Source organism: Tachysurus vachellii, chromosome 10, assembly GCF_030014155.1.
Source record: "Tachysurus vachellii isolate PV-2020 chromosome 10, HZAU_Pvac_v1, whole genome shotgun sequence".
In the NCBI taxonomy this organism is placed as follows: domain Eukaryota; kingdom Metazoa; phylum Chordata; class Actinopteri; order Siluriformes; family Bagridae; genus Tachysurus; species Tachysurus vachellii.
The window spans coordinates 7,010,728-7,082,816 of record NC_083469.1 but is presented as its reverse complement, the minus strand read 5'-3'; the positions used below and the strand labels follow the sequence as shown (position 1 = coordinate 7,082,816).

At 38.1% G+C, this 72,089-nt stretch overlaps 4 protein-coding genes, 2 long non-coding RNA genes and 1 pseudogene across 9 annotated transcripts; 3 read left to right on the top strand and 4 right to left on the bottom strand.

Annotated features, from left to right (window-relative positions):
• Positions 1-7,270: 7,270 nt before the first annotated feature.
• Positions 7,271-7,981, bottom strand: LOC132852079 (uncharacterized). The gene is made up of 4 exons (XR_009649097.1): positions 7,794-7,981; positions 7,675-7,719; positions 7,538-7,602; positions 7,271-7,410 (listed from the first exon to the last, which is right to left on the bottom strand). It is a non-coding gene; the product is annotated as an uncharacterized LOC132852079 (long non-coding RNA).
• A 5,575-nt stretch (positions 7,982-13,556) lies between these two features.
• On the top strand, positions 13,557-33,242 carry LOC132852478 (procathepsin L-like; annotated as a pseudogene).
• A 3,675-nt stretch (positions 33,243-36,917) lies between these two features.
• LOC132852069 (procathepsin L-like) lies at positions 36,918-40,690 on the top strand. The gene is made up of 8 exons (XM_060879099.1): positions 36,918-36,978; positions 37,157-37,257; positions 37,411-37,553; positions 38,109-38,300; positions 38,424-38,615; positions 38,935-39,100; positions 39,254-39,359; positions 39,790-40,690. Exons 1-8 carry the CDS (start codon positions 36,974-36,976, stop codon positions 39,887-39,889), a joined length of 1,005 nt encoding a protein of 334 aa, XP_060735082.1. The 5' UTR covers positions 36,918-36,973; the 3' UTR covers positions 39,890-40,690.
• Positions 40,691-49,969: 9,279 nt separating this feature from the next.
• Positions 49,970-60,563, bottom strand: LOC132852077 (cathepsin L2-like). The gene is made up of 4 exons (XM_060879106.1): positions 60,459-60,563; positions 50,803-50,988; positions 50,434-50,619; positions 49,970-50,047 (listed from the first exon to the last, which is right to left on the bottom strand). Exons 1-4 carry the CDS (start codon positions 60,477-60,479, stop codon positions 50,042-50,044), a joined length of 399 nt encoding a protein of 132 aa, XP_060735089.1. The 5' UTR covers positions 60,480-60,563; the 3' UTR covers positions 49,970-50,041.
• LOC132852078 (uncharacterized) lies at positions 53,346-54,705 on the top strand. The gene is made up of 4 exons (XR_009649096.1): positions 53,346-53,573; positions 53,648-53,692; positions 53,763-53,997; positions 54,079-54,705. It is a non-coding gene; the product is annotated as an uncharacterized LOC132852078 (long non-coding RNA).
• Positions 60,464-62,602, bottom strand: LOC132852075 (procathepsin L-like). Of its 3 annotated transcripts, none has more exons than XM_060879105.1 (5): positions 62,398-62,602; positions 61,755-61,897; positions 61,425-61,622; positions 60,940-61,131; positions 60,464-60,601 (listed from the first exon to the last, which is right to left on the bottom strand). In XM_060879105.1, exons 1-5 carry the CDS (start codon positions 62,495-62,497, stop codon positions 60,581-60,583), a joined length of 654 nt encoding a protein of 217 aa, XP_060735088.1. In that variant the 5' UTR covers positions 62,498-62,602; the 3' UTR covers positions 60,464-60,580. The 3 variants fall into 3 exon arrangements, with proteins under 3 accessions (XP_060735088.1, XP_060735086.1, XP_060735085.1); XM_060879103.1 differs by lacking the exon at positions 60,464-60,601 and adding an exon at positions 60,695-60,815; XM_060879102.1 differs by lacking the exon at positions 60,464-60,601 and having other exon boundaries at positions 60,792-61,131.
• A 1,543-nt stretch (positions 62,603-64,145) lies between these two features.
• On the bottom strand, positions 64,146-69,556 carry LOC132852060 (procathepsin L-like). 2 transcript variants are annotated; one of them, XM_060879087.1, is made up of 7 exons: positions 69,392-69,556; positions 68,510-68,652; positions 66,624-66,818; positions 66,230-66,412; positions 65,650-65,815; positions 65,166-65,271; positions 64,146-65,024 (listed from the first exon to the last, which is right to left on the bottom strand). In XM_060879087.1, exons 1-7 carry the CDS (start codon positions 69,483-69,485, stop codon positions 64,844-64,846), a joined length of 1,068 nt encoding a protein of 355 aa, XP_060735070.1. In that variant the 5' UTR covers positions 69,486-69,556; the 3' UTR covers positions 64,146-64,843. The 2 variants fall into 2 exon arrangements, with proteins under 2 accessions (XP_060735070.1, XP_060735071.1); XM_060879088.1 differs by lacking the exon at positions 66,624-66,818.
• Positions 69,557-72,089: the final 2,533 nt, after the last annotated feature.

Sequence of the window (72,089 nt, the reverse complement as noted above, 5' to 3'; positions counted from 1 at the left end):
TTCTTGGATCAGTAAACTACTTATAGAATTTCTTTGTTGTCTGCTTTTTTCTAAATTACTAAAATATGAAGAGTTCTTTTCGCCTTCCTCAGCTTCTCCTTTTCATAATTATTCAAAATTGGTTTGTTACAACACTGACTTTTCACAAATTAAATTCCTTTCATATTGTTTTTTCTTTGTTTAGTTTCTTAGAGAAAGTAAAAGAAAATTCCCTAATTTTAAATTTAAGAAATTCCCATTTACTTATATTACAATCAAAAGAATCATCTCTCTCTATAGCCCTTATTAATTCTTTGATTTTTATTGCAAAATTCTTCATTATGTAAAAGAAAGGCATTGAACTTCCAGTAACCATTGTTTCTAAACTGCTTAAATTTAGGTTCTAAAACAAGATCTATAAAGCAATGATCTGTTAGTGGAACTTTAGACATTGTAGATTGAGAAGTATACTTTAAAATGTTGTCACTGACCATCCAATAATCAATTCTAGACTTGTTCTCCCCATTAGGCTTAAACCATGAAAAACCTTCAATTTCAGGATTTAAATATATCCAAACATCATTCAAAGTATTATCTGTTTTCAAAAAATCCACACTTATATTGAACCGCCCCTTGTCAAGTCTAGGAGGCCACCTATCTTTCCATTCATCTGTAACCATATTCCAATCCCCTCCAACTAAAACATTATCATATGGGTACAAAACTTTGGTTTCTGAAATTATCATTGAAATATCTCCAACTAATTTTTGGTTTTGGGCTGTTGAAGCCATAAATATTAATTAAAATAAAAAAAAAGTACCACCATCAACCAGTGACCGCTGTCATCAACTTTATAAGCGATGACTTCTCCAGGACATTTATTGAAACACATTGCCACTCCTCCGGAACGATTTGAACCATGACTGAAAAGTATCTTGTCACCCCATTGATTAGTCCAAAAAGAAGCATCCAAATCTGAAGAATGAGTCTCTTGTAGAAACACACAGTTAGCCTTTTGCCCTTTACAAAATAAAAAAACAGCTTTCCTTTTAACAATGTCCTTTAAGCTCCGAACATTTAGTGAACTAAAAATAATTCTGTCCTTAATCATCAACATCAAAACAAAACAAAAAATCACAGACGAAGAGAACTAGTAAAACACAAATTGAACTACTACTAGTAACTCTGTTTCTGTGTGAACCGTAGCCTTAGATAGAGCTCCCGTGACCCATTGAAAAGTTTCCAACTACCTGACAATTCAAAAGGTATCACTTCATCCGTCAACTTCGATCCGTCGTCCATCTATGAAACCGTATGGACCGCGAAAAAAGCAAGTTTTCCTGCCCGCCTTGCTTGATTGATTTGAGGCCACAGCTTTCGACGGTCTTCCAAATCCTCCTTTGGAAGCATCTCGGCGAATCAAACTCCTTCCGTCTTGCAGATAAGAGAAGTCTTTCACCTGCCTTTGAGTGAACAGCATGATGACATTTTGGTTTTTAAGGTCCATGCTTCTGCCCAGCCTATGGACGATGTCAACAGCTTCATCCATTTTCGCGTTCATCTCAGGTGCAATTTTACTGAGTAACTGGATGACATGTGATCTTATATCTTCGTCTTTTTTATCTTCTATGCCTTTGATACGGAGACACCACCTCATTCTATATCTTTCTTGTTCTCTCACACTCTCCTTAAGATCACAATTGTCCTTGCGCACAATTGTCCTTGCGCAGATGTTCATTTTGTGTCTCCAAGTCCTTTACTCTTTTCTTGCACTCATTTATTGCACATGAGGCGTCTGTGGTGTATGTTATTGCACATGAGGCGTCTGTGGTGTATGTTATTGCACATGAGGGGTCTGTGGTGTATGTTATTGCACATGAGGCGTCTGTGGTGTATGTTATTGCACATGAGGCGTCTGTGGTGTATGTTATTGCACATGAGGCGTCTGTGGTGTATGTTATTGCACATGAGGCGTCTGTGGTGTATGTTATTGCACATGAGGCATCTGTGGTGTATGTTATTGCACATGAGGCATCTGTGGTGTATGTTATTGCACATGAGGGGTCTGTGGTGTATGTTATTGCACATGCGGCGTCTGTGGTGTATGTTATTGCACATGAGGCATCTGTGGTGTATGTTATTGCACATGAGGGGTCTGTGGTGTATGTTATTGCACATGAGGGGTCATTGGTGTATGTTATTGCACATGAGGCATCTGTGGTGTATGTTATTGCACATGAGGGGTCTGTGGTGTATGTTATTGCACATGAGGGGTCTGTGGTGTATGTTACTGCACATGAGGGGTCATTGGTGTATGTTATTGCACATGAGGGGTCTGTGGTGTATGTGTTTGCACATGAAGGGTCTGTGGTGTATGTTACTGCACATGAGGGGTCTGTGGTGTATGTTATTGCACATGAGGGGTCATTGGTGTATGTTATTGCACATGAGGCATCTGTGGTGTATGTTATTGCACATGAGGGGTCTGTGGTGTATGTTATTGCACATGAGGGGTCTGTGGTGTATGTTATTGCACATGAGGGGTCATTGGTGTATGTTATTGCACATGAGGCGTCTGTGGTGTATGTTATTGCACATGAGGGGTCTGTGGTGTATGTGTTTGCACATGAAGGGTCTGTGGTGTATGTTACTGCACATGAGGGGTCTGTGGTGTATGTTATTGCACATGAGGGGTCATTGGTGTATGTTATTGCACATGAGGCGTCTGTGGTGTATGTTATTGCACATGAGGGGTCTGTGGTGTATGTTATTGCACATGAGGGGTCTGTGGTGTATGTTACTGCACATGAGGGGTCTGTGGTGTATGTTATTGCACATGAGGGGTCATTGGTGTATGTTATTGCACATGAGGCATCTGTGGTGTATGTTATTGCACATGAGGCGTCTGTAGTGTATGTTATTGCACATGAGGGGTCATTGGTGTATGTTATTGCACATGAGGCGTCTGTGGTGTATGTTATTGCACATGAGGGGTCTGTGGTGTATGTTATTGCACATGAGGGGTCTGTGGTGTATGTTATTGCACATGAGGCGTCTGTGGTGTATGTTATTGCACATGAGGCGTCTGTGGTGTATGTTATTGCACATGAGGGGTCTGTGGTGTGTTATTGCACATGAGGCGTCTGTGGTGTATGTTATTGCACATGAGGCTTCTGTGGTGTATGTTTTTGCACATGAGGGGTCTGTGGTGTATGTTATTGCACATGAGGGGTCTGTGGTGTATGTTTTTGCACATGAGGGGTCTGTGGTGTATGTTATTGCACATGAGGGGTCTGTGGTGTATGTTATTGCACATGAGGGGTCTGTGGTGTATGTTATTGCACATGAGGGGTCTGTGGTGTATGTTATTGCACATGAGGGTTCATTGGTGTATGTTATTGCACATAAGGGGTCATTGGTGTATGTTATTGCACATGAGGGGTCTGTGGTGTATGTTATTGCACATGAGGGGTCATTGGTGTATGTTATTGCACATGAGGGGTCTGTGGTGTATGTTATTGCACATGAGGCGTCTGTGGTGTATGTTATTGCACATGAGGGGTCATTGGTGTATGTTACTGCACATGAGGGGTCTGTGGTGTATGTTATTGCACATGAGGCGTCTGTGGTGTATGTTATTGCACATGAGGGGTCTGTGGTGTATGTTATTGCACATGAGGGGTCTGTGGTGTATGTTATTGCACATGAGGGGTCTATAGATTTTGCCCCTGATGCTGTTCAGCCTTCTTCCTAAGGACAGGTAGTTAAACAGACTATTTGCAGGGTGGAGAAAGTCCTTCATGTTGATGCAGATGTTCTCAATCGTTGGAAAACTGCTGCCAGTGATCCTCTGTACAGACCTAACGACCCACTGCAGAGCCTTCTGTCTACAGCTGAACGGTTTCCATGCCACATAGTAACACATGATGTGAGGACTTCGGTGCCCAGACATCCTCAGGAAGTACAGAGGTTGGTGGGCTTTCTTTATTAAGCTGATGAATTTAGTGTCCCAAGTGAGGTGATAAGATCACCAAAGGTATTTGATGGTTCCACCATCTCTCAGGGTAAGAGGCAAGTATACTACAAGACTCTTCTCTGTACTGGCACCAAGGTGGTGGAATGAACTTCCCCTAGAGGTCCGGACAGCTGAGTCACTGGCTATTTTCAAGCGGCGGTTGAAGACCTACTTATTCAGGAAACACTTCAACTAGCACTTCTTTCCTTATCTTTTGCATATTTTTAAAAAAAAAAAAAAAAAAAAGACACTTACAATTTCATTGTAATTTTGAACAAATGTTTTAAACTCATGGTATCTTAAGTATGTAACTTAGTGAGCCAGCATTAATGTTTTCAATGTTAGAGATTTAAGCACTTATGTACGTCGCTCTGGATAAGGGCGTCTGCCAAATGCTGTAAATGTAAATGTAAATTTACCTCTTCCGAGTTGAACTGAATCGCCTTCGCTAAGCTTGCAATCATGGCGCTACTCTGCTTGGCTTGTTCACTCAAACCCGCCAACTTCTCGTCCACCCCTTTTTTCCAGATTTAAAATTGCCTCCAGAATGTTTCGTTACAAATCTCATTCTTTTCTCTTTCGGCTGTTGGCTTAACCCTTTTTTCCCCCGGAGTTTTACATGTCGTTGAAGGAAGGGAGCCAGCACCTCGTTCTCTTTTATTTATCACAGTAACCTCCATCGTGTAGTCGTGCTCAGTTTCTCTGGCCTCATGTTTCTTTTCGATATTAGGCATCAGAACTTTTCCCTTGGAGTCTAATTTCAACTTGGCAGGTTTAATCAGTTTTTGTGCAGACATCTTGACAAAAGCTGTTGGAATTACTCTCTTTAGTCAAACTTTTGGGAACAACTATCACGAGCCTCGGAAAACACGACTGCTCAACCCGCCATCTTAGCACCGCCTCCCACTTCCTGTCGAAAGTACGTCAAAACGATTTATGGCAGTTTCGGATATTAATGCTATCCTTACCGTTGTCATAGCACTTTATTTGCAAGTCTTATTTGCAACTATTATTTGTCTGCCTTTCAACCATTAATAATATTGCTCGTTTAATGTCTGTTTTGTGTGCACGTTTGCTTACTCTAACTTGTATTTATGGTATTGTTTTCCTAAACAAACAATCACTAAAATAATATACAAAATTGTTAAGGTTAATACGTGACAAAATAAACCATAAGAGAAAATGCAAGTTTCTGAGAAACTTTCTCATATGAGAAACACAGTTTCTTAGCAGCAGGTCCTTGGGATAATATATAGAATTGTGCAAAAAACAGCAAATGACTGAAATATTGTATAGTATGTGCGAAATGGCTGAGATATTGTACAATATGTGCAAAAGCGGCTGAAATGTTGGGACAGTTTGTGCAAAAACAGCAGAAAAGGTGTGCAAAACAGCATGTAAACAGTTTGCTGGATTGTAAACAGCATGTAAACAGTGTAATGTGTCAGTGTGTGTGTGTTTTGTGAGGGTCTATGCAGTCCATACAGATGATGTGTGTGTATGTTGTGCTCAGTGCAGTACAGTTCAGTTATTGAGAAGTCTGATGGCTTGTGGGAAGAAACTGTTACACAGTCTGGTAGTGAGGGCCCGAATGCTTCGGTACCTTTTTCCAGATGGCAGGAGGGTGAAGAGTGTGTGGGGTCATCCACAATGCTGTTGGCTTTGCGGATGCAGCGTGTGGTGTAAGTGTCTGTGATAGAGGGAAGAGAGACCCCAATGATCTTCTCCGCTGTCCTCACAATCCGCTGCAGGGTCTTGCGATCTGAGATGGTGCAGTTCCCGAACCAGACAGTGATGCAGCTGCTCAGGATGCTCTCAATGGTCCCTCTGTAGAACATGGTCAGGGTGGGGGAGAGAGATGTGCCTTTCTCAGCCTTCGTAGGAAGTGGTGATGGCGCTGGTGTTGAGGGACCAGGTGAGGTTCTCCGCTAGATGAACACCAAGAAATTTGGTGCTCTTGACGATCTCTACAGATGATCCGTCGATGTTCAGCGGAGAGTGGTCACTCTTTGCTCTCCTGAAGTCCACAACCATCTCTTTAGTTTTATCCACATTCAGAGAAAGGTTGTTGGCTCTACACCAGGCAGTTAGTTGTTGCACCTCCTCCCTGTATGCTGACTCGTCGTTCTTGTTGATGAGACCCACCACGGTCGTGAGTATCGGCGAACTTGATAATATGATTCGATCTGTGCATTGCTGCACAGTCGTGAGTCAGCAGAGTGAACAGCAGTGGACTGAGCATGCAGACTCCAGTGTTCAGTGTGGTGGTGCTGGAGATGCTGTTCCCGATCTGGACTGACTGAGGTCTCCCAGTCAGGAAGTCCAGGATCCAGTTACAGAGGGAGGTGTTTAGTCCCAGCAGACTCAGCTTCCCAATCAGGTGCTGAGGGATGATTGTATTGAATGCTGAACTAAAGTCTATGAACAGCATTCGTACATAAGTGTCTTTATTGTCCATGTGGGTGAGGGCTAAGTGGAGGGCTGTGGCAATGGCATCGTCTGTGGAACGATGGTGGTAGTTTTGAGGCACGTAGGAACAACGGCGCTGCTCAGGGAAATGTTGAAGATGTCCGTAAAGACATCCGCTAGCTGTTCTGCACATTCTCTGAGCACCCTGCCAGGAATGTTGTCTGGTCCAGCAGCCTTCCGTGGGTTAACTCTGCATAGAGATCTCCTCACCAGAGTACCTGGTCGTCAGGGGGAGGGATGGACTTCCTTGGCGTTACGTTGTTCTGTACCTCGAACCGAGCTATCACAAGCAGGTGAAGCTGTCTTGTAGTTTGTGATCGCCTGTATGCCCTGCCACATGCGCCGGGTGTCTCCACTGTCCTGAAAGTGGCTGTGGATTGTCTGGGCGTGTGCGCGCTTTGCCTCTCTGATGGCTCGGGACAGTTTGGCCCTTGCTGTTCTTAGGGCCGCTCTGTCCCCTGTTCTGAAGGCTAGGTCTCTAGTCCTCAGCAGAGCACGCACATTAGCAGTCATCCACGGCTTCTGGTTGGAGCGTGTAGTCTTGGCGTGTGGTCTTGGAGATGGTCACGTCATCAATGCACTTGCCGATGTAACTGGTCACTGATGACGCGTACTCCTCCAAGTTGACAGAGTCACCGTTGGTTGCAGCCTCCCTGAAGATATTCCAGTCAGTGCACTCAAAGCAGTCCTGAAGAGCAGAGGTGGCTCCTGCTGGCCAGGTTTTCACCTGCTTCATAACAGGTATAATGGCACAATAGGGGCACGCATTCAACTGTTGGATATGACAACTAAAGTCTTTACCTTATTAAATGTCCATTTTAACCACAACTCTTCTGCTGGGCAACAGTTTGGTGGTGGTGGATTTTGAAACCCTGAAGACAGGCTCAAGTGTTCCCTGAAGGAGTTGGGATGATTCTTCGGTCCAGTATGCAAACCTCTGTCCATGCCTTTGGAATATATGCAAACGTATATGCCATCTATTAATGTAATAGCTTTTTCATTTTACTTTACCCACAGTGACTTAATACAGCCAAGACACTGAAATTAATATTATTATTAGAAAACCTATCATACCCTTCTAGACAAAACTTTTCCATTAGCTGAATGCACCATCACTGGCAAATCAATGGCACCTCCTCCTAAAACACACAAAAATATAAATGCGCACATAGCATAGTTTGGTGGCATATTTATGTGAAAATCCACCTTACCTCTGTAAATGTTAAAGGACATGATGTGCAGATGCTGAGAGCATACTGTGAAATACAAACAATACTGTAAGACTTTGCTTTTACTCTCTTAACAGCTTTGATGGATTAAACATTCTTACCATCAGCATGTAGACACCACAAGAATTCCCACTGCACTGTTGAGGAAAACACTGGAAAAAGAAAAGTGCATCCACAGTTAGTTTTAAACGCAACTGTTTAAACATACATAAATATATACCACTAGACTCCAACCCTGCTCCTGGTGAGCTACTGTCCAGTAGATTTTAGCTCCAACCCCAATGAAGCACTGCTGAAGCAGCTAATAAAGGTGATCAGTGTTGTTTGATAATTACAGACAGGTGTGTTGGACTGTCGTAAAACGTCGGCGATGACAGGAAGTGACGTCATTTCGCACATGCGCGGAACCGATCGTGTTGCTTCCTCGCGGCGCCATCTTGCATCTTGCATCCTCGCATCTTGCAGAATGAAAGTTTTGCTTGTTGTCACTTTCCTCATTGCTTTGTCCAATGCAGCAGACAATGAGTCCGAAGAAGAGTTTCAGAAATGGAAATTGAAGTTTGGTGAGAAATCATCTTGCATTCACTTTGTAAATAATTAATTTTATTAGTTTGATAAATCCAAAGTAATAAATACAGAGCACACCTTTTAAAAATAGTTATAGACATTGCTATAGAAATGACAGAAACAATAGCAATAAAAACTTTTCTATAAATTTTCTATAATGTGTGTGACAAAAAAACATAGCTTTTTGCTTGCTTAGTTCAGACTTTCTATGCATTGCTATGACTCACTTTGGTGTTTGTTGATGCTGCAAACCTGTGTGTGTGTGTGTGTGTGTGTGTGTGTGTGTGTGTGTGTGTGTGTCTTTAATAAAAATGTAATTAATAAATTATTGCCATTCTTATTATGCTTCAAATAATTGCAAGTTAAATTAACTCTATTTTATTTCTTTAAACAATGTTACTATAATTATTTGGAGCACATACATTGGAGCACATTGTAGTGTAAATGTATCATTGTACTGTAGCCAGAACTACACAACATTACAAGGCAGAACTATACAACATTACATTATCAATGTAAAAGATGTTGTGGTGTGGGCTGCCTGATGTTCAGCAGTTCATCCCTGGTGTAACTGATCGGATTTCCTTGGCATAAAACAGTAAAAACTAACAAAAACAGAGCAAACACTGAGGAGCTAAGCACTGAGGCTGCCATCCGTGACGCCATCTTGCCTTTCTTTAAAAAAATCTCTAAAAATATCTGTTGAGATGATTGAGTTTATACATTCATGATGTATTCTTTCACTTTCTCTTGTATACAAGTTATAAGATTAAACTGACTGCACTCTTTGGCTAGCGCTCACCGTTTGTAGCTACATGTTTTCACTGGCCACAAAATTGAGTAGACCCCTAAGTGAAAATGTCCAAATCGGGCACAAATATTTTGTGCCCACCATTATTTTCCAGTACTGAATTAACCCTCTTGAGCATGGAGTTCACCAGAGTGTCACAAGTTGCCACTGGAGTCCTCTTTCACTCCTGGTGGATGACTGGTGGATGTTAGAGAGCTTGTGCTCCTCCACCTTCCGTTTGAGGATGCCCCACAGATGCTCAATAGGGTTTAGGTCTGGAGACATGCTTGGCCATTCCATCAGCTTTACCCTCAGCTTCTTTAGCAAGGCAGTGGTCATCTTGGAGGTGTGCTTGGGGTCGTTATCATGTTGGAATACTGCCCTTTAGTCCAATCTCTAAAGAGAGGGGATCATGCTCTATTTCAGTATGTCACAGTACATGTTGGCATTCAAGGTTCCCTCAATGAACTGTAGCTCCTTTGTGCCAGCAGCACTCATGCAGCCCCAGACCATGACAATCCCACCACCATGCTTGACTGTAAGCAAGACACACTTGTCTTTGTACTCCTCACCTGGTTGCCACCACACACTTGATACCATCTGAACCAGACCACACTATATGGTTCCAGTAATCCATGTCCTTAGTCTGCTTGTCATTAAGAAACATGCCATGTTTGTGGGCTTTCTTGCGCATCATCTTTAGAAGAGGCTTCCTTCTGGGACAACAGCCATGCAGACCAATTTGATGCAGTGTGCAGCATATGGCCTGAGCACTGACAGGCTGACCACCCACTCCTTCAACCTCTGCAGCAATGCTGGCAGCATTCATACGTCTACGTATTTCCCAAACACAACCTCTGGATATCAAGCTGACCACATGCACTCAACTTCTTTGGTCGACCATGGCGAGGATTGGAACCTGTCCTGTAAAACCTCTGTATGGTCTTGGCCACCGTGCTGTAGCTCAGTTTCAGGGCCTTGGCAATCTTTGTATAGCCTATGCCATCTTTATGAGAGAGTGAGAGCGATAACACCAAATTTAACACACCTGCTCCCCATTCACACCTAAGACCTTGTAACACTAATGAGTCACATGACACCGGGGAGAGAAAATGGCTAATTGGGCCCAATTTGGACATTTTTCATTAGGGGTGTACTTACTTTTGTGGCCAGCTGTTTAGACATGTTTAGACGTGTTGAGTTATTTTTAGGGGTTAGCAAATCTACACTGTTATACTGTATAAGCTCACTACTTTACACTGTAGCAAAGTGTCATTTCTTCAGTGTTGTCACATGAAAAGGTATAATAAAATATTTACAAAAATGTGAGTGGTGTACTCACTTCTGTGAGATACTGTATATACATGCATACATATGTGTGTGTCTGTGTGTGTGTGTGTGTATACATATATTTAACATAATATCACTTTTGTAGAAAATTATTTAGATTGTGCTACATTTGAGAGGGCTGAAGGTAAACACACACACTTAACTCCTACTGTACAATCAGTTCTTTCAGGTTCTTCATCCATACCATCAACCATCTTTCTGTCACACACGGTGAGGAGTATGAAGGCTGCCTTATCTTCAGCAGCACCAAGAAACACAATGGTGCAACATTCTCTGGACAGATAGGAGGAAGTGCTCTGCCAGAAACAGTGGACTGGAGGAAGAAGGGCTATGTGACTCCTGTTGAAGCCCAGACGCGGTGTGGTTCTTGCTGGGCCTTTAGTGCGGTAATGAGAAACAGGAGGATTATGTTGCAAGCAATTTTATTACCATGGCCCTCTATTCAGCTTTTTAATCCTGAGAGTCAATCAGATTATGCTCCTTGACCCCATTTATATTCCTCCATCTTTCACCATTTCCTAAATTTATGCTGCTTTTAACAAGACATTAATTTGTTCTCACCTCTATACTGCTTTAATATATAATCTTTCAGACTGGAGCACTGGAAGGTCAAACATACAAGAAAACTGGGAAACTGGTGCCACTTAGCAAGCAGCAGCTGGTAGACTGCTCTACAAAAAACAGGGGCTGCAACGGTGGCTTGATGAACTTGGCCTTTGAATACGTGAAAGAAAATGGAATAAATGAAGCCAAGGTTACTAGGTTAATTGCTTGTTATATTAACACTTGGTGCAATCCTACAAACTATAGTTGTCATGTTTGTTAATGTTTATATTGTCAAAAAAATAAAACACTGGGGGAATGCTTTTATGTGGTGGCTGTCACCTCACCACCACCACCACCACAGAGAAATCTATGAATTGCAGTCATGGGTCTAAAAACTGGAATAGAAATTGTAGTTTTTGAATAAATCTGAATAAATCTTTCTCTCACTTTCTCACTGCAGAAAAGATCTTGCGGATATAATTCATCCATTGAAAAGAAAAAAGAAATGTCAGAAATGTTGATTTCTTTTGCCTTTGTTGTATATCTTTAATAAAAGGTGAATTCTCACTTCTCTTTCTAACTGCAGGATGGATCTTGCAGATATAATCCAGACACTGTCTGAGCCACCTGCAATGGCCCTGTACCCATAAACAGTGGAGATGAGTATGCTTTGAACGAAGCTGTGGCCACCATCGGTGTCTCAGTGTGTCTCATGAAATTTCATGTCCATTTGTAAGTACTTTGTAATGTTACTGTTATATTACAAAATCTAAATGTTCAAAATAATATAAGTATTTGCACAACTGTATTTGTTTTCAGAAATTTGTATGAGATGAAAAGAAGTTCTAGTTTTTTTTCTTTTAACCATATAGTGCATTTTGAATGTTCCAGAAATCACATGTTTAAAAGGAAGTGAATACATGACATGATGTTATGACAGCTGAGAATGAGCTCATCTATACTGATTTCAGTTACCAAATAAGCACAAACTTGTTTGACATGGACAATCATACTATGATTATGAGTCTGATTTGGTACACAAACTGATCAACATTCTTCAAATAGAAAGGATGATTATACAGATGTAGTGAAAAGTAGAATATTTCAACACTGATGAATTTCAGAGCTAGTATTTGGCTCACTTTTATGATAGTGTGCACTTGAGCTGGCATGAACTCCACAAACCCTTATAATCCATTTTAGATCAAATCCATTAAAGTGTTGCCTTAACACATGCTTCAGTAGAAGATATTAATGAAATCTGACCTTTAGCACGTAGCAGTTTACAGGGTCAGTATCAGCTTAGATTAAAATAAAGATCTAGACATTGTTCAGAATCTTAAAAATTAATAAAATAGTATAGAACTGTCAGGCCCCCGGATGCGGTGGGAACGGGACAGACCCGTAGGCAGGATAGCTTCAAATGATAGGGGTTTAATACAGAAGGGAAACAAACAGACATCCACACGACACGGGGAACTAACGTTACTTAACTAAACTAAATACACTAATGAATCCGCGCTGCCATTGGCAACGCGGCTCACATATATACACACACAGACAATCACAGAATGGGCAACAGGTGAGGAGGCAGGGAAGAGCAGACGAAGGCGGGGCAGACACGTGACAATAACAAAAACATTCGCACGTGTCCAAAGGTCCGCGCTTATCCCTGACAAGAACATACTTTCTGTGTTTTAAGTATTTTAAAAATATTGTAAAATTTAGTTTACTTTCAAAATTAAACATTACTGTATTACTGTATTCACATGTATTCTAATACAATTTACGTTATTTATAAAAAAAATAAACAATTGACTTTAAAGTTAAAACTAAACATATTTTAGCTTTCTTTAAATTTTCCATTTTTTGTTATTGCAAGAATTTATATTTTCTAATATACCACACTTGCTTTTTTTTACTGTGGTCATGTGTATTCTATAAGTTATTTATAATACATTTATAAATTATTGACTTTAAGGTTAAAACTAAACATATTTGGCTTCCTTTAAATGTCCATTTTTTTATCGCAAGAATTCATATTTTCTAATATCACACACAGTTCCCAGCTTAGGTAGCTATGATCTCAGCTATTCTTTAGGTTGTATTATTGTTATTGTAGTTCCTGTGGAAAATTCATCTGTAAAGGCCTTTTTTGTGGAATTTCCTCTAAACAAATATGGTATATAACTTTCCAGTAAAAATGAGTTGTGGTTGTGTGTGACAAGCATCTGAACAGGCCAGTAACACAGCATTATATAAACTCAGGAACAATGTGGCAGCTCTCTATTCAGTGAAGAACTCCAGTCAGGTATTTATAATACACACACACACACACACACACACACACACACACACACACACACACACACACACACACATATATTTGTATATTATTGTATATTATCTTAATTATATTATAATTAATCAAGATTGATAGACTCTAATGTAGGCAGCTGGTTACACTTTTGTATTTCCTGTTTGCAACTATCTTAAACAAAGTGAAACCAGTGAACGAGTGGAACAGTTGTGAGAAATAGAGAAGAGGTGTGATATTTAGGAGAATGGAAAAAGCTAATCTTATTTAGTTCACATTGTCTTTTCATTACAGACACAGTCTGATTATATTGTCTCAGCAGAATGAAGGTTTTGCTGCTTGTCAGTGCTCTTGTGGCACTGGCCACTGCGGCCAGAATCTCTTTGGAGGACCTGGAGTTTCATGCCTGGAAACTGGAATTTGGTGAGAAATCTTCTTAAACTGTCAATGGAGCATTTCATAAAAGGATTTCTAGTAATATACACAGTGTACATCTTAGAAATGGTAATAATAATAAGGAAGATTATTCATTTTATGAGAAAAGGATAACCTAATTTCAAATACATTTAAAAGATTTTTTTTTTATTTTAATGCAAAAATGAACTCATAAGTGTTGAGATGACTTTTGCTTTTTTCTCATAGGTAAGAGCTATAAATCTGTGGAGGAGGAGGCTCGGCGTAAGATGTGCTTAATATTAATGAACATTTTTTATTGCAATCTTAAATCTGAATTAGTATCACTGTATGTATAGGTTAGTGTGTTTAACTTGATTGTACACTTTTAACTCTTATTTAATTTGTCAAACAGTGAACAGAAGCCAAGTCCTAAAGAAGATAGTATCTATAGAAACTGGATCAGTACCATGCGTATGATCTGTGAAGACCTGAACCCTGATACAAAGGTCAGAACAAAGTTCCTCTCAAACAGTTACACATATTTATATTTTATGAGTAGAAAGATTTTTATTGTTGTTCCTCTCTATAGCTTGTATACACTGGAATGAAATGTTGTTTCTCCATGACTATAGTGTAATATATAACAGTACACAAGACTACATAAAGTGCAAACTATTCAGTAGTGTAGCAGAAATAAGTGTGCATGTGTAAGTGTACAAGCAGCTTGATCAATCATTATTTTAGCAAATCATCCAACAACCTTTTTCAAATTTCATTTTACTACTGAACTCAAATTCAAAGAAAAGAAAATCCATTGATTAGTGTCATTGTACAGATTTCCACTGTAACACCAGATGTATGCCTGTGACAGTCTGCTCATGCACATGAGATGAAAATCTGTTGTTGCATTGCTATCAGGTCATTGTGGTGGTGATAGTGAAATATCCCTTTCTTTACTTTCTTCAGGCCAACAGAAGCAGCACCACCATTTGTGCTACACGAACACTTTCCACAGTACGTTCTGGAAGGTTAAGTACAGTACTTCTCTCTCTATCTGTCTTTCATGCTCACTTCTGTTTGGTGCAGCAGATTTTCTTTCTTGCTTTTCTGCTTTTTTTGTCAGATGAGGCAGAAGAAGTGGTGTATCAGATGAAGAGGGTGACAAGTGTGGGCCAGAGGGAGGAGAAAGCAGCTATATTATATGTTATATTAGAAAGTTAAATAGAAGGTAGATTAATTGTCAGAACAGTAGTCAGTAACATGATTAACAACAGACCAGAAAACAGTCTGATGTCTTTGTGTATCAATAATGGAATATTTTATCTTGTTTGCTACATGCAACTATATATATATATCTAAAGGACCTCACTGAATGCATTGTTCTAATGTATTTATTATTATTATTATTAATAGTAGTAGTAGTAGTAGTAGTATTATATACAATGTTTTTCTCATTACACTGTCTGGACAGACATTTCCTCATTATTTCTTATTTTTTTATTAATAAGATTGTTAAAAGGTCTGTCAGTTTTGGGCAAAATCTGGGCTTTTTTAATTCTCCATGAAGTCTTATTTCAATAAATATTCATTCACTGATTTTGCTGCAGAGTACAGGATATTATATTTAAGTATTTAAATGTCTTGAATTGACAACACATTGCCTCAGTGTGTACTTCAACTCCAGAGCTTAATCCAGAGTTACTGTCTGTGTAGAGTTTGTCATGTTCTATTTGGATTTCTGTACTTTATTCTATATACTTTATATAAATCTACTATATATGTATACAAATGTAAAATAGTTCCTACAAGGTGGAAGAACACAACTGTATAGAAGTTCTGTGTATGGAGTGTTTGTGTGTGATGCCCTGAAGTGGACTGATGACTGATACACCATGAATTTCAAGACCTGCTCACATTATTCCTGGGACAGGCTTCATGGCCTGGGAGGGGAGGTGAAGGGAAAATTAAACAAGTAATGAATATAAAATGATTCGTGTATTTAAAATATTTTAATAAACTATTCTGATTATCTGGCATCAAAAACCTCAGATTTTCAGTGTCAAGTTCTGTTTTTAAAAGCTAATTAGATTTAAGAACATGGAATCTATCCTTGTTACGTGGATCTGTCTATCCATGTTATATATGGATAAACCAAGCTAAAGGAAGCCATCCAGTAATGTTTACTGCCTCGTGTATTATGTGCAATGCTACTTGCTAAGTTCTGAGTGGAGATGGAGCACATTTGAAATTTGAATCTAATCTTGCGAATGGAGCCATTGTTTATATTCCTACTACCAAGCCATGTGTCCTTCTAACTATGCACACACACAAAACAGCTAATACACGGATGCATTCACAACCTGAGCAGCTTTTATATGTTTTGTGTGTATGTGAAAGTGGAATGCTGGTCATAATTCTTCCTGAATTTTTTTGACTGCAGAAAAGTCTGCAACATACTGCAACCATCTTCTTTTCTTGCTGATTATTCCATATGTCTTCTCTGCTGATGCCTCCATGGTTTATAAGCAGATTTTGTTCCTGCCTTTCCAGGTATCACAGGGAATTACACAACAGTGCCCATGCAGTTTAGAACTGCACACCTCCTCAGGCCAGGTCAAGTCTAAATTTACCAAAGTTCACAAAACATTTATTTCTAAGGTCTAAACATGCTGATAGTACAACATTTTGCTGCTTGAGCATCCTAACTCCTTATTGGTGGAACAGTATTTTGCTTCTAGCCATCATGTGTCTCTATCCTTTAGACAAACATCTAACGGCTTTAAACTTTAGGCAGTATCTAGTTTAGTATCTCACATTTTTGCACTGACCATGCAATAACTCTTATTTTGTACACATTCTATGTTTTATTTTATTGTATTATTAGTTATGCAGTTGTGTTTAAAATTGTCCTTTTGTTCCCAAATAATTACAGTATGAATACTTGCAATAATACATTTGTTTAATTTCAGCGATATAAAACAAAATGCCTCCTCAGTCAACCAGCAGTAAAACTATACAATATAAGAGCTATTGGTATATTAATGTTTTCCATACATCTTGGATTTATCTTTTTATTAAATAAATTATTCAGGAAATAATAAAGATGGCTTTGATAATCAACTGTCTTCCCAGGTGACTTCTCAATGGTGGTCTAAATAGAGATGAAAGCAGCAGCCTGAATGAAGAGAAAACAAACACACACATTCACACACTAATGCTTTGCATCATATAGCATAATCTCAAACCTATCACCTTATAAACAGTGTTTTGGAGTCATGATGGTCACACTATGACATTTGGATACCACTCACAGAGATGTTCTCTTCTTGATCACTTCCAATGCAAGAAATCTCTACTTGCACTACTTAGAAATGTTGTTCTGATATATGATCTTTTGTAAAATCTTGTCTGAGATATTCCGACTCAGTACATCCCATATGTACTTATTGAAAGAGACATGCATTGACTAAAAACATTAACAAATTTGTAACTGTGTGTTCATGTTAAAGCAGGTGCAAAGAACAGAATTAATCAGGTTGCTTAGTAAATACAGTAGTATAGATTAACAGCATTTTACCAGCTGAATAGTTGCACATGCTGATTTACATTGTAAACAATTTATGGTTAGGTTATGGTTTTAGTGTTTTTTTATTACCTTGCACTTTTGTTAAAAAAATACATTAATTAAAAAAATCAATCTCACAAAGTCAAAATAAAAATTGTATCAAGGTGCATCACTGCTGTTTGGTAAAACGACTACAATTATCAGTGCATTTTAGGAGCAGACATGTTAGTGTTTACATGAAATATGGCCTTGAATTGTCCATTTAAAATTAAGCACAGTATATGACCTTGAACTATCAGATTTAAGTGATAAACCTGGTAATCGATACAGAGTTTTGGTCCTTATAGTACATACAATATATATTACACAAAGTCTATTATTAGCACAGGGGGTGTTCTTGATGGGGATCATCTAATGTGACTTAACTGCATAATAAAACTTTCTGTATAATCTGACCTGCATTTCATTTTCCACTTTGAAAATCTGGGTTCATGTAACTTTTCCTGGGATCCGGATCATCAGCTGTTTGCCAGTTGGGATCCTGAGCAGTGCAACGGACATGGCTGACTGAGAGGTCCTGGAAAATGAGTGGTAAAATTCTGTGTTAGAGCACACATTAAGGTTTTATTTTTACATCTCATCTGACCTGCAATGCTCTGCCTAAACTTACCTGCACTTCAACTTCCACTTCATCGGTATCCAGGTTCATGTAACTTTTCCTGGGATCTGGAGCATCAGCTGATTGCCAGTTTGGATTCTGGACAGTGTACTGGCGGTGGCTAAATGAGTAGTCCTGGACAATAAGTGGTAAAATTCTGTGTTACAGCACACATTAAGGTTTTCGTTTACATTCCTATCAAACCTTATTGTAGCTACACATTCTAAAATTATTGCACTGACAATTCCTTTTGATTAGTACTTAAACTAAAAAAAAAGTTTCTCAGCTCTCACAGGATCAAAGCCACAATGAGTGTAGGAGGCAACTTCTTGTTGGGAGCAGCGCATGTTTGAATCCAAGGAGCCTGGCATATAGCACTGATACTCTGCAATAAAACAAAACAATGAAATCTGACAAACGGCTCGTTGTTGTGTAACATGTTACAAACATCTCACTAATCCGTTATTCTGGAACAACATTACAATACAATGCAGCTCCTATTGTCCATCTACTGGACTAAACGGCAAGGTGAAATATCAGGTTTTAAAATAACTGTATTACCCAATTTCCCCCTGGGGATTAATAAAGTATTCTGATTCTGATTATAAACACTCAATGTACACAGAAATAGATCATGTGCAATGTAAAGCCTGACTAATATACCAGTTGGCCAAATTAAGGGTCCATTAAATCAACAGAAATCATGTGCATAAAGCACCACAAATAACACTTTAAATATGTTATTAAACATAAGGTTAAAAACCATATATGAAGGCTTTCAAACAAAACCAAATACAATGCCAAGTGCTGTAATCACTTGCATTTTGATAACAAGCAGTATATGCAAGGCATTGTGGGACTTGCTGGTTATAGTGCCTGCTTGTGGAACTAAAGACATAAAGGAAAGCCATGTTCTGAAAATTTTATTTTAAATAACATGTTAAATGTTATATTATAAATAAATGTATAAATGTATTACTGTAATATTTTTACATTCTTTGTGCTTTATACTACACTCATTATTAGAGGCTAGACAGATCAGGCAAGCACAATTTGTGAACAATTTATAATAGAATTATATTGACTGATAATATAATATGTCATATTAATTTATATTTCCTAGAAATCTATATTTGGGAAAAAAGTTGGATAGATAAAGTGATACTCGTGGAGGTTAAACAAATATCTGTTACTTCTTAAGACACAACACTGAAATTGTGAAAAATTGCACCTGGCTACATCCAATATTGCATGCAAGCATACGTCATACTAATGCCCAATACTATTGTGTTTGCTACAGCAGCATGCAACTGGGCTGGTTATTAGTCTTGGGGTAATTAAACTATTAACTATTCGTTACCTGGTGCATCAGGTCTGCATTGTGAGTAATAAGGTATGAAGGCACCTAAATTCCCATCAGGCACTGCACAACGTAAGCCCTGTTGCATTCGACTGGATGGATGTGCCCACGGAAAATCCGTCTGGAAGTGACAGAACTCAGACCTTGAATCACCATGTGAGCCCTGTAGCATTTGACTGGATGGATGTGCCCACGAAAAATCCATCTGGAAGTGACAGAACTCAGGGCGTGAATCACCATGAGCTGTTACAAATGCCTGGGAGGTTTGGGGTGTTGTGTTGGACCCCTTCCCCTGCTGAGAGTACAGGTGATAAGGAGTTCCTTGATGCTCAACTAAATCTGTGCCTGAACAGATAGAGACAAATCATACATTAATGAAAAAAAAGTAATAAAAGTACAGATGAATGCCAAGGCAACAATGTTAGATAGCTAGCACTTTTTCTTTGTCTGTTTTCTTTACAAATTCCTTCATATTCTTACAGTACAAATTCTTTTGAAAGGACCTGGTCTATAACGGTTAGGAGAATGAGAAGGAAGGTGGAAAGGACCAAGATGTCTGAATATGCACACGGGGCCCAGAAATCATTCTTACATGCAGTTTTCTATAAATTCCAATCCTTCATATATTACTTACTTGATGCAAAACTGACCTTTCCAAAAAACGTTTTTTCGAGTACTAGAGCTAGCTCAGCTACTACAGTTATGGGGTAGTGGGTCGTGTTTTCACAGTATAGATCCAAAGAACCCTGCTTCAATCCTGAGCTCCCATTACTGTCTGTATGTACTTTCTGCTGCTTAATGTACTTAGATTTCATAACTCCTACATCCTCCCCCTTACATGCCACAAAATAGATGGGTTATGCTAATAAATAGCACATAGTTATGAATGTATGTGAATATGTGTATGTAATTACTAAAGATAAATGTATGTATAAATAAAAGAATAAATTATAGTTTGTTCTGCCCATATACTGACCAACCACAGCAGAGTTCTCAGGTGAATTCCACATCGGATAATAGGAACGTCTTGACTGGTTGGACACTTCTGGCCCAGCGGCAAGCTTGGCTTTGTTGGAAGGCGTCAGTCGCTTTAGCTTGACCAGAAGCTCTGGGTTAGCCCGTTTGAAGTTGGGGTTGGAAAAGTGATGCATGGTGCTGTCTCGCCTCTCTGAGATCTCAGAGCCTGGGCGCACTTTTCTGAAGCCGTACAGGTTTAGCTGACGAACAAAACTGATGAAATCTTTTGTTTCAAAGTATTTGTTCATCCGCTTGTTGGCTGTAGATAGCACTTCAGCTTCGAAGGCCTCCTGGCAGATCAGTATTCCTTCCCCACTGTCATCCCAGCAAATTGAGCAAATCCGAGGATCATTTACCAAATGCCACAACTTGCTGGGAAAGTTTCTGCGGTTGATCCGGACAGAGTGAAGTATTTCATTGACTTCCATGCCAGCTAAATGATTTGTAACCAAAATATAAGAGCTCAGAGTTATTAAACTATAGATGTTTATCCATCTAGACAATTGCTAACTAGATTGTGACAGTTGATCTGAAGTGCTAACTAGTTAGCAAGGCAGCTATCTAACACATTTATCCATTTTCATTAACAAATGATTTGATCAATAAATAAATAATGATTAAGACATCAAAAAAATTTAAATCAACAACAAGCTAGCAACAGCTGTGCAGAGTTGGCTGGCCTCATGAGTGTAAAATAAATAAAAAATTAATTTAAAAAAAGGTCTATACGAATAGCCTACATGACTTACACGATCGGATTATTACTGATAAATGACTAGATCATATACAAATACCTGGAATCTCAGCTCCTTCTGGAGAATCCTCGTTTTCATCCATGATCAGAAGCGTTTAAACTATTTACAAACACTTAAGCACGCTTGGACCTTGTGCCTTTAAATTCAAAACTAAGGTAGACGTGTGGTAATTCTAGAATGTTCTGTTAAAATACATGAATATACAATAAGCGCGGGCTTGGATCTATCCAATCAGAGTAAAACAAGTGACTGCGACTTCATTCAATTGCAAAATGAAATCCTGCTGTTTAATAAATTGTAGGTGAACGTAGAAAAGATGCTATTTGAGAATATTTTGTTTTGAAATTTCAAACACCCCACCAATAAAAAAATGCAATAAAACATTAAGGGAACACAACAGCAAGTCAATTAAAGTATATTGACTTATAGTTTGTTCTGATATATATCCATATATAGTTTGTTCTGATATATATCCATATATAGTTTGTTCTGATATACCCATATACTGACCGACCACAGCAGAGTTCTCAGGGGAATTCCGCATCGGAGAATGGGAATGTCTTGACTGGTCGGACACTTCTGGCCCAGCGACAAGCTTGGCCTTGTTGGAAGGCGTCAGTCGCTTTTAATTGACCAGAAGCTCTGGGTTAGCCCGTTTGAAGTTGGGGTTGGAAAAGTGATGTATGGTGCTGACTTGCCACTCTGAGATCTCAGAGTCTGGGTGCACTTTTCTAAAGCCATACAGGTTTAGCTGGCGAATAAAACTGATGAAGTCTTTCGTTTCGAAGTACTTGTTCATCCGCTTGTTGGCTGTAGATAGGACTTCAGCTTTGAAGGCCTCCTGACAGATCAGTATTCCTTCCCCACTGTCATCCCAGCAGATTGAGCAAATCTGAGGATCATTCACCAAATGCCACAACTTGCTGGGAAAGTTTCTGCGGTTGACGTCCATCCTAGCTAAATGATTTGTAATCAACAGATAAGAGCTCAGTGCTATTGAACTATACATGTTTATCCATCTAAACAATTGCTAAATGAATAAATAGAAAGAAAGAAAGAAGTCAAAAAATTCCCATTAACAGCTATCCAGAATTATCTCGCCTCCTGAATGTAAAATAATTTAAAAGGTCTATACGAATAGCCTATATGACTTACACGATCAGATTATTTCTGATATATGATTATATCCTACACAAATACCTGATATTATCTCGGCTCCTTCTGCAGATTCCTCGTTTCAACCTGTAATCAGAAGCGTTTAAACTATTTTGAAACACTTAAGCACGCGCGGACCTCGAGCGTTTAAATACAGTACAAACATAAACAAATGGAGGCGCCGTAATTCTAGAACGTTCGCGTCAAATTCGTGAATATTTAATAAGCGCGTGCTTGGATCTGTCCAATCAGAGTAAAACAAGCGACCAAAAAATGCAAATAAAACATTAAGGGACCACAACAGCAGGTCAATTAAAGTAAATCGATCCCCAAATTAAAGTTAAGCTCAATCTGTCAATTTAAACTTTTAAGTATTAAAGTTCGAGGGTTGTTTAAGTTAAATCCTGCATTAATGTGAGCGCGCTTCCTATTGGCTGCGCTATTGGTGACGCTACGACGTGCTGAGTTAAATAATCTGCAGTAGAGCAAAGGAGACCTGCTGTGTGTGAGAACATATGTTGTAGCTCCACAATAAAAGGTCAAATATATTAAGCTCAGGCCATCCTTAAAAATATTTTGGTTTGCAAAATAACAGTAAAAAAAAAGGGTCGGTAGGTAGGTCTATATATTTTTTTCAAGTTTCAATGTAAAAAAAAGTACAATTTTGGTGATGGTGATTACGTAGGTATGACTTTAAACAAATTAGCAGATCGTGACGTCACTGACTGGGTCTTCAACCCGTGCCTTCGGGCGCATCATTGCAAACCTTATTTTGATGCTGGGCACAGTTTTTCCAGAACTTCGTGCCCAGTTAAAGCAGTGTTGAACTGTTTTAATGATTTTTTTAGATGTATTAATTTGCCCGAACCCGTTAATATTATTTTATTGCTTTTGTATTAGTTGTTTGAAGAGTAAAAAAAAAGGCCGGTCTTAACGCAAATTTACAACCGGCAAGTCGGACTTGTAGCAAAAAAAAAAAAAAAATTGAGTCGGTCCTAAATTGACAGGGTCGGTCGGGTTACGGCAAACAAGAATATTTTTAAGGATGCAGTTTTAGACACAGTATGAAAAGGATTGCACAAACTATTATAATCGATTATATCAATATTTTTTCCGTATTAATGAACTAAATGATCTCTGCAAGGGGGCACGGTGGCTTAGTGGTTAGCACGTTTGCCTCACACCTCAAGGGTCGGGGTTCGATTCCCGCCTCCACCTTGTGTGTGTGGAGTTTGCATGTTGGTTGTAGGTTGATTGGCATCTCTGGAAAATTGGCCCTAGTGTGTGAATGAGAGTGTGTGTGTGTGTGTGTGTGTGCCCTGCGATTGATGCGATTTAGTCAATGCATGTCTCTTTCAATAAGTACATATGGGATGTACTGAGTCGGAATATCTCAGACCAGATTTTACAAAAGATCATATATCAGACCAACATTTCTAAGTAGTGCAAGTAGAGATTTCTTGCATTGGAAGTGATCAAGAAGAGAACATCTCTGTGAGTGGTATCCAAATGTCATAGTGTGACCATCATGACTCCAAAACACTGTTTATAAGGTGATAGGTTTGAGATTATGCAATATGATGCAAAGCATTAGTGTGTGAATGTGTGTTTGTTTTCTCCTCATTCAGGCTGCTGCTTTCATCTCTATTTAGACCACCATTGAGAAGTCACCTCGGAAGACAGTTGATTATCAAAGCCATCTTTATTATTTCCTGAATAATTTCTTTAATAAAAAGTTAAATTCAAGATGTATCGAAAACATTAATATACCAATAGCTCTTATATTGTATAGCTTTACTGCTGGTTGACTGAGGAGGCATTTTGTTTTATCGCTGAAATTAAACAAATCTATTATTGCAAGTATTCATACTGTAATTATTTGGGAACAAAAGGACCATTTTAAACACAACTGCATAACTAATAATACAATGGAATAAAACATAGAACGTGTACAAAATAACAGTTATTGCATGTTCAGTGCAAAAATGTGAGATACTAAACTAGATACTGCCTAAAGTTTAAAGCCGTTAGATGTTTGTCTAAAGGATAGAGACACATGATGGCTAGAAGCAAAATACTGTTCCACCAATAACATGCTGTTGTACTATCAGCATGTTTATACCTTTAGAAATAAATGTTTTGTGAACTTTGGTAAATTTAGACTTGACCTGGCCTGAGGAGGTGTGCAGTTATAAACTGCATGGGCACTGTTGTGTAATTCCCTGTGATACCTGGAAAGGCAGGAACAAAATCTGCTTATAAACCATGGAGGCATCAGCAGAGAAGACATATGGAAAAATCAGCAAGAAAAGAAGGTGGTTGCAGTGTGTTGCAGACTTTTCTGCAGTCAAAAAAATTCAGGAAGAATTATGACCAGCATTCCACTTTCACATACACACAAAACAAATATAGTAGCTGCTCAGGTTGTGAATGCATCCGTGTATTAGCTGTTTTGTGTGTGTGCATAGTTAGGACACATGGCCTGGTAGTAGGAATATAAACAATGGCTCCATTCGCAAGATTAGATTCAAATTTCAAATGTGCTCCATCTTCACTCAGAACTTAGCAAGTAGCATTGCACATAATACATGAGACAGTAAACATTACTGGACGGCTTCCTTTGGCTTGGTTTATTCATATACAATATAACATGGATAGACAGATCATGTAACAAGGATAGATTCCATGTTCTTAAATCTAATTAGCTTTTAAAAACAGAACTTGACACTGAATATCTGAGTTTTTTGATGACAGATATTCAGAATAGTTTATTAAAATATTTTATATACACAAATGCCAATCAACCTACAACCAACATGCAAACTCCACACACACAAGGTGGAGGCGGGAATCGAACCCCGACCCTTGAGGTGTGAGGCAAACGTGCTAACCACTAAGCCACCGTGCCCCCCATGCAGCAAAATCAGTGAATGAATATTTGTTGTGAATTAGACTTGTTTTTATTTTTTTGCTTTATACTATATTTCCCACAATCCTCTGCAGACTGCATCACCATTTTCTAGTGCACTTCATTACCCATAATCCTCAGCTGAGGCCTATAAATAGACCTCATTTCCTTCCATTGTTCTTTTATATTGGGGAGGTGTGGGCCTGAAGATGGGCACTCAACCATGTGTTTGAATCCTTTCCATAAGATGAGTTATGTAAGTTTTGTATTGTATTGTTTCATTGAATTTGATGAGTTGTATATTTGTCATTAGTAGGGTTATAGATATTATATTTGATGTTGTATGATTTCCATCTTTATTATTGTTTGTGAGCCTGATTTCTTTGTTATATTGTTTGTAGTGACCAGAAAACCATCTTTAGCATCCTTATCATCTTTAACATTTCCTGCTCATCCTGTGTCTCTTATGCATTCCATTTATCCTGTGGAACCTGTGTACTGTGTATCAAGCCTTCTTGTCAATAAGAATAAATGAGAGCAAAGGGATTAAGTTGTTCTGTGTTTTAACAAGACACAACACCAAGTACTACATGTCCACTGAACCTTGGATACTTTTAACATCTGTTATCCAACAATATTTATTGAAATATGACTTCATGGAGAATTAAAAAAGCCCAGATTTTGCCCAAAACTGACAGACCTTTTAACAACCTTATTAATAAAATAAGAAATAATGAGGAAATGTCTGAATTATGTCCATGTCCAGACAGTGTAATGAGAAACATTGTATATAATACTGCTATTAATAATAATAATATTATTATTATTAATATTATTATTATTATTATTATTATTATTAATACATTAGAACAATGCATTCAGTGAGGTCCTTTATTTATATATATATATATATATATATATATATATATATATATATATATATATATATATATATATATATATATATATATATATATAATGTTAGTTAGTTATAATTAGTTGCATGTAGCAAACAAGATAAAATATTCCATTATTGATGCACAAAGACATCAGACTGTTTTCTGGTCTGTTGTTAATCATGTTACTGACTACTGTTCTGACAATAAATCCACCTTCTGTTCAACTTTCTAATATAACATATAATATAGCTGCTTTCTCCTCCCTCTGGCCCACACTTGTCACCCTCTTCATCTGATACACCACTTCTTCTGCCTCATCTGACAAACCCTGCAAGAAAGAAAATCTGCTGAGCCAAACAGCAGTGAGCATGAAAGACAGATAGAGAGAGAAGTACTGTACTTAACCTTCCAGAACGTACTGTGGAAAGTGTTCGTGTAGCACAAATGGTGGTGCTGCTTCTGTTGGCCTGAAGAAAGTAAAGAAAGGGATATTTCACTATCACCACCACAATGACCTGATAGCAATGCACCAACAGATTTTCATCTCATGTGCATGAGCAGACTGTCACAGGCAAACATCTGGTGTTACAGTGGAAATCTGTACAATGAAACTAATCAATGGATTTTTTTTTTTTCTTTGAATTTGAGTTCAGTAGTAAAATGAAATTTGAAAAAGGTTGTTGGATGATTTGCTAAAATAATTATTGATCAAGCTGCTTGTACACTTACACATGCACACTTATTTCTGCTACACTACTGAATAGTTTGCACTTTATGTAGTCTTGTGTACTGTTACAGTATATATTACACTATAGTCATGGAGAAACATTTCATTCCAGTGTATACAAGCTATAGATAGGAACAACAATAAAAATCTTTCTACTCATAAAATATAAATATGTGTAACTGTTTGAGAGGAACTTTGTTCTGACCTTTGTATCAGGGTTCAGGTCTTCACAGATCATACGCATGGTACTGATCCAGTTTCTATAGATACTATCTTCTTTAGAACTTGGCTTCTGTTCACTGTCTGACAAATTAAATAAGAGTTAAAAGTGTACAATCAAGTTAAACACATTAACTTATACATACAGTGATACTGATTCAGATTGCAATAAAAACAATTTTTCATTAATATTAAGCACAGGCTTCATGCGCCATTTCAGCACAAACCCCAACACAAACACCTGATGTCTCTGAGGATGTCAAGCCAAGTCAAGTCAAGAAGCTTTTATTGTCATTTGTAACATATATAGCTGTTGCAGTACATAGTGAAATGAGACAACGTTTCTCCAGGATCAAGGTGCTACATAAAGCAAAGACAGGGCTAGGACTTAGTAAGTAGTCCTAGCCACATAAAGTGCAACTGTGCAACCTGGTGCAAACAGTGCAAGACAAGACAGTGCAGGACAATACAAACAAGACAGACAAGACAGTGCAGGACAAAAGACAGTGCAGACAAAAGGTTACAAGACAATACACAAAATACAAAAAAGACAGTACACAAAAGACAGTAAACAAAATACAGCACCGACCGACCAGTGCCAATACTATATGTAAATACTGTAAGTTCAGACAATATTGTGTGCAGTAATACTAGAATGAACACAGTTTCTTAGCAGCAGGTCCCTGATATAGTGTATAAGATTGTGCAAAAACAGCAACAACTGAAATATTGTACAGTATAAGCAAAGTGACTGAAATGTTAGACAGTGTGTGCAAAGAGCAAAAAAGTAAAAAGTGTGCAAAACAGGATGTAAACAGTTTGTAAACAGTAAGCATGTAAACAGTTTGATGAATGTAAGCAGCATGTAAACAAGTTTATAGAAGTATGTGGTGTAGGTCTGTGCAGTCCACACAGATGTTGTGCGTGTGTATGGTGTGCTCAGTACAGTTCAGTTCAGTTATTAAGGAGTCTGATGGCTTTTGGGAAGAAACTGTCCTGCTGGGCTTTGAGTTGACTTTGAGCTTCCTGGATCCTGCCCTCCAAGGTGAGATGGGCACATAGCTGGGCACAGTGAACACCCAGCACAGCCATGTTCAGGCTTCCTGCCCACACCCAGCTATAGATAAAGAAACTGTGTGTATTCTTGCTAAACTGGATTCAATTTGTACAATTTTTGTGCATTTTTGTATTCAGAGCTACCTGCTGGTGGTCACAAGCTTCTGCTGAGTGATGACTCTGGTTGCTTTTTTTCAAAAAGACAGCTGAACCTGGAAAGGAACTCTGTCTCTTCACTGAAAACCTTCAAAAATATGTGTATTTAATTATTTTAGCACTATTAAATGTCATACAGCAGCAAATCTTAATAGAGTAAAAATTAATTAAATGTAAGTGAAATTTATGACAAGAGTAAACAAATCTGCTAGATTACTGTAAAAAGTAAAACAAAGAAACAAACAAATACAATTTGAAATAACCACTTTACAGAGTGGCAATCCAACTTTTTAAGCATTCTGTGAAATCTGTTTATACTTGAAATAATATTTGTATTGTATCGTATTGTCTTTATTGTCCACCAAGGTGGAAATTTTCATAGGGTCAAACTGACCAAAGAGAGGGTGAGAAGTAGGGATGAGCGAGTACAGCATTATCTGTATCTGTATCTGTTAACCATATGAATTATCTGTATCTGTATCTGTACTCGGAGTAGGCGGGGCTTGTCTTGAAATGGGCGGGGCTTTAACCGGTATGTTATTTTAAGCATGCAATTGATATGGGTTGATCAGAAATTGTTATATTTATTGCTGATTAGAAAAATATTTACAGGACAGCATCAGGATTGAGCTTCAGATCAATGGTTTTGATCACGATAGCAAACAAACTATATTACAGAACAAGTTTTGCAACAATGAAAACAAAACAATGCAGTGCAATTATGAAGTAAAATGTAATGAACAACATAACTTTCTTTTTTAACTTTTACTTTTTTTATGATCAGTGTGTGTGTGTGTGAGTGTGTGTAGCTTAATAATTAATTTATAATATTTATAACACTAGCTTACTACCTTTATGTTTTTATGAAATACCGCAAAAACTTGTCAGACACTCAGTGTCTGGTTACTGGTTAGAGACAGCTGAAGGTTTAAAAAAGAAAAAGAATCTCCGACAGGCAGAGACGCAATGCGAGTCACATTCTACCAAGCAAGCACCACGTCTGAACGAACCCACGTTTACCAGAACTCTACTGGTTAGTAAGTACGTATTATTAACGTTACAACCCGAAGTAAAAAGCTGAAGAAACCCTAAACGTTGACAGAAAAGACCCGCGAACCCGAGTGACTGAGGGAGAGACAGAGAGCTGTTCTGTGTGTGACTGTGAGTGCGCAGAGCGAGACACAGCAACACAATACATCTGTATGTGTGTAGGGGAGGGGCGCTGTGACTAGCCTATCACAGAACGCTGACACAATCAGATGATTGTCGTTGATGTTTTCCAATGATGATCCGTACCGGATACTCGTTTCAGCCGAGTATCCGGCTCATCTCTAGTGAGAAGCATCTGCTAGAATGTGTCACGGGCAACAAACCACACACACCGCCCGAGCATCAGCATAGAAACGCCTGTAAGGAGGAGGCATATGGCTGAGGATCCATTTGCAGCGATTTATTGACAGAATACACAGGCGAAGTCAGACAGGCAATAATCAGGACGGGCAAAACACGGATGTCAGAGAATAGGCGAAAATCGGAAACGAGAAACAGGGAAAGGGTCAGGGCAGGCAGCAAACAATCAGAAAGGTCAGAATCAATAAACAGAGTTGAAACGGGAAAATCAGAACACAGGAAACCGCTCAGAATGACTGTACTACACAAGTCGCAACCTCGCACTGGTATGAAGTTCAAGTTCAGTTTAAATAGAGAGCGGAGATGAGGAACAGGTGACGGTGTAATCAGTGTAGGAGATGGCTGATGGGGAGTGTAGTCCGGAAGCGCGCCAATACTCCGGGGACGCGTCTCTGATGCTCTGATGTGTGTGTGCTGTGCCACGGTGTGCCCGTGACAGAATGCTTCTTGCCTTCTTCTTTGTTCTTTCTGCATACAGTTGTGTCAAGGGATTCTGTGTCCTGCCAACAATTTTGCTTGCCATTGACACAACTCACTCACTCACTCATCTTCTACCGCTCATCCGAACTACCTCGGGTCACGGGGAGCCTGTGCCTATCTCAGGCGTCATTGGGCATCAAGGCAGGATACACCCTGGACGGAGTGCCAACCCATCGCAGAGCACACACACTCATTCACTCACTACGGACAATTTTCCAGAGATGCCAATCAACCTACCATGCATGTCTTTGGACCGGGGGAGGAAACCGGGGTACCCAGAGGAAACCCCCGAGGCACGGGGAGAACATGCAAACTCCACACACACAAGGTAGAGGCGGGAATCGAACCCCGACCCTGGAGGGAAATAGTTTGAGTAAACGCAAACTGGAGAATTAAAAATTTCATACAGTGGAATTAAGAAATCAGTTCTTTACACAAAAACAGAAATGTGGACCTTTTATTAGTTACAGAATGAAGGATTTGCTTATTGTCATCACTCTTATGGTCCTGGCCAGTGCAGCTAGTGTCTCTCTTGAAGACCTGGAGTTTCATGCCTGGAAATTAAAGTTTGGTAAGAGAGATCTTATGTTACTTTTAAATATGGATTGCAAACCCCCCAAAAAATCCATTCTATAAGAAGGAAACAAGTCATGCAGTAATTAGCTTTTTTGGGTTATGTTATTTTATGTCTTTTTGTCCAATCTTTTTTTTTTATTTTTTATTATTAAATTAGGTACGATCTATAATACTGTACAGGAGGAGTCTCATTGACATCAAATATATTTGAGAAACTTGAAATTATATTTATCTTGTGGCTACAACTGACTCAAAAGATTTTGAAGGCAATGAGCTAGTCTTTGGTGCGCCACTATGGGCAATAAACTAAGCTAATAAAGAGCTAATTTAATGATATTTAAATATTTTCCAGCAAGAAAATACATTGACTCCATTTAGTTTTCCAAAATAATGAAGCAGTAGGTTTTTACATGATTGGGTGTGACAAAATATACAATCCAAACTTTTACAACTTTCATTTGCAAATTTATACATTATTTTAATCTGATTCCACTTCAATTTAATATTCTTGGCTATATATAAAAATGTTTATTTTTATTCTTACATTTATGAAAAAATGCACCAGAAAGACAACCTTTTCACTTCTGCTCTTTGGAAACAATCAGAAAACAAGTATTAAACGTCTTTAATAATACATCTCAAACAGAGTAACCAGGAGTACGGGGAGACTGTTTAAGGGCTGCCTGAGATCCTTCAACAGGAATAAAGAAACACAGTGCAGCTACATATCACCAACCGACAGGAGGAGCTGTTCAGCAAGATATTGTGGACTGGAGGAAAAAGGGCTATGTGACTGAGTTTAAAGACCAGATGGAGTGTGGCTCTTGCTGGGCCTTCAGTGCAGTAAGGCGCAACAGGAAAACATGATTGTACTGCAAAAATATTTAATTAATTACATCTCAGGTTCTAAAACACTTGCCCTTCCACTACCATTAAGAGTAAATGATTCCATAATGCTATTCAATCCTACCTTCATCTCTTTTTGATTTTAAGTTAATCTGCTTTTACAAGACTGTAATTTGTTCTCTCTTCTCCTTCCATCAGTCCTCTCACAGACGAAGGGGCTGTAGGTGTCAGGCCCAGTGGAACTGGGTGGCTGCATGGATGGTGCCTTTCTGGCAAGACTATCACTAATATAGGTCTTCTGTACTTTCTTAGACAGGGTCACTGGTAGGCCAGACATTTAGGAAGACAGGGAAGCTGGTTTCTCTGAGTGAGCAACAATTGGTGGACTGCTCATTTATGAACTATGGTTGCAATGGTGGCTGGATAAATAAAGCATTTGACTACATTATTTCCAACAATGGAATTGACACAGAGGAGTCCTACCCTTATGAGGCCATAGTGAGTAAAGTAAAATACACATTATTTTGATAGATAGGCAAAACTAGTTTTGACAGACATAAATCATTTTTGTAGAAAAACTATGATTAGCATTTCCAATGTAAAGTAACAGAAAGTATGATGGTTCTCTTTTTTGTAGAAGGGATACTGCAGGCTTAATCCAGCCACTGTGGGAGCTACTTCCACTGGCTATGTATATGTGAAGAGTGGAGATGAGTTTGCTTTACAGGATGCTGTGGCCTTTGTTGGACCCATTTCTGTTGCCATAGACGCAAGTTTGACTACCTTCCAGTTTTATCATTCCGGTGAGTCTTGCATGAAGATCACAAATCAATCCCACATTACTAGTCCGTACTTTACTACTTACTAAAAAGGTAATAATTTAATGCATAATGTTGGTAATTGATCATTACTTGGTTGATTAAAGGCATCTATGATGAGCCAATGTGCAGCAGCATTAAGCTGAATCATGCTGTCTTGGTGGTTGGTTATGGTACAGATGATTCGATGTGGCAAAAACATGACTACTGGCTGGTCAAGAACAGGTAACTTTATTAGCTTTAAGTGATGAAAATATTATATAAGATTATAAGGTTATAAGATAAAAGTAATCACCCACATTACTTCCTTACTGGCCATTTTTTTTTTACAGCTGGGGTCTTGGCTGGGGTGAAAATGGTTATATCAGGATGTCAAGGAACAAGTTTAACCAGTGTGGCATTGCTACAGATGCCATGTATCCTCTGGTTTAAAGGTATACATAATAAATATCTGTGATGTGGTGACTATCATTTCCTCATCAATACACAATTGTTGGTCTGTACCCTGCTGTTCCCTTTTGAGTCTGGTTCCTCTGGAGGTTTCTTCTTCATCCATCTAAGGGAGTTTTTCCTTGCCACAGTTGCCTCAGTCACCTCAGGCTTGCTCATTGAGAATCAATACAAACACATTTATATATAAGTTGTTATTAATTTTTGTATTATATTAATCTTCATATAATATTACATTTATTGTATTATGTTTCTTATGTTCTTTAAAGCTGCTTTGAGACAATGTCCATTGTTAAAAGCACTGTACAAATAAAATCGAATTGAAAATAAAGCGATTTATTTAATGAATTAAAACTGAAAACCAACAATGAATTCTAAGAAAATGTTTGAAACACATTATATAATCTAGCTTCAGTATTCATATTTACTATCTTAACAGTAACTGCAAAAACATGACGAAATTTATGCTTTTCTGCAGGTGGGTGAAATACAACTCCATGGGCAATCAATCTGTAGCAACACTATGACTACATGAAAACGTCTATGGGAACCTTCTTTCTCTCCTGAGCTTGCATTTATAATTTCCTTTTCCTTTCTGATTCATGTCTAAATGATCTCTAGATTTCTTGAACATCTACGACTATGTGACTATTAAATTTTAATTATATATATATATATATATATATATATATATATATATATATATATATATATATATATATATATATATATATATATATATATATATATATATATATAAAAATAATAAATAGCATTCATGCTGAGTGGATTTATTAAATGGTAATGTCACATGATGCCAGAAAATTTCTTTTACCTGTAAAACCTTTGCTTTTACCTCAGTCAAGAAATCAAATGTAATTCATTAAATGTAGTTTAAGCATTATTGTTATGTCCCAATGGCATCTCCATGGTTGGTCCTGATCCATGACTTTATGTCTGTTTAAAAGTTATTACTTACAGGTGTTGGTCATATAATTAGAATATCATCAAAAAGTTGATTTATTTCACTAATTCCATTCAAAAAGTGAAGCTTGTATATTATATTCATTCATTACACACAGACTGATATATTTCTAATGTTTATTTCTTTTAATTTTGATGATTATAACTGACAACTAAGGAAAATCCCAAATTCAGTATCTCAGAAAATTAGAATATTACTTAAGACCAACACAAAGAAAGGATTTTTAGAAATCTGGGCCAACTGAAAAGTATGAACATGAAAAGTATGAGGCATATTGCATCAAACTCTTCACAATACCCCATAGATTTGGTGCACTGTGTTTTCTGAGGTCCAAGGTCAATGCAGCCGTATACCAGGAAGTTTTAGCGCACTTCATGCTTCCTGCTGCTGACCAACTTTATGGAGATGCAGATTTCATTTTCCAACAAGACTTGGCACCTGCACACAGTGCCAAAGCCACCAGTACCTGGTTTAAGGACCATGGTATCCCTGTTCTTAATTGGCCAGCAAACTCGCCTGACCTTAATTCCATAGAAAATCTATGGGGTATTGTGAAGATGAAGATGTGATATGCCAGACCCAACAATGCAGAAGAGCTGAAGGCCACTATCAGAGCAACCTGGGCTCTCATAACACCTGAGCAGTGCCACAGACTGATCGACTCCATGCCACACCCCATTGCTGCAGTAATTCAGGCAAAAGGAGCCCCAACTAAGTATTGAGTGCTGTACATAATCATACATGCTCATCAGTCTGGGTGTAATAAATGAATATAATATACAAGTTTCACTTTTTGAATGGAATTAGTGAAATAAATCAACTTTTTAATGATATTCTAATTATATGACCAGCACCTGTATTTCTAGTCAGCTCTTGAATCAGTGGAAGCTTAGAGAAAGCTTTGAGCTTGTCAAAATTTTTACTGAATTTCCAGCCAAGGCATTAAGTCTGCTTCTGTGCAAGAAGTCTTATGACTTTTTGTGGACCTATTTCAATGGAAATCGCTCTGAAATTTTGTTGCATCAGTTACGACAGCTTGTCGAGAGATCATAAGGCCTTTGTGAGTCACTGTGCACAAATCATCAGGAGCAAATCATGTCAAAAGTCTGCAGCTGTGGAGACTAGAATGATTGGCCAGAAATATGAGCTCTAAACATGCCTTTAAAGTTCAGGTCCAGGTGGATGTCATTGAATTTACTTGGGCGTGATATGGTGGATCAATGTTCCTGAAAGTATTCATTCACCGCTTTCAGGACAAGAAGTTGCCTGTTACTAAATTATGGCAATTATAAAACTGTACTACTGTGCATTCACAAAACTCACTCCAAACTAACATACAGTAGTCTTGGTGTTGAGTTCCCTGTGCTGTTGAGGAACTAAAGGGATTACACATTCATGGAGCAAGCAGTTACTGTAACAAAAAAACTGCAATGATATTCATGCTTTTCTTCAGGTGTGTGGAAAAAAACTACATGAATTGATTTTCAATGTGATATATTTATGCAATACACAGTCTCAATTTAACCTTTGTTAAATTAAAAATGAATTGCTAATATATTCATGCAAAATTATACTGCTGATGAGTATTAAATTGGGATTTTCATTTCAGCTTTTCCTGGTGTGAGTGATCCTTTTGTCTTTCCCCTTTCTTTGGAAATGAACTCATGTATAAAGAGCAACTGAGAAAAGGATTTTAGTCAGAGACTTATTTACTGAATTTCCAGTTTCCAGAATCTAGTTACTGGTTTCCTATTTCATCATTGTTCATTTTATTTGTGTGATTTTAATTATTGCAAATGAAAGTATAGAGTGACATCAACAGTGTACAATGTGGAATAATTTAGGCTTCCAATACCTAGTGATTAGTATATATTGCACACAGTATAAAATCATTAGAGATTAGAGATTTGCACATTGTATAGAGTGACAAATTGAATTGTAGTGTGACTCAGCAGCTGAATAATGATATTTACATTTACGGCATTTGGCAGATTCCCTTATGCAGAGTGACTCATATTTTATCTCCCTCAGGCTTGCTCATTAGAAATAAATATATCAATTTAATTTTAAACTTTGTCATTTTTATTCTCTGTTATATTTCTATAAACCTGCTTTGAGACAATTTGCATTGTTAAAGACACTATAACTAATAAAATTGAATTTATTTTAATGGATTTTTCTCTCATTTTTCATACAACTGAGAATTTGTGGGTCAAGGGCACAGCAGGGGCATCTTGGTGGTCCTGGGATTTCAACTAACAAACCACAATCAGCAGTTCAACATACCACTTGCCCATGATACAGAGGCTTAGAATAGAAGCTTTTATTTTGTCACATACACATTACAGCATAGTGAAATTCTTCCTTAACATATCCCAACATTTTAGGTTGGGGTCAGAGCACAGGGTCAGATATGATACAGCACCACTGGAGCAGAGAGGGTTAAGGGCCTTGCTCAAGGGCCCAACAGCTTGGCAGTGCTGGGGCTTGAACCCCGATCCGTTAATTAACAACTGCTTGAGCCGCCACTGCCCCATATACACTATACAATAAAATGGAGAGACAAAAAAAGTCTTCTGAAACAGAAGAGACTGGAAGATTATTGAGTGAAACTCTGCTTAATTGTTGAGTGGTCAATCAAGGGAATTGAAATTATTTTGGAACCTAAAACCAACCTAAAGAATCAATCTAACAAACCTAATACTGTAAAATAAATTTGATGGATATTATACATATCACTCAACTATGTGCAGACATAGTATATGCTAATTTAAAGTGTGATAGAGATTTCTATTCTTTAACTGTTTTTCATGTTATGTTTAGATTAGTTTTTGAGGTTAGTTATTAAAAGTCATTCAGAGGTTTCAGAAACTGAACACTTTAAAACGTAACAATTCTAAGTGAAAATGAAACTGGAAGAAAATAAGAGCTTAGTATCCCTTTTTATATAGTCAGTTTGCAAGTTTTTATGGAGTAGTTTGAAAGTCTGCTTTTCTAATATGGTGGCTGCTATCTTATATTTTTCAATGCTAATCACTTGATTCAATGATACATGATGAGAAAACAAGCAAGGGTCATGTCCACCATAGTGTAGAATCATTTCTGGATACAATTATGCAATTCCTCTACAAAAAAAAAAATCTTTCATTTCTTGCGGTCATGTGTGTGAGCATCAGCTGATCAAAGCCACAGTTATTTATAACAGGAAACCTATGACAGTTCAGAAACAGACAGACAGAAACCTAGAACAATTCAAGTTTCAAGAAACACACAAAATGAGGTACGTACCACATACCACATGCACCTGGATATACATATATTATGTAGACTGGTTGAGCACACCTTTTATTTTAAAGAGACATATATGTGAGTCCAAGTGTGGGGAAATGACAATAGCAGTAACAAAGGACAGTGGACTAAAGAAAGCAAATCCTTACATAATAAAATATTATTTGCAGAATGAGAATTTTGCTCCTCTTCACCACTCTTGTGGCTCTGGCCAGTGTAGACAGTGTCTCTCTGGAAGACCTGGAGTTCAATGACTGGAAATTGAAGTTTGGTGAGAAATGATTTTATATCTAATCAAACTGTTAAACCTGAAAATCTACATGTTTGGTTGTCTCACATCCACACTCTTATTTAAATTGATAAAGAAAAAAGTAACAAAGTACAATATGTTTTTGTCAGGATCAGTTGATTATTTTCCTTCTAGGTAAGATCTATAAGTCTGCAGTGGAGGAGATTCAGCGTAAGATGATTTGGATGGAAAATCATAAGCTGGTCCTGAAACACAACATGCAGGCTGACCAGGGCATTAAGAGCTTCAGACTTGGCATGACCTATTTTGCAGACATGGTAAGTAATATATTTTTGAAAAGAAATTATTCATCTCGACAATTTAGGAATTTAAAATGAGTCTCTGTATTTCTACTTGGAGGCAAAATAGAGCAATAAACTCTGTTGCATTAACTCAGCTACTGACAAAATGTGTCAGTGATTTTTCATTTAGGACAATAAAAAAACTCTGTAATACTTTTTGCCATTATACTGATCTCCCCTGACTTCATTATCCTGGGTTACATGAAAATTTATGTTTTTGTAATGAATTGAACTTTTTTTATTACCTATATGTTTTGTAGGTAATAAAAGCTTATTCGGCTCCTCCAGAAAGTATTACCCTCCTTCCTAAATAAAAAAATAATTGCTGTTTTACAGAAGAAATTAAAGGATGAGAGAGAGAGAGAGAGAGAGAGAGAGAGAGAGAGAGAGAGAGAGAGAGAGAGAGAGGAGGAAAGAGAGAATAAAAAGGAATAAAAACATTTCAAATGCATGAACCAGAAAAGCATCCATTTCACTGATGAACAAGACTACAACATATAGCTGACTTCACTGCATCTCCATCTCTAACAGGATAACCAGGAGTACAGAAATTCTGTATTCAAAGGCTGTCTGAGATCCTTTAGCATTACCACAGGAGACAGTGCAGCTACATTCCTCCGAGGGGGAGCTGTTCTGCCAAAAACTGTGGACTGGATTAAAGAGGGATACGTGACTGAGGTTAAAGACCAGCAGGAATGTGGATCCTGCTGGGCCTTCAGTGCAGTAAGGGCAGTCTTAACACATGCAACATGGCCTTTGTGCCTCAGTTGCTACTACATATAAGAAGTGGACCCATTTGCAGATGTGTTGTGGATAGAAATCTTTGTTTTTCATGTATCCTCTCAGACAGGGTCGCTGGAAGGTCAGACTCGAAAGAAGACGGGGAAGCTGGTGTCACTGAGCGAGCAGCAGTTGGTGGACTGCTCGTGGAAATATGGGAACTTTGGTTGTATGGGAGGATTGATGAACACGGCTTTTGAATATATTAGAGACAACAATGGAATTCACACAGAGGAGTCCTATCCTTATGAGGGCAAAGTGAGCCGAACATAAAAATATGTCTAAAAAATGTTTTAGAGGATAGCTATTTATTAACCCAGCTAGCATACTATTTTATAATTGACAGTAATCTGCAGTAAGAGGATCTTTGTCATGAATGAGAAGGCATTCAATTTCTCACATGTACATTGCAGCACTGTGAAGGTCAGCCATGATAGCACCCTTGTGGCAGGGGGGCACTTGCTCACAGGCCGAGCAGCTGCTGCTAGAACTCCATCCTTTTGATCAACAAACCAGAGCCTTAAGACTTGAGCTACCACTATTATCCTTAATGACCCTTTCCTCTTGCCTTCTGCAGGATGATAATTGCAGATTTAATTCAGACACTGTGGGAGCCACCTGCAATGGCTATGTGAATATAAACAGTGGAGATGAGAAAGCTCTACAGGAAGCTGTGGCCTTCATTGGACCAATTTCTGTTGCCATAGATGCAGCCCACATATCCTTCCAGCTCTATAAATCTGGTGAGTCTCACATTTAAAACTGAGTCTTAATGCTGTCATTTAGTGGTCTGCTTTTATTTGACATAATCTATGGTCTGTTAAATAACAGATTAATAAATATAGTAATTGATTCCATAATGCTGGAATAACTGACCACCACATAATTGCTTAAAGGTATCTACGATGAGCCAGACTGTAGCAGCACTGAGCTGGATCATGGTGTCCTGGCTGTTGGTTATGGCAGGAAACAAAAAAAAGATTACTGGCTGGTCAAGAACAGGTTAAGATTTAAAAATCTAGAACTTTTTAATATATTTCATGTAATGCACCATACAAAAATGATGATAATAATAATAATAATAATAATAATAATAATAATAATAATAATAATAATAATAATAATAATTTTATTTTTTTTATTTTTATTTTTGTTGTTGTTATTATTATTATTATTATTATTATTATTATTATTATTATTATTATTATTATTATTATCATCAAAAGTATGTTCTATATTTTGACTTTCAGAATTTAAATAACTAAAAGGTGAATGAATAATTTTATATATAATATTTAGAATTATTGCTTTTATAAAATGTAAAATTCAATTTAAAATAACTGTGTCAGCTTTAAATTATATGACTGAAGATATAGTCCAGTGGGTCATAATAACCACTCAATTCCTCCCTTAATTTACATTTACTTTACAGCTGGGGTCTCGACTGGGGTGACAAAGGTTACATCAAGATGTCAAGGAACAAGAACAACCAGTGTGGTATTGCCACAAATGCCAGCTATCCTCTGGTTTAAAGGTGTAAAGAAAAATGTCAGTGTGACAGCTATTAAAAAAAATCTGAGTTTGTGTGTTAAGCCATCATTAATGGGATTAAGTGTTATGTTTTAAAAGAATCATAATAATCAAACAATTCTTAGTATCAATATTTTCTACTTTAACAATCTTTCACTTTAGTTGTCATGATTTGTCAAATACTCAGTGCCAAGCAAATTATGGCATGAAATGGCTTCTAGTAAATGCCTGTTTTCAGGCACAGAGTGACTTTTGCACATTAACTTTTCAAATAATAACAAATAATAATTAATTAACTCATCAGCTACTTATCAAGTATTTCACTTGTTTAAAGAATAGTTTTAAATGTAGATAATATACCAAACTGTCCAGATTCTCCATGGTTACAGATTATACAATTACAGTAGCCTTTTTTGAGCAAATATAAAAATAAAAAAAAAGGTTAGCAATGTGGCACATTATTAACTCCAGTACCTTGCTTGGTAAGAATAAAAGTGAATTTTCTATTGATTTGGTACTGTATCAGATAATATTGAATTAATGTATTGTTGTGTATGAGTCTAAAAATCCTGGATCTGGATTAACTCCTGTTTCTGGCTCTAACACAACTCAAATTTACTTTAGAAGGAATGTTAATCAGTGCATCAGCAGAATTAGGAGCATTAAGAGCAGAGAAATCAAATGTGCAGGATAAGGCATACACTAGGACCAGGGCCGGAACCATTGAGTTAAAATAGTGAAAACTTTTAAAAATTAAGAATATGAACCAGGAATCTCTTGAATGAATCAAGTATTCACTACAGCATGTTTTGTTTGCATTCTCACATACATATCAACACACAAGTAATATTTTTCATGTCTACTGTATGTTGATCATGTGTACAGTGTTTGCAGTTACAGTAATAATAAATACTTAAACAACTGTTAAGTATTCTGATCATAGTTTATTATGCATGGCATATATTGAGAAATGACAGTAGTAGTAGTAGTAATAGAGTATTAGTTTATAGTAGTCGTAGTGTATTAGTTCATAGGCATATTATCAGTTGTTATTCATAGTCAACACGTTACAATCCTGTCATCCTTGACTGATCCCCTGATCTTGAATCTGCTTTGTTTAGCATTTTATCAGCACATTTTGACAACAGACAAATGCATTTCATTGAGAGATTAATGAGTGTTAATGTACAGTAAGATAGAAATAGATGGACTAGCAAGAAATATTCAACAATGCAACAGAGAAATTAATGATTTTGAGTTTAGTATAAGAGTGTATTAGTTTATACAGTAGACATATTCAATCATCCGTCACTGACCCACTGATCTGCAGTGAATCTGCAGTGTTTTGCTCATGTCTGTCTAGTTTTGGTGTTTCTCGAATTTCAACTTTCATTATTGCCTTGCCTGCAGTGGACATTGTTCCCTTCACACAAATTCCTTGTCCAGAATACATGACTTCACTTCCTGTAGCCCTTTCCCTGGTGAATGTACCTTTCATGTTATACATTTCATAAAACAGATCATCATTACACAAAACTTGGTTTTCAAAAATTCCAAGAGCTAAATAATTTTCATACAAATTGCAGTCATAAGGCAATTTATTTTATTTATTTTATTTTAATAATTTATTTTATGCTAAATAAATGTAAACCACTAAATCATAGCATACATATTATTCTGGAAGCATCTGTAAGAGCGGTTAGTAACACAGGATTGGTTTATAATGTATGTGTAAGACTCACCAGATACATAGAGCTGGAAGGATATGTGGCCTGCATCTATAGCGACAGAAACAGGTCAGATGGTTGCCACAGCTTCCTGTAGAGCATTCTCATCTTCACTGGTTATTATCCACGTAGCCTGTGCAGGTGGCTCCCACAGTGTCTGGATTAAACCTGCAGTCCCCATCCTGTCAAGAGTGAGATATAGGGTGCTTTATGAATATTGTACAAAAAAGCAGGCTTGATGGCTAAAATAAATAATTGCTTTGGTAAAAATCTTTCATCCTACCAAAAGCAAGTACGGGTTTTAAACAATTATACAAACGTATAAAATTGCCCATCAAATTGGGTTCATCTGAGTGTTCCACAGTGGCTTCATAAGGATACAGTAGGAGTCTTCTGTGTCAATTCCCTTGTTGTCCTTAATATAGTCAAAAGCCTGGTCCATCAAGCCACCTCCGCAACGAATGTTCCCATATTTCCAGGAGCAATCCAGTAACTGCTGTTCACCCTGATGAAAAATCCAGCATATACCAGCATGAATTCCATGCTGGTCCAGGCTGGTTTTTACTGGTTCATGCTGGTATAGTGCTGGTATAGCTGGGTGGCCAGCATAGTCATGGTGTTTTCAAGCAAAACGGGGCTGGTGTAGCTGGTTAACCATATATATATATATATATATATATATATATATATATATATATATATATATATATATATATATATATATATATATACACGTATACATATATACGTATACATATATACATATATACACGTATATATATATATATATATATATATATATATATATATATATATATATATACACGTATATATATATATATATTATATATATATATATATATATAATATATATATATATACACGTATATATATATATATATTATATATATATATATATATATATATATATATATATACACGTATATATATATATATATTATATATATATATATATATATATATATATATATATATATATATATATATATATATATATATATATTAGGGATGAGCGAGTACAGCATTATCTGTATCCATATCTGTTAACCATATGAATTATCTGTATCTGTATCTGTACTCGGAGTGGGTGGGGCCTAACCCGGTAGGCGGGGCTTGTCTTGAAATGGGCGGGGTTTAACCGGTAATAATTAATCTGTAATATTTATAACACTAGCTTACTACCTTTATGTTTTTATGAAATACAGCAAAAACGTGTCAGACACTCAGTGTCTGGTTATTGGTTAGAGACAGCTGAAGGTTTAAAAAAGAAAAAAATCTCCGACAGGCAGAGACGCAATGCGAGTCGCATTCTACCAAGCAAACACCACGTCTGAATGAACCCACGTTTACCAGAACTCTACTGGTTAGTAAGTATGTATTATTAATGTTACAACCCGAAGTAAAAAGCTGAAGAAACCCTAAACGTTAACGGAAAAGACCCGCGAACCCGAGTGACTGAGGGAGAGACAGAGAGCTGTTCTGTGTGTGACTGTGAATGAGCAGAGCGAGACACAGCAACACTATACATCTGTATGTGTGTAGGGGAGGGGCGCTGTGACTAGCCTATCACAGAACACTGACACAATCAGATACCCAATGATGATTTTCATTCAATCCGAGCACAGATATTGACTCGTATTACTCGTATAATACTCGTACTTGGCAGAAGTGCTTTATCCGTACCGGATACTCGTTTCAGCCGAGTATCCGGCTCATCTCTAATATATATATATAAGAAAGCCATGTAAATGATAGGAAAATCCAGAATGTTTTTCTTTATTAAAAAGTGAATTACAATTCTCTAGAAAATTGTCTTGGTCTTTATTTAACTATGAATATGCACTAAGAAATGTGATATGTAACAAATGGGTTTTGTTGTGGTCTTGCTGGGATTACACTAGCATCCAAAAGACAACATATGTTGACCAGCACACCAGCATCCCAGGCTGGTCGGCCAGCACACCACCATCCCAGGCTGGTCGGCCAGCACACCAGCAACCAGCACCTAATGCTGGACCAGCATATCACCATACCAAGCTGGTCCCAGCATGCAAAACATACCTTAAGCTGGACCAGCAATGCTATTTTTTTAGCAGGGCACTCAGTGACACCAGCTTCCCTGTCTTCCTAAATGTCTGACCTTCCAGTGACCCTGTCTAAGAGAGGACAGATGATAGAAAAAGAGATGGAGAACAGGGCAAACAAAGAAAACAGACAGGTTATTCACAGCAGGACCTGAAAAAGCAACTGTGGTATAGTGCAATACACCTCCTGCCCAGTTAGTGGCACGATGTACCTATGTTATTCAACAGAATACGTATGTATGGGGAGAGAAAGAGAACTGTGTATGAAGAAGTTTGGAGTAAAGAAAGTTATAGTTAACCTTGGCTGTGACTGCTTTCTTTTTCTACTACATACACAACATATTGGCGACGAGGAATGGCTTTTCTTGGAATTTCACAACCCCCAGCTTTCCTGGACACTCCTGGTGAGCCGACAATGTTCTATAAGTCTTTATAACTCAATAAGTCACTGCTAACGAGATGCCAGACAAACAAAAGCGTGTGCTGCTGCTTCATTGTTTGGGCACAGAAGGCCAGCGGATTTTTCTTATACTTCCGGATGTTGGTACATCTTACAAGTCTGCATGTGATGCTTTACAAGATTTTTTGTTCCGAAAGTGAACGTGGTTGCGGAGAGGAATAAATTTCGTCAGCCTGCGCAGAGGCACGGCGAATCTACTATTCAATACGTTGCTGCATTACGGGATTTGCTTCTGAACTGTGATTTTGGCGCTCTCGCTGATGACATGATTAGGGATCAGATTATAGAGAAAACGTCCTCCGGACGTATTAGAGAACGTCTACTTTTAGAAACAGATCTCACACTGCAGAAAGCTATTACAATTGCGTCCCAAATTGAAACTGCAGTGGCTGAATCGAAAGCGATGGCTCCCGCAGCTGAGGCTACAATCAAACTCGTTCAATCGAGAGGTGGTGCTGCCACACACAAACGTAGAACGACACCGAAATCAAATGCAACACGCACACACAATGGCCCTACTTACACTGCCCAATGCAAGACTTGTTACCGTTGTGGATCCAATTCACATTTAGCCAACAACACAACATGTGCTGCTAAACATGCAAAATGCAAACAATATGGGAAAATAAGACACTTTGCCAAAGTTTGTCGCAGCACAGCTTCCACATGCAATGTGCAAGAAGTTACTGTACTGTGCCAGATCTTAAGAGTCTTAAATATTACTCCTACTTCAACTGTGTCACAGGCAAAATGTCTTACCTGTACTGTGTCTCTTCATGTAAAAGATGGACAGTTACTTACCACAGATTTGCTTGTAGACACAGGTTCAGCATTGCCCCTTAAAAAGCCGACAGTACGTCTAGTGACCTACATGAAGAAACCTATTCCTGTCCTTGGATGCCTTCACCTTACTGTTACATACTGCAACCATAGCACGCAAACAGACTTCTACATTGTCCGTGATGGGACATCTTTGCTCGGAATGGATCTTTTCACAGCTCTGTGTAACCGTATGCTTCTGTGGTCTGCGTTGTGTTTGGAATGAGTGAAGAAAGACAGGAGGTCGCTGGATTGGGTCTGCATAGAGAATGTATTTTTATATAGACAGGCCTTCACGGCAGCCTCAGCTCACACATCAGTAACACTCTTTCGTTCAGGAGAAAGACAGAAAAGCGGAACCATCACCTCCTTACAGACCCTTTTTAATGTATTTTTATAAACACTGTTTTAAACAATTGTAGAACTGTACCCAATGCGTATTAACAGGAAAATCTTGTGAAATAAAACAATTTTAACCTTGTTACATCTGCACCTTCGAATTCAAAATGGACACGTTGAACCACCTGCTTCACCAGCAGAGGATCGAACTGCTGTCAACAACACTGAGGCTTTAGGCATTGCTACTGGATTTACCAACAAAGTTAAAATGCGTTCAGATGTGCCCCCAGTTCAGCAGAAACTTCGCAGACTCCATTTGCTGTTTGTTATGCTGTTTCAGAGGAGTTGAAAAGACTCGAAGCAGAAGGCTTCATAGAGAGAATTGACTCGTCTGCCTGGGTGTCTCCTCTGGTGGTCGTGAAGAAAAAGACTGGTGGCATTCGTCTTTGTGTGGATTTACGTGAGCCAAACAGAGTGGTGGTGATAGACAGTCACCCATTGCCACACATCGAAGAAGTCTTTACTGAGCTCTGTGGTGTAACTATGTTCTCCACAATCGATTTGCAAAATGCCTACCATCAAGTCCAGTTACACCCAAACAGCAGAGCTCTTACAGCGTTTATAACGCATGACAGACTTTTTCGCTTTACAAGAGTTCCATATGGCTTGGCCTCAGCACCGAGTGCCTTCCAACGGATGATGTCTCAGATTCTGGCAGATAAAAAAGGTGTGCAATGCTATCTAGACGACATCATAGTATACGGTCAGACGCCTGAACTTCATGGCACGAGGCTGAAAGCCGTCCTTCACTGCCTACAAGAGAGTGGGTTGAATCTGAACACAGCTAAATGCCACTTCAGGAAGTCTGAGTTGTCCATCTCATTTCTGCCCCTGGCCTACAACCAGAAAACTTCTTTGCCTTGTTCAATCCTTCCTTGCCGACAGTCATCACAACTGACACGTCAGATTACGGCATTGGCGCTGTGCTGACACAAATCCAGGGCCATACAGAACAGACAGTTGCAGTCGCCTCTAGAGCACTGACCGAGTGCGAACGCAAGTACTCTACAATTGAAAAAGAGGCCTTAGTGTGTGTCTGGGCAACTGAAAAGTGCCACACTTACTTGTGGGGTCGTCACTTTACTTGACGAACCACAGCCCTCTGACTACCTTACTCTCAACCAAAGGCCTTGGATGTGCAGGCATGAGAATAGCCCGATGGTCTGCTCACCTGTTGTGTTTTAACTATAACATTGAATACAAACCAGGGCGAGAGAATGTTACGGCCGATTGCTTGTCACGTCTGCCTCTTCCCATTACAGAAAAACATCAAGATCCTGAGCTGGAGATGGTGGCTGTTGTGTCAGCTGACTTTGCAGCTGTCACTGCTGAAGAGCTCTCAAGAGCCTGTGATGCATGCCCTGTGCTACAGAAGGTGAGACTCTACATTTCTAAAGGATGGCCTGGGAGTGCAAAAAACCTAGACCCTGTCATCACACCTTACTTTCGTATCCAGAATGAACTGGCTGTGCAGGATAGTTACATAATTTGCGGCACTCATCGTGTGATTGTACCTCAAGCTCTGCAATCAAAGCTCATTCAGTTAGCTCATGCCACACACCAAGGGATCGTTCGCACAAAACAAAGACTGCGAGACTTGTATTGCTGGCCTGGCATAGATTCACAGGTTGAGTCTGCCATTAAGTCATGCTCTACCAGCCTGCAGCATGACAAAACTGCCATCACCCGTGCTGCCCCGCTACAAATTGTGCCTACTCCGACTGCAGCCTGGGAAAAGGTAGCTGTGGATATCGTGGGACCTATTCAAACTGCACCTCCTGACTGCCGTTTTGCAATAACTCTCATAGACTACTATAGCTGATGGCCTGAGATTGCCTTCAGCTCAGGTATTACCTCAATGACTGTTATGAACTTGCTTGCCACTGTGTTTAGTAGAGAAGGAAATCCACTCGAACTGGTCACTGACAATGGCCCTCAGTTTGTTTCAGCTCAGTTTGAATCCTTCCTTGCTGACAGAGATATCAAGCATTGCAGCAGCATTGTATTACCCACAAGCAAATGGGGAAATAGAACGCTTCAACAGAGTATTCAAGGACTGCTTACAGACAGCCAACAGCGAAGGTAAACCTTTGAAAGCCTTTGTCACTGAGTTTTTACACACATACAGAGCCACTCCCCATGCCATGACCTCAGTGTCTCCTGCCGAGCTACTTCATGGTATTGACCATAAGTGCAACCAGCTTCCTACATCAGAGTCTATCAATCTTGATTAATTATAATATAATTAAGATAATATACAATAATATACAAATGTATGGGTGTGTGTGTGTGTTATAAATACCTGAATGGAGTTCTTCACTGAATAGAGAGCTGCCACATTGTTCCTGAGTTTATATAATGCTGTGTTACTGGCCTGTTCAGGTGCTTGTCACACACAACCACAACTCATTTTTATTGAAAAGTTATATATCATATTTGTTTAGAAGAAATTCCACAAAAAAGGCCTTTACAGATGACCTTTTCACAGGAACTACAATAACAATAATACAACCTTAAGAATATCTGAGATCATAGCTACCAAAAGCTGGGAACTGTGTGTGATAATTTATAAATGTATTATAAATAACTTATAGAATACACATGACCACAGTAAAAAAAGCAAGTGTGGTATATTAGAAAATATAAATTCTTGCAATAACAAAAATGGACAATTTAAAGAAAGCTAAAATATGTTTAGTTTTAACTTTAAAGTCAATTGTTTATTTTTTTTTATAAATAACGTAAGTTGCATTAGAATACATGTGAATACAGTAATACAGTGATCCCTCGTTTATCACGGTTAATGGAGACCGGAACCCCTCGCGATCCACGAAGTAGGAGTGCCCACCCTAGGAATTTCCGTATATGGGTACCAGAATGTTTAAAATATGTATATTTATACTTACATACATTATATATATATATATTTTTTTTACTTAAATCCATTTAATTTTAAAACCTTAATATTATACATTCACTCACTCACATATATTTTACTTAAATCTATTTAACTATAAAACCTTAGTTTGACCTTTTCAATTATGGTCATAATCTTCCTCTTGGGCTCACTAGCGGAATCTTTTGCAAGCGCACGGCGCTTGGGAGGCATTGTAAGGGCTTAACGAAAACACAATACGCGAGACACAGTTGACAGCGTGAACGAGAGTGGCGAGATACAGTACAACAAGGGAAGAAGCTGGGAGAGGATGCGATGATGCGCAGCCAATCAGCTCAGATCTCGTGCCGGGAGCCAATCACGTGCCTTGTCTGAGTGCCCGTGGGTATGTACAAAACCTCTGAGAGAGTTTCTCTCTTTGTCTGGCAACCTGGGAAACCGTTGTTATTTTTATTTTTCGATGAATAATCTTTAAAAAAATCACCGATGCACTGAGGCCGCGAAACTTGAACCGCAAAACGGTGAGGGATTACTGTGTTTAATTTTGAAAGTAAACTAAATTTTACAATTTTTTTAAAATACTTAACACAGAAAGTATGTTCTATACATTGAATATTTAATTCTGAACAATGTCTAGATCTTTATTTTAATCTAAGCTGATACTGACTCTGTAAACTGCTACTTGCTTGTCACAACCAGGGAAGGAAGGAGACGGACCCGTACACAGGATAGCTTCAAAGCAATGGGGTTTAATAAATGATAAAGACAAAGACAGTAAAAAGGACGAGAACTAAACTAATACAAATGACGAGACCTAACCTTGACTAGACGTAACTAATGAATCCGCTCACTTAAATACAAAAAGACAATGAGACACAATTGGGAACAGGTGTGGAGACAGGGAGGAGCAGACAAAGGCGGGGCAGACACGTGACGACAACAACAACAACAACAATAGCACATGGCCAAAAGTCTGCGCTGATCCCTGACAGTACACCCCTTGAGGCGAGGCACACGGCGAAGGCAGGTGAGGGGAGCAAGGACCACGGCGAAGGCAGGTGAGGGGAGCAAGGACCACGGCGAAGGCAGGTGAGGGGAGCAAGGACCACGGCGAAGGCAGGTGAGGGGAGCAAGGACCACGGCGAAGGCAGGTGAGGGGAGCAAGGACCACGGCGAAGGCAGGCGAGGGGAGCAAGGACCACGGCGAAGGCAGGCGAGGGGAGCAAGGACCACGGCGAAGGCAGGCGAGGGGAGCAAGGACCACGGCGAAGGCAGGCGAGGGGAGCAAGGACCACGGCGAAGGCAGGCGAGGGGAGCAAGGACCACGGCGAAGGCAGGCGAGGGGAGCAAGGACCACGGCGAAGGCAGGCGAGGGGAGCAAGGACCACGGCGAAGGCAGGCGAGGGGAGCAAGGACCACGGCGAAGGCAGGTGAGGGGAGCAAGGACCACGGCGAAGGCAGGTGAGGGGAGCAAGGACCACGGCGAGGTAGGCGAGGGGAGCATTTCCTTAGATTTAAGCACAGAGCAGGTAAATAAAAATGTAATTACTAAAAAAAACTAGAACTTCGTTTCATCTCATACAAATTTCTGAAACCAAATACAGTTGTGCAAATACTTGTGTTATATTATTTTGAACATTTAGATTTTGAAATATAACAGTAACATTACAAAGTACTTACAAATGGACATGAAATTTCATGAGACACCGATGGTGGCCACAGCTTCGTTCAAAGTATACCCATCTGGATTATATCTGCAACATATATTCTGCAGTTAGAAAGAGAAGTGAGAATTCACCTTTTATTAAAGATATACAACAAAGGCAAAAGAAATCAACATTTCTGACATTTCTTTTTTCTTTTCAATGGATGAATTATATCCTCAAGATCCTTTCTGCAGTGAGAAAGTGAGAGAAAGATTTATTCAGATTTATTCAAAAACTACAATTTCTATTCCAGTTTTTAGACCCATGACTGCAATTCATAGATTTCTCTGTGGTGGTGGTGAGGTGACAGCCAACACATAAAAGCATTCCCCCAGTGTTTTATTTTTTTGACAATATAAACATTAACAAACATGACAACTATAGTTTGTAGGATTGCATCAAGTGTTAATATAACAAGCAATTAACCTAGTAACCTTGGCTTCATAGGGGTAGGATTCCTCTGTGTTTATTCCTTTATTTTCTTTCACATATTCAAAGGCCAAGTTCCTCGAGCCACCGTTGCAGCCACTGTTTTTTGTAGAGCAGTCTACCAGCTGCTGCTTGCTAAGTGGCACCAGTTTCCCAGTTTTCTTGTATGTTTGACCTTCCAGTGCTCCAGTCTGAAAGATTATATATTAAAGCAGTATAGAGATGAGAACAAATTAATGTCTTGTTAAAAGCAGCATAAATTTAGGGAATGGTGAAAGATGGAGGAATATAAATGGGGTCAAGGAGCATAATCTGATTGACTCTCAGGGTTAAAAAGCTGAATAGAGGGCCATGGAAAAAAAATCTCTCATTACCGGACTAAAGGCCCAGCAAGCAGAGCAATCCTTCTGGTCCTCAACAGGGGTCACATAGCCCTTCTTCCTCCAGTCCACTGTTTCTGGCAAAGCACTTCCTCCTATCTGTCCAAAGAATGTTACTCCTTTGTATTTCTTGGTGCTGCTGAAGATAAGGCAGCCTTCATATCCGGACTCCTGCTCACCCTGTGTGACAGAAAGATGGTTCATGGTATGGATGAAGAACCTGAAAGAACTGATTGTACAGTAGGAGTTAAGTGTGTGTGTTAACATTCAGACCTCTCAAATGTAGCACAATGTAAATAAATTATTGTGCTCGCTCTCTCTCTCATATATATATATATATATATATGAAAACACGTAGCTACAAACGGTGAGTGCTAGCCAAAGAGTGCAGTCAGTTTCATCTTATAACTTGTATACAAGAGAAAGAATACATCATGAATGTATAAACTCAAAATCATCTCAACACAATGCTTGCTTTAAATCTCACCAGATATTTTTAAAGATTTTTTAAAGAAAGGCAAGATGGCGTCACGGATGGCAGCCTCAGTGCTTAGCTCCTCAGTGTTTGCTCTGTTTTTGTTAGTTTTTACTGTTTTATGCCAAGGAAATCCGATCAGTTACACCAGGGATGAACTGCTGAACATCAGGCAGCACACACCACAAGATCTTTTACCGGTTTTTGATTATTCTGATGTTTTGCTGAATATCGTAGTTGGCGGAGCAGCTGCGCTGTTTAAGCGCTTCAGGACGCGCAGGAGGGGAAAGCGCACCGGCGCATTAGTGAAACTTAGACAGCGCGGTTTAAGAACACCGCTGCCTAGCATCCATCTGGCGAATCTCCGCTCTCTATCCAACAAGACGGACGAACTCCTTCTGCTCACCCGGACTAATAAGGACTTTTCGAACTCTGCTGCTCTCTGTTTCACGGAAACATGGCTGAACAACTCTATTCCGGGCAGCGCGATAAGTCTGCCGGGCTTCCAGCTCTTTAGAGCGGACCGCGACATGGAATCAACGCGGAAATCGCGCGGCGGCGGGACGTGTTTTTACATCAATGAAAGGTGGTGTTCTGATGTAACTAACAATTTTGCCTATATAGTATAGTGTCATTCTGTAACACTGTGAAGCTTCTGTCACTAAAACAAATTCCTCACATGCGAAAACATGCCTGGTAATAAAGCTCTTTCTGATTCTGATCTTTTAAAGGTTTTCTTTTATTACCATGTCGGCAAAGTAGTTCATCTCAACTCTGTAGCTCTTAATTCCCTGGTCTGCCTTCTTGTTGTGATCTCGGACCCGTTTGAGATTTTCAAACCAGTTTTCCTTCTGCTTATTCTCGTCCTCTACAGACATATAGCTCTTATCTAAGAGAAAACAAAAAACAAGACATAAAAAAAACAGAAGAATTAGAAAGGTGTCTGATCGACAGGAGTTAAACATTCTGCATGTTTGGTGTGTAAAAAGGAAAATTCCTTTATTATAAAATGAGTTTTAAAAATGATCTATATTCATTTTTCAAAGTACTAAATAAAGCATCCTGTAACCCTGTATGTCTGGTACAAGGGTGCTGAAAGAAGATGATCACAAATTAGCAATATATTATTTGAAATATTAATTAATGTAACAAGACCTTGTAATGTTGTGTAGTTCTGCCTACAGCACAATGATACATTTACACTACAATGTGCTCCAATGTATGTGCTCCAAATTATTATAGTAACATTGTTTAAAGAAATAAAATAGAGTTAATTTAACTTGCAATTATTTGAAGCATAATAAGAATGGCAATAATTTATTAATTACATTTTTATTAAAGACACACACAGACACACACACACAGACACACACACACACACAGACACACACACACAGGTTTGCAGCATCAACAAACACCAAAATGAGTCATAGCAATGCATAGAAAGTCTGAACTAACGCAAGCAAAAAGCTATGTTTTTTGTCACACACATTATAGAAAATTCACACAGACACACACACACACACACACACACACACACACACACACAGACACACAGACACACACACAGGTTTGCAGCATCAACAAACACCAAAGTGAGTCATAGCAATGCATAGAAAGTCTGAACTAACAATAACTGTATTTTTTGTCACACACATTGTAGAAAATTTATAGAAAAGTTTTTATTGCTATTGTTTCTGTCTTTTCTATAGCAATGTCTATAACTATTTTTAAAGGTGTGCTCTGTATTTATTACTTTGGATTTATCAAACTAATAAAATTAATTATTTACAAAGTGAATGCAAGATGATTTCTCACCAAACTTTAATTTCCATTTCTGAAACTCTTCTTCGGACTCATTGTCTGCTGCATTGGACAAAGCAACGAGGAAAGTGACAACAAGCAAAACTTTCATTCTGCAAGATGCAAGACGGCGCCGCGAGGTGTATAGATATCTATGGCCGCGAGGCAGCAACACGATCGGTTCCGCGCATGTGCGAAATGACGTCACTTCCTGTCATCGCCGACGTTTTACGATAGTCCAACACACCTGTCTGTAATTATCAAACAACACTGAACACCTTTATTAGCTGCTTCAGCAGTGCTTCATTGGGGTTGGAGCTAAAATCTACTGGACAGTAGCTCACCAGGAGCAGGGTTGGAGTCTCCTGGTATATATTTATACATGTTTAAACAGTTGCGTTTAAAACTAACTGTGGATGCACTTTTCTTTTTCCAGTGTTTTCTTCAACAGTGCAGTGGGAATTCTTGTGGTGTCTACATGCTGATGGTAAGAATGTTTAATCCATCAAAGCTGTTAAGAGAGTAAAAGCAAAGTCTTACAGTATTGTTTGTATTTCACAGTATGCTCTCAGCATCTGCACATCATGTCCTTTAACATTTACAGAGGTAAGGTGGATTTTCACATAAATATGCCACCAAACTATGCTATGTGTGCATCTATATTTTTGTGTTTTAGGAGGAGGTGCCATTGATTCGGCAGTGATGGTGCATTCAGCTAATGGAAAAGTTTTGTCTAGAAGGGTATGATAGGTTTTCTAATAATAAGGCATGGACAGAGGTTTGCATACTGGACCGAAGAATCATCCCAACTCCTTCAGGGAACACTTGAGCCTGTCTTCAGGGTTTCAAAATCCACCACCACCAAACTGTTGCCCAGCAGAAGAGTTGTGGTTAAAATGGACATTTATAAGGTAAAGAATTTAGTTGTCATATCCAACAGTTGAATGTGTGCCCCTATTGTGCCATTATAACTTTGTATATTTGATTTACAGCTTGTGTCTTCACAAGGTGCAGCAGCCAACCATTCTGAGAGACCTGTATACAAGCCTGGAACTGGGTACGCAGTCAAAGAGACTTATTCCGTGGGGAGGTGACAGAGCCTGCTTTTCTGCAAATGAGCAATGATGACCAACAAAATGCCCTCAAAAGGGTCATGTGTGATGAATTCCCTGAGGCAAAGGATGACTTTGTTTATTTTCAATGTCAAGAGGACATGGAAACATTTTTGTCCTACTGCATTGATGAAAGGCTTGTCAATGCCATGTTCCGGGATGGATGGAGGGAGGGAACAAATTAATTTATGAATAAATCAGTTTTTGTAATCCATTTTTCTTCAATTCAGACACTTGTAAAAATATGCTGCAATAAGAACAGTTAAGCAGAACATATCTTTAGAAAATATTAAATGTAAACACACATCTGTATTTCCCAAATTGTGTAACATATGTAAGCTATAGTTTAATTATACTACATTTTCTCATACGATTTATATTGTCACATTAACCTTAAATTTTTATATATTATTTTAGTGATTGCTTAGGACAATACCATTTAAAAACAAGGTAGAGTAAGCAAACTTGCACACAAAACAGACATTAAACGAGCAATATTATTAATTGCTGAAAGGCAGACAAATGAACGTTTCGACGTACTTTAGACAGGAAGTCATAGATATATACACTAGATGTCGCCTTGTATACGGCAGTACATTGGAACGAATGCGTCAACTGAGCCGCCATCTTGGTACAGGGGACCCCCTCTTAATGCATCAGCGTCAATGTAGGCAAAGAAATAAAATCACCATAAATCGTCATGAATGCGATTTTCTAGTTTTTTCTTTTTTGGTTCGTTCCAAAGGTCAGACATGTATTTATCATTAAGTCCAGAGAAAATTTAAGGTATTGATATTAAGATAATCTACTTTTTCACAATATAATGCATAGTGCTAGTAGGTGTAAGTTTATTAGTTACATTCTTCCACTTGAGTAAACTTCAAATGAACAATCACTACTTACATTATAGCCTACTGCATTCAACACTGCTACAATGGTGTGACTATACATGTTCATTTAAACATTTAAATTGTATTGGTTTATTAAATATGATACACAAAGCAATTTGCAGGTGGAAGTAAATCACAAATTTGAGAACATAATATGAAAGTTATATAGTTGAGGTGCCAAAAAACTGTTCAATATTTTATTTATTCTTTTCCCGCAATATTTTTGCAACATTAAATAAGTAAAGTCACATAAACCAAAAAAACACAAAGTTTGACATCAAAAGCTATTTCATGGCAAAAATTCAATTACAAAAACACAAATATCAATTAAATACAATAAAAACAACAAATATAAACAGCAAGTCATATTATACATTTTTTTATTAACATAAGATAAAAAAAAAATCCAAACCCTTTTCAGGCATAATGTCATTAAATATGTCCTTAAGTGAAGTAACTTGCAACAAGTAACAAGCATTCTGCTTGTGTTAAGTCCAGGACAATCTAATAAAATATGTTTGACAGATAAGGGAATCTTACAAAACATACATAAAGTTGGGTTTTCACCTTTAAGCAAAAAAAGCATGGGTCAATATTTAATGTCCTTATTAAGAGTTTCGGAATCTACAAACATTGTCGGTTTTCATAACTGTCAAAATCTAATGGGTAATTAGCATGGATTAGCTGCGGTCGTTAACCAAGGACTAAAACAAACCAACGTAACCAGAAATATAATTTCGTAACATTCAACATCATAAAACACATTCTCACTTGTGAAATGTAATCCCTTGCTGTCTGGTTTTTATATTTCTTTCGTTTGAACAACCAAATGCAGCACAGAAGTCCGGCATCGTGCATGCATTTGAGGTAAAGGAGCACCGTACAAAGATGGCGGCGGTTTTTACGCATTTTTAGGACCCCAAGGCGACATCTATGTATAAGATATCCATAGATATATACAAATCTATGTAAGATATCTATGACAGGAAGTGACGTCATGTAGCACATGCGCGGAACCGATCGTGTTGCTTTGCGCCGCGAGGAAGCAAGATGGCGCCGCGAATGGCAGCCTCAGTGCTTAGCTCCTCAGTGTTTGATCTGTTTCTGTTCATTTTTCCTGTAAACCCGATCAGTTTCACCAGGGATGAACTGCTGAACATTCGGCAGTACACACCACAAGATATTTTACCGGTTTTGAGTATTCCGACGTTTTGCTGCATATTGTAGTTGGCGGAGCGGCTGCGCTGTTGAAGCGCTTCAGGAAGCGCAGACGGTTCACGACAAACGGACACGACTGTCGGATTTCGCCCCCTAGTGACAGTCGCACGGAATATGCAATATAATCGTGTAGACGTCAACATGGGAGAGAAGTTAATTCTCGCGGTCTCGGAAAACCCATTACTAGATGATCGTGACAAAAATGTTCTCCATTAAGGCGCAACTCTTGCACTAAACGGTGATACTCACCGAGACTTTTTCTCCGAGTCAGGTGGTGTTTTATACACACTGATTTGCAATGTTTTCTTTGGCGTCTCCGGTAAAAGAGAGTAAAAACAAGAGCCTGTATTCTCCCTCCATTTATCATGGTGAATGAAGGAAATTAATTAATGAAGGAGTAAATACAAACAATACAACAATAAATCCAGAAAGACCGTGAATAATTTTTGAGGAAACATGGACACAACATTAAAAATAATACAATATAAATATTAATAATTTACTTTTTTATCAATAACAATGTATTTAAAACAAAAAGATTGTTTTTGGTAAAGTTTAAAAATTACTAAAGTTAATAATACTTTTCAATAATTCTTATCATCTCGCGCACACGAACCTGATAGGACAACATTAGAATACATCACATCCGGTCGGCATATCGGATGCGGTGTAGTCGCACAAGTTCAATTTTTTTAACGGATCCAACGCTCAAAACGGATCCGAAAATTACGGATCCGCAGGTTGTCGTCACCTCACGCAGCGACCTTGCGACTCTCCATAGGAAATGAATGACTTCCGGTTTATCTGCTGTCGTTTGTCGTGTGCAGTGTGAAGGCGGCTTGAAGGCGCTTGTTAAACTCATACAGCGCGGTCTAAGAACACCGCTGCCTAGCATCCATCTGGCAAATCTCCGCTCTCTTCCCAACAAAATGGACGAACTCCTGCTCACCCGGAAAAATAAGGATTTTTCGAACTCTGCTGCTCTGTTTCACGGAAACATGGCTGAACGACTCTATTCCGGACAGCGCGTTAAGTCTGCCGGGCTTTCAGCTCTTTAGAGGAATCAACGGTGTAATCGCGCGGCGACGGGACGTGTTTTTACATCAATGAAAGGTGGTTTTCTGATATAAATGTGTTAAAGAAGATGTGCTGTACCGATCATGAAACACACTTCATTAACTGCAAACCGTTCTATTCGCCGCGGGAGTTTTGCTCGTTCATTCTGGTGAATGTTTACATTCCTCCGCAAGCGCACGTGAGCTCGGCATTACAGACACTCGCTGACATGATCATAAAGAGTGAGCAACAACACCCGGACTCTGTATTAATAATTCTTGGGGACTTTAATAAAGCAATTCTTACACGTGAACTGCCAAAATTCAGACAGCATGTTGCATGTCCCACCAGAGTCAGTAACACGCTGGATCACTGCTACACTACAATAAAGGATGCATATCACTCTGTCCTACGGGCAGCTCTAGGACTCTCTGATCACTGCTTAGTTAATCTGATACCGACCTACAGGCAGAAACTGAAATCAGCTAAACCTGTATTAAGGACTGTAAAAAGATGGACTGAGGAAGCGGAGCAGGATTTACAAGCCTGATTGGACAGTCCACTGATTGGACTGTTTTTGAAGCTGCTGCCACCGACCTGGACAAGCTCACAGACTGTAACATCATATATCAGTTTCTGTGAGGATTTGTTTATTCCCTCCAGGACTCACTTAACTTACAACAATGACAAGCCATGGTTCACTGCAAAACACAGCCAGCAGCTCCGTCAGGCCAACGTGGATGCTCACAGGAATGGGGATAGTCTTGTACAAACAGGACAAATACACACTGGAAAAGGAGATCAGAGTGGCAAAAAGGAATTATTCTGAAAAACGACAGACTTAGTTTTCCTCTAATGACTCAGCTTCAGTGTGGAAAGGTCTGAAAGCCATCACCAACTACACGACACCATCCCCCAGCACTGTGGTGAATCAACAACTGGTAGACGATCTGAACGAGTTCTACTGCAGGTTTGAGAGCCCAATTCTCACCTCCTGTAAACCCGACTCCAACACACCTACAATTCAGTTCAGATATATATCTATATATATTTTATATATGCGCACACACAAAAAACACAAAAAATAGAAAAAGTAGGATAAAATAAGGGAACAGCCTTATAAGGAAAAGCTTTAAAAATATATATTTTAGGTACAAATAAAGAGAGTGCATCATTTAATCTAAGTGAATGTAATGGATCCTAATTGACCAGAATTTCACTAATATATGTGCTTTAGTGCTTTCTAGGTTATTAGCAGTATTTACATTTACATTTGTGGCAGTTGTCAGAGACCCTTATCCAGAGTGACATACAAAATCTTTTTTTTTTGTTTTGTTCTGTTTTAATATACACATAATACAAACAGGGGAAAAGTGCTAGTTTAAGTGTTTCACAGAAGAGGTGGTTCTTAACTTGTCGTTTCAAGTCTCAGCTGTTCGGACATCTAGGGAAAGTTCATACCACAACCTCAGTGCCAGAACAGAAGAGAGTCTTGGCAGAGTTTTATACCTCCCTCTTACCCTGAGAGATGGTGGGGCCAGTCTAGGGATGGGCGATATGGCCTAAAATCCATATTGCGATATACATCGCAGCCTCTTGCGATAATGATATATATTACGATATATAAATTATAATAGAACCATTTCGGAACAGGTTACACAGACCCTTAGGAAAGCCAAACTGCTAAATGTATTTTTTTTAAGAAATAAAGAAACGTATGTCGTTTTGAGAACATTTCTTGTGCAAAAGCAAAACTGTAATTATACAACAAAATGTTGCAGATAAACAAAAGTCTTTCCTTCTAAAAGGCACTATACTTAGTTTAAGTCCTTGGTTCTTAAATGCCACCCAAGTTGCAGAGAACAGAAAAACTGGTGTCTTTTTAGTTAAGGAACATACACTGTACTGAAAATACTTCCAGTATTAATTAGGCAAAGAAAATTATTTTGTGTAAATGCACAGATACTTTAAATAAAAACATATTTCAAACCTGCAGCCGAGGTAACGCATTTGGATTTAAACATTTTGTTCTCCTAATGAAATTAAAACTGGTGTCTTGTTAATACAGGAACGGACACAGTGAATTAGGGATATACTTCCAGTATTAGGCATGGCTATTTTAAATAAAGAAAATTCTTCCAAGTGTAGTGCACATATACTTCAAATGAAAACATTATAAAGTGCTAAATGAAAGCACAAAATAAATAAATAAAATCGTTTCAGCATAAGGAACATACGTCAACTAAAGAAAATTTGTAAAGTATAAAAGTTTACAGTAGTGCTATGCCATATATACAGTAAAAAGTGCAAATGTAGTTTTAGTTATTTTCTTAAAGGACACAAAATATGCAAAGAACAGGAAAAACTGTCTGGTGTCTTCTCAGTTAAAAAGCAACAACAACGAACCCTAAAATCAGGCACTCACTGAGATTTTGTTTAATACACACCATTTGTCATTTGTTAGGCCCTAAAGATTATTAGCCAGGAACACAAGCTTGTCCACAGTCTCTGGCTTCAACAGAGACCGGTGGCATGTAACAATGTTGCCACCAAAGCTAAATGCCCTTTCCGAAGGAGCACTCGTGGCCGGGATACAGAGATATTTCTGGGCCAGTCTAGCCACCCTTGGAAAATTAGCTTGGTACAGCCGCCACCAGTCCAGTGGATCAGTCTCTCCATCAACCTGCATTGTCTGCAGGTAACTTTTTAGCTCCACTTCGATGGGCTCTCTGTCAGTGAGAGCAGCTGTGCCATCGGAGGAGGCCTTTTTGAAAAAGCTTCCCAGGCTCCGTTTTACCTTCTTTGATTGCCTCTCAACAGCTACTTCAGCAGCTTCAGCACTATCAGCTGCAGCTTCTGTGCTTGTGTGTGGCAGTGGCTCTCTGACCATTGCAGCTTGCACCTCCAACAGTGACAGAATTTCTGCTACCGCTCTGGTCTTGATGAACTCCTGGCGGTCATCAGCTATATATGCATCTTTAAACCAAGGACAGAAATGGGTCCGATGGTGGCCACGGCTTCCTGCAAAGCATTCTCATCTCCACTGTTTATGGGTACAGAGCTGATTCTGAACTTTTAAAGGTTTTCTTTTATTACCATGTCTGCAAAGTAGTTCATGTCAAGTCTGTAGCTCTTAATTCCCTGGTCTGCCTTCTTGTTGTGATCTCGGACCCGTTTGAGATTTTCAAACCAGTTTTCCTTCTGCTTATTCTCCTTCTCTACAGACGTATAGCTCTTATCTAAGAGAAAACAAAAAACAAGACATATAAAAAAACAGAAGAATTAGAAAGGTGTCTGATCGACAGGAGTTCAACATTCTGCATGTTTGGTGTGTAAAAAGGAAAATTCTTTTATTAAAAAATGAGTTTTAAAAATTATACAGGTGGCTCCAACAGTGTCTGGATTATATCTGCAAGCTCCATCCTGCAGTTAGAAAGAGAGCTGAGAAATCACCTTTAATTAAAGACATACAACAAAGGTAAAAGAAATCAACATTTCTGACATTTATTTTTGACATTATTATTTTATTTTATTTTAAACAAACTTTTAATAAAGTTTGTTTCAGTTTTCCACTCACATGAGCTTCATAGGTGTAGGAGTCTTCTGTGTCCAATCCACCATTTTCAGTTACATATTCAAAGGCCGAGTCCATCCAGCCTCCATTACAGCCCATGTTACCAAATTTCCAAGAGCAGTCTACTAGCTGCTGCTCGCTGAGTGACACCAGTTTTGCAGTTTTCCTGACTGTCTGACCCTCCAGTGCCCCCATCTGAGAGAGGATTAATGGAAGCAGAATAGAGAAAAAATTATTGTCTTGTGCTAGACACCATACATTTAGAAGATGGCAAATGCGGACAAAGGTAGTAATGTGGAGCATCATGAAATTTTGTACTGAATTGAATTAAAGGCTAAATGGCAGTGGGCAAGGCAAGAGCAAGTATGTACAGTAAGTATATTCTGAATTAAATATATGAATATTAAATATAATGAATTCTGAATATATACTGAATTTAAATCCTTTGATATATAATAATCAGTTAAAAGTCTCCTATTTCTCCTTACCGCACTGAAGGCCCAGCAAGAACCACACTGCAACTGGTTTTTAACCTCAGTCACATAGCCATAGTTCCTCCAGTCAACAGTATCTGGCAGAACAGCTCCTCCTGCCTGTCGGAGGAATGTTACTGCACTGTGTTTCTTGGTCTTGTTGAAGGCTCCCAGGCAGCCCTTAAAAGCAGACTGTCTGTATTCCTGGCTGTTCTGTTAGACAGAAATGGTGGAAAAATATTACAGCACTTTACTTGTAAAGCTCACCATAGACAAAGGTTATGCCTCAGACCAAACAAGGCTTACACATAAGTTATACAAAAGAATTTATTATTTTTTAATTACCAGGTCTGCAAAGTAGGTCATGCCAAGTTTGTAGCTCATAATGCCCTGGTCAGCCAGCATGTTGTGTACCAAAACCAGCTTTCGATTTTCTATCCATGTATTCTTACGTTGAGACTCCTCCTCTGCAGACTTATAGATCTTACCTAGGAGAAACAACACGGTATTTGAAAATGTGCATATTTGCCAAAGCCTAACATGCCTAAACAAAGCAACCATGAAAACAAGCATCTATATTGTACTATACTAATACACTAGTAGTTTATAGACCAAATGGAACATGCATTTACTCTGGAAAACCAACACTGAAAGAACTAAGACATCATGACAGATCAGTAAAAGTATATATTTATCCTTACCAGCATCTTGGAAATATAATAAAATGCTCCAGTATGTCTTTAATTTATTTCTTAAATCTATTATATAATTAGTTCATTTTTACATTAAAATAAAAAAAAATCTGTTAAATGTATTTGAAATTAGTTCATCCTTTTCTCATAAAATTAATAATCTTAATAATAATATTAATTATTATTATTATTATTATTATTATTATTATTATTACCATTTCTAAGATGTACACTGTGTATATTACTAGAAATTCTTTTATGAAATGCTCCATTGACAGTTTAAGAAGATTTCTCACCAAATTCCAGTTTCCAGGCATGAAACTCCAGGTCCTCCAAAGAGATTCTGGCCGCAGTGGCCAGAGCCACAAGAGCGCTGACAACAAGCAAAACCTTCATTCTGCCGAGACAATATAATTAGACTGTGTCTGTAGTGAAAAGACAATGTGAACTAAATAAGATTAGCTTTTTCCATTCTCCTAAATATCACACCACTTCTCTATTACTCACAACTGTTCCACTCGTTCACTGGTTTCACTTTAAGATAGTTGCAAACAGGAAATACAAAAGTGTAACCAGCTGCCTACATTAGAGTCTATCAATCTAGAGTCTATTGATTAATTATAATATAATTAAGATAATATACAATAATATACAGATGCGTGTGTGTGAGTGTGTGTTATAAATACCTGAATGGAGTTCTTCACTGAATAGAGAGCTGCCACATTGTTCCTGAGTTTATATAATGCTGTGTTACTGGGTGGTTTATATTAGAAAATATGCTGAATTCTTGCGATAAAAGGACATTTAAAGGAAGCCAAATATGTTTAGTTTTAACCTTAAAGTCAATTATTTATAAATGTATTATAAATAACTTATAGAATACACATGACTACAATAAAAAAAGTGTGGTATATTAGAAAATCTAAGTTCTTGCAATAACAAAAATGGATAATTTAAAGAAATATGTTTAGTTTTAACTTTAAAGTAAATCGTTTATTATTTTTTTATAAATAACGTAGGTTGTATTAGAATACATATGAATACAGTAATACAGTAATGTTTAATTTTGAAAGTAAACTAAATTTTACAATTTTTTTTAAATACTTAAAACACATAGTATGTTCTATACTATTTTATTAATTTTTAAGATTCTGAACAAAGATGTTAAGATGTCTAGATCTTTATTTTAATCTAAGCTGATACTGACCCTGTAAACTGCTATGTGCTAATGGTCAGATGTTTATTGTTGGGTTTCTTTTACTGAGTGATTGGAAAGCATTGTGGAAATATAATAATTGACACAAATTGTCAAATAGTAAAAATGTCAAATTGGCTGTCTCGGTTGTTGTCTTGGCTGTTAATTAATTTTTGATCCTGCTAGGCTAAAATATTGAGCATAGTATGATTGTCAATAGTAGGAGGATCATAGTATGATTGTGTTTGTGTTTATTTGGTAACTGAAATCAGTATAGATGAGCTCATTCTCAGCTGTCATAACATCATGTCATGTATTCACTTCCTTTTAAATATGTGATTTCTGGAACATTCAAAATGCACTATATGGTTAAAAGTATGTAGACACTTGACCATGACACACACATGAGTTCTTCCCCAAAATTAAAAGATATTTAATTCAAGCACGGGGGGGCACGGTGGCTTAGTGGTTAGCACGTTCGCCTCACACCTCCGGGGTTGGGGGTTCGATTCCCGCCTCCGCCTTGTGTGTGTGGAGTTTGCATGTTCTCCCCGTGCCTCGGGGGTTTCCTCCGGGTACTCCGGTTTCCTCCCCCGGTCCAAAGACATGCATGTTAGGTTGATTGGCATCTCTGGAAAATTGTCCGTAGTGTATGATTGTGTGAGTGTGTGAGTGAATGAGAGTGTGTGTGTGTGTGTGCCTTGCGATGGGTTGGCACTCCGTCCAGGGTGTATCCTGCCTTGATGCCCGATGACGCCTGAGATAGGCACAGGCTCCCCGTGACCCGAGGTAGTTCGGATAAGCGGTAGAAGATGAATGAATGAATGAATGAATAATTCAAGCACAGTATATATGCAGGACATGTTTATTTTTAAAAGAGATAAAGTTGGGTTTTTTTTTCCAAAGAAACAGAAAAGTACAGTAAAGATTTGCAAAACACATTTCCTTAGATTTAAGCACAGAGCAGGTAAATAAAAATGTAATTACTAAAAACTAGAATTTTTTTCTCATACAAATTTCTGAAACCAAATACAGTTGTGAAAATACTTGTGTTATATTATTTTGAACATTTATATTTTGTAATATAACAGTAACATTACAAAGTACTTACAAATGGACATGAAATTTCATGAGACACACTCTTTATGAGACACACTAAAAAAGATATTATGGGCTTTGTTGAAAAAAAGAATATTTTGACATTGACATTGAAGAGGCTGATTAAAATTTTACCTGAGTTTCTCACAGAACTGAGACTACTGCTTTGTATTCTCAAGTCCCACAACACTAGCAAACTGTAAAAATAGATAATGATCAAAATCCTTATAAAAGCTGAATTAACTTATCACATATGTTTCTTTGGTAGTATAACAAGGAACTTCATGTTTCATTACAACCAGCTTTAAATAGACCATTAAAATGTTTTTTTTCTGTTAAATGCAAGAAATGTAAATGTAATGCTCAATATTTTAGCCTAGCAGGATCAAAAATTAACAGCCAAGACAATTTGTGTCAATTATTATATTTCCACAATGCTTTCCAATCACTCAGTAAAAGAAACCCAACAATAAACATCCCAGGATAAAGATGATAGAGCAAGCTTCACATTGAATACGCTGAGTTTTATTGTAAACCAGCGGATAGCTGGCTCGTGTAGCAATACCACACTGGTTGTCCTTGTTCCTGTACATCTTGATATAGCCTTTATCTCCCCAATTGAGACCATAGCTGTGAAATAAAATAAAAAGTAAATCTTAAAGTAAATTTTATTTACATGGTTTACTGAAGAAATATAATTGTTCATGGCTACTTCCCAGTAGCAAGGTAATGCTCTAGAAATGAATATGAATATTTAATTTATTTCTTTACCTGTTCTTAACCAGCCAGTAATCCTTTCCATCATCAGTGCCATAACCAACAACCAGGACACCATGACTCAGTTTAGAGCTGCTACAATAAGGTTCATCATATATGCCTAAATCCATCAAAGCAACACTTTATTTAAAATAACATTAATATTTTCTGTAATTATTGAATCCTAAACTCTGCATATTCATACTTATATTCATATGTGGTTAATCAGCGATTATGTGAGACTCACCTGATGCATAGAGTTTGAAGGAGTTAAATTTAGGACACCTAAATGCATTGAAGCAATCATTTATTTTTAGATAAAATTTTAATTATTTTTATTCTAAGACCACGCAGTTATTTTGTATATAGTTAATTAAATAAGTAAAGGAAACTCTAATGTCTCAGAATATTCATAGAACTTTCTCAAGTTATATAAATAAATATGATGATAGCATGCTTTCATAGTACATTGCTTAATCGGTGATTGTGTGAGACTCACCTGATTCATAGAGGTGGAAGGACATGTGGCTTGAATCTATGGCGACAGAAATGGGTCCGATGGTGGCCACAGCTTCCTTCAAAGCATTCTCATCTCCACTGTTTATGTCCATATAGCCATCGCAGGTGGCTCCAACAGTGTCCGGATTATATCTGCAAGATCCATCCTGCAGTTAGAAAGGGAAGTGAGAATTCACCTTTTATTAAAGATATACAACAAGGGTAACAGAAATCAACATTTCTGACATTTTTTTTTCTTCTATTCAATGGATGAATTATATCCTCAAGATACTTTCTGCAGTAAGAAAGTGAGAGAAAAATGTACTCAGATTTATTCAATAACTACAATTTCTATTCCAGTTTTTAGACCCATGACTGCAATTCATAGATTTCTCTGTGGTGGTGGTGAGGTGACAGCCACCACATCACATCACACCACCCTATCATAGATTGTTTTCCTTTAAAGCATTCCCCCAGTGTTGTATTTTTTTGACAATATAAACATTAACAAACATGACGATTATAGTTTGTAGGATTCCATCCATTCCAAAGTGTTATTATAAGCAATTAAAACTAGTAACCTTGGCTTCATAGGGGTAGGATTCCTCTGTGTTTATTCCATTTTCTTTCACATATTCAAAGGCCAAGTTCCTCGAGCCACCGTTGCAGCCACTGTTTTTTGTAGAGCAGTCTACCAGCTGCTGCTTGCTAAGTGGCACCAGTTTCCCAGTTTTCTTGTATGTTTGACCTTCCAGTGCTCCAGTCTGAAAGATTATATATTAAAGCAGTATAGAGATGAGAACAAGTTAATGTCTTGTTAAAATCAACATAAATTTAGGGAATGGTGAAAAATTGAGGAATATACAGTAAATGGGGTCAAGGAGCATAATCTGATTGACTCTCAGGATTAAAAGGCTGAATAGAGGGCCATGGAAAAAAAATTGCTTGCAACATAATCGTCCTGTTTCTCATTACCGCACTAAAGGCCCAGCAAGAACCACACAGCTTCTGGTCTTCAACAGGAGTCACATAGCCCTTCTTCCTCCAGTCCACTGTTTTTGGCACAGCACTTCCTCCTATCTGTCCAGAGAATGTTGCACCATTGTATTTCTTGGTGCTGTTAGAGATAAGGCAGCCCTTATATGCAGTCTCTGCATAATCCTGCTTACCCTGTGTGACAGAAAGATGGTTGACGGTATGGATGAAGAACCTGTGAGAACTGATTTTACAGTTGGAGTGAAGTGTGCATGTTTACCTTCAGCCCTCTCAAATGTAGCACAATCTAAATAAATTCTTTCCTTACAAAAGTGATATTATTAAATTAAATATACAAATTAAATACACACAAACATATTTATATATATCTCACAGAAGTAAGTACACCACTCACATTTTTGTAAATATTTTATATCTTTTCAGGTGACAACACTGAATAAATGAGACTTTGCTACAGTTTAGAATAGTGAGTGTACAACTTATATAACAGTGTAGATTTGCTGTCCTCTAAAAATAACTCAACACGCAGCCATTGATGTCTAAACCGCTGGCCACAAAAGTAAGTACACCCCTAATGAAAAATGTCCAAATTGGGCCCAATTAGCCATTTTCTCTCCCTGGTGTCATGTGACTCATTAGTGGTACAAGGTCTCAGGTGTGAATGCGGTGCAGGTGTGTTAAATTTGGTTTTATCGCTCTCACTCTCTCATACTGGTCACTGGAAGTTCAACATGGCACCTCATGGCAAAGAACTCTCTGAGGATCTGAAAAAAATCATTTTTGCTCTACATAAAGATGGTGTGGGCTATACAAAGATTGTGGTTTTACAGGACAGGTTCCAATCCTCACCATGGTCAACCAAAGAATTTGAATGCATGTGGTCAGCTTGATATCCAGATGTTGTGTTTGGGAAAAACGTAGAGGTATGAATGCTGCCAGCATTGCTGCAGAGGTTGAAGGAGTGGGTGGTCAGCCTGTCAGTGCTAGACAGAAAGCCCACAAACAGTTTGTTAAAGACAAGCAGACTATGGACATGGATTACTGGAACCATGTAGTGTGGTCTGATGAGACCAAGATAAACATTTGGTTCAGATGGTGTCAAGCGTGTGTTGCAGCAACCAGGTGAGGAGCACAAAGACAAGTGTGTCTTGCACACAGTCAAGCATGGTGGTGGGATTGTCATGGTCTGGGGCTGCATGAGTGCTGCCGGCACAAAGGAGCTACAGTTCATTTAGGGAACCTTGAATGCCAACATGTACTGTGACATACTGAAGCAGAGCATGATCCCCTCCCTTTGGAGATTGGTCTAAAGGGCAGTATTCTAACATGATAACGACCCCAAGCACACCTCAAAGATGTCCACTGCCTTGCTAAAGAAGCTGAGGGTAAAGGTGATGGAATGGCCATGCATGTCTCCAGACCTAAACCCTATTGAGCATCTGTGGGGCATCCTCAAACGGAAGGTGGAGGAGCACAAGCTCTCAAACATCCACCAGCTCCATGATGTCATCATGGAGGAGTGGAAGGGGAATCCAGTGACAACGCTGTGACACTCTGGTGAACTCCATGCTCAAGAGAGTTAATTCAGTACTGGAAAATAATGGTGGCCACACAAAATATTGACACTTTTGGCCCAATTTGGGCATTTTCACTTAGGGGTGTATTCACTTTTGTGGCCAGTGGTTTACATATATATACATACATATATATGGAATCGAACCCCCAACCCTTTAGGTGTGAGACGAACGTGCTAACCACTAAGCCACCGTGCCCCCCAACTGAAAATCATCTCAACACAATGCTTGCTTATAAACCAGATATTTTTAGAGTATTTTTTTAAACTTTTTAAGGTTTTCTTTTATTACCATATCTGCAAAGTAGTTCATGTCAAGTCTGTAGCTCTTAATGCCCTGGTCCGCCAGCCTGTTGTGATCTCGGATGAGTTTGAGATTTTCAAACCAGTTTTCCTTATGCTTATTCTCCTCCTCTACAGACGTATAGCTCTTATCTAAGAGAAAACAAAAAACAAGACATATAAAAAACACAAGAATTAGAAAGGTGTCTGATCGACAGGAGTTAAACATTCTGCATGTTTTGCATGTAAAAAGGAAAATTCTTCCATTATAAAATGAGTTTTAAAAATGATCTATATACTGTATATATTCATTTTTCAAAGTACTAAATAAAGCATCCTGTAACCCTGTATGTCTGGTACAAGGGTGCTGGAAGAAGATGATGAAGATGAAGATGATCACACATTAGCAATATATTATTTGAAATATTAATTAATGTAACAAGACCTTGTAATGTTGTGTAGTTCTGCCTACAACACAATGATACATTTACACTACAATGTGCTCCAATGTATGTGCTCCAAATTATTATAGTAACATTGTTTAAAGAAATAAAATAGAGTTCATTTAACTTGCAATGTTTTGAAGCATAATAAATAAGAATGGCAATCATTTATTAATTACATTTTTATTAAAGACACACACGCAGGTTTGCAGCATCAACAAACACCAAAGTGAGTCATAGCAAGCATAGAAAGTCTGAACTAAGCAAGCAAAAAGCTGTGTTTTTTGTCACTCACATTTTATAGCAAAGTTTTTATTGCTACTGTTTCTGTCATTTCTATAGCCATGTCTATAACTATTTTTTAAAGGTGCACTCTGTATTTATTACTATGGATTTATCAAACTAATAAAATAAATGATTTAAAAAGTGAATGCAAGATGATTTCTCACCAAACTTCATTTTCCATTTCTGAAACTCTTCTTCAGACACATTATCTGCATTGCACAGAGCAATGAGAAAAGTGACAACAAACAAAACCTTCATTCTGAAAGATTAAATGTTAATCTGTCATTCTTTGTGTCGAAAAGACAGTGTGAACTGATTACAGATTGCTTTTGCTGTTCTCTTAGGTGTTACCAATCCACACATCCTGTTTACATCTTTTTCTTTTTCAGAAAGCCACAAGTATGAAATCGAAAACTGCAACCAATTGTCTGTGTTATATCAGATAGGTTGAAGTGGGTGCAAATGCATTTTAGCTTTTTATTTGAAAGGTACTGGCAGACAAATCCAAAATGACAGTCTAGGTTACAGTCTTAGGATACAACCAACCTAAAACGCTGTTCAAGTTAATTTGTTTTTGTTTGTTTTTTTGTTTAAATATACACATAATTCAAACAGGGGGAAAAGTGCTAGTTTAATTGTTTTAGGAAGAGGTGCATCTTCACTTCAAGTTTCAAGTCTCAGCTGTTCAGATATCTAGGGAAATTTCTTTCCACCTCCTTGGTACCAGAACAGAAAAGAGTCTTGACAAAATAGACTTATACCTCCCTCTTACCCTGAGAGATGGTGGGACCAGTCCTATTTCCAATAGGAAAAATCTGCATATATCTTCTAAATGGATGTATATTATCTGTTATGTCACATGATGAAATGTTTTTGATGCAGGGTTCTTGTAAAGTTTATGTTTATTATATACAGTTAATTTCTTGCAATGGGACAACTACAGAATGATTCATTAGTGTCTTTTTACAGCTTTGATCAACATGTCCAGATAAGCAGGTTTTCGTACCACATGTAGAAGTCTGTGGATGAGTAGATTCACTGAGTGGGAGGGGGGAAAAAGAACTTTGATCATCTTCCTCTGCACCAACATAAAATGTTAAACTGGATATACACATGATGTCTGCTAAGACTGAAAATTTAAATGAAGGGCTACAGACTTGTTAAAGCATTAGATCAGTGGTCTTCACTATTTTTTTCATGTGAGCCACACTGATAGGACAAAGTCAATAGGAGAGCCACATCTTAAACAGTCTTAAACAGCTTATCTGCCTTAAATACAATGTACAATATTGCAATACAATAATTACTCGAGTTGCGGATGATCCATGCTCCCCATCAGTTACCTCTTTTGTCAGTGTCACATTGCTTTGTTGCTGTTCATTTTGTGCACAGGATTGTTTGATAAGAAATCGATCCATTTTTTAGTCCGTGTGTACAGTAAACACAAGTTGTTAACTAGCATGAAACACAAACTAGCTTCTGGCAGGCCGCCAAAAACTGGCTATTGCACAGAACGCAGTGAGTCAGTGACGAGTCAAATAATATATAAATATATATTATTATTTTTAATAGAGCACATTCATTTTTCTATGCTTCCCTGATTGTTTTTAATGTTATTTAAATGAAAAATAAATTTTAACCACATGATCATATCATCGTATTACTTACTGCCATGCGCGCCGCATATTAAAGCTTGGCGAGCCGCAGGAGGCTCGCGAGCCGCGCAATGAGTAACACTGCATTAGATCATAATGGGCCCACATGACTGCTGTTAAGTGTATCAATTCTTCACTCTCTATGGCTTCATAAGGGTATGAGTCCTCTCTCCAGTCCTTCTTATTCTTTAACATATTCAAAGACTAGGTCTATCCAGCCACCTGGTAGCTTGTGGTCCTAAATTTTCAGAGCAGTTCCCCAGCTGCTCACTGAGTGACACCCGTTTTTCAGGTTTCCTGAATATCCGATTTTCCAGTGCTCCCAGCTGAGAGTCTTGGAAAATAGAATGGTTCTTATGTGTGTGGTACAAAAATATTTTCTTCATTCCTTTTTCTAAGTACTACTGCCTGGCTTCCTTACTATTACTGCCATCTTTCTCCTTTATTCCTTGTGTTCTTAACCAGGAAGTAAAAGTAAAACAAACTGGCTACTAATCATTGTAAAAATCTGATTTCTCTGTACCAAAAGGCATCCACATAATATCCACATAATATATATGTAAGTCAGTCTGTGGTATATATGTAAATATCTGTGTTACTTAGGTCTTTATATATCACATATTATATTACATTTTAGGTTTACATTTAACATGTAGGTTACATTTAAGTTTGTCATTTGGCAGATGCCTTAATCCAGAGCGACATACAAAAGTACTGTGAAATCTCCATCACTGAATACATCAACACTGGTTCACTAGATTACAGACTGTTTGGGGGAATTATAGCACTGTTTGAGTCTTTGTGATACAGGACTACAAATTATGACATTTTTTACCTCAATTTATATCAGTAAATTATTTTCAACACTGGAGGATTATGAGTTTTCATAAAACCACTGGCAGGTAATTAACCTTCCTGTTTAATAGATATTGTATAATTTTGTCTGAAAATCAGTCTTTCATCATATGATGAGTTTATCTGTGGTTGGTAACTGGAATCAAACTCATACTGTCAATAAGTCCATGAATCACTTCTTGCCTAGACTGCACAATGTCCATCACAACATGTGGTGCATGTGGTAGCCTAGTGGTTAAGGTGTTGGACTACCAATCGGAAGGTTGTGAGTTCAATTCCCAGGTCCACTGCCACTGTTGGTCCCCCAGTTAGTTTAAAAAAAAAAATCAGATAATGTAAGTCGCTCTGGATA

Coding starts and splice junctions, on each gene's coding strand:
- LOC132852075 (XM_060879102.1), bottom strand. CDS start 62,497: ATGAAGGTTTTGCTTGTTGTCAGCGCTCTTGTGGCTCTGGCCACTGCG. Junction 61,623..61,754: donor TGACCTACTTTGCAGACCTG/GTAATTAAAAAA, acceptor TCTGTCTAACAG/AACAGCCAGGAATACAGACA. Junction 61,132..61,424: donor CTTGCTGGGCCTTCAGTGCG/GTAAGGAGAAAT, acceptor ATCCTCTCTCAG/ATGGGGGCACTGGAGGGTCA.
- LOC132852069 (XM_060879099.1), top strand. Junction 38,616..38,934: donor CCTATCCTTATGAGGGCAAA/GTGAGCCGAACA, acceptor TGCCTTCTGCAG/GATGATAATTGCAGATTTAA. Junction 39,101..39,253: donor CTTCCAGCTCTATAAATCTG/GTGAGTCTCACA, acceptor AATTGCTTAAAG/GTATCTACGATGAGCCAGAC.
- LOC132852060 (XM_060879087.1), bottom strand. CDS start 69,485: ATGAAGGTTTTGTTTGTTGTCACTTTTCTCATTGCTCTGTGCAATGCA. Junction 66,413..66,623: donor CTTGCTGGGCCTTTAGTGCG/GTAATGAGAAAC, acceptor ATAATCTTTCAG/ACTGGAGCACTGGAAGGTCA. Junction 65,025..65,165: donor TACTGGCTGGTTAAGAACAG/GTAAAGAAATAA, acceptor TTTATTTCACAG/CTATGGTCTCAATTGGGGAG.
- LOC132852077 (XM_060879106.1), bottom strand. CDS start 60,479: ATGAACTACTTTGCAGACATG. Junction 50,989..60,458: donor TGAACTACTTTGCAGACATG/GTAATAAAAGAA, acceptor TCTGTCACACAG/GGTGAGCAGGAGTCCGGATA. Junction 50,620..50,802: donor CTTGCTGGGCCTTTAGTCCG/GTAATGAGAGAT, acceptor ATAATCTTTCAG/ACTGGAGCACTGGAAGGTCA.